General features: G+C 36.1%; 1 protein-coding gene across 3 annotated transcripts; it reads left to right on the top strand.

Moving 5' to 3' along the window:
• Positions 1-11,555: 11,555 nt before the first annotated feature.
• On the top strand, positions 11,556-71,307 carry LOC138316206 (trafficking protein particle complex subunit 8-like). 3 transcript variants are annotated; one of them, XM_069257784.1, is made up of 29 exons: positions 11,556-11,819; positions 12,447-12,647; positions 14,993-15,082; positions 15,449-15,623; positions 16,322-16,487; positions 19,972-20,016; positions 31,130-31,271; positions 31,593-31,894; positions 34,105-34,217; positions 36,997-37,147; positions 37,815-37,918; positions 38,177-38,282; positions 39,107-39,238; positions 39,467-39,538; positions 39,761-39,913; positions 47,498-47,624; positions 49,308-49,496; positions 49,997-50,148; positions 52,020-52,094; positions 52,346-52,600; positions 56,847-57,250; positions 58,901-59,051; positions 59,477-59,651; positions 61,403-61,461; positions 61,692-61,859; positions 62,341-62,445; positions 62,774-62,919; positions 68,940-69,029; positions 69,435-71,307. In XM_069257784.1, exons 1-29 carry the CDS (start codon positions 11,663-11,665, stop codon positions 69,706-69,708), a joined length of 4,479 nt encoding a protein of 1,492 aa, XP_069113885.1. In that variant the 5' UTR covers positions 11,556-11,662; the 3' UTR covers positions 69,709-71,307. The 3 variants fall into 3 exon arrangements, with proteins under 3 accessions (XP_069113885.1, XP_069113886.1, XP_069113888.1); XM_069257785.1 differs by lacking the exon at positions 19,972-20,016 and adding an exon at positions 19,162-19,197; XM_069257787.1 differs by lacking the exon at positions 19,972-20,016.
• The last annotated feature ends 782 nt before the right edge of the window (positions 71,308-72,089 follow it).

Here is a 72,089-nt window from a genome sequence, read left to right as displayed (position 1 = left end):
ACAGCAAGGACGTATATGAATATACTTATAAATCCTTGGTTACAGTTAGGGATCGGGGAAGAATACGTTCTTCATTTTTTTTAACTACAACATCTACAATTCAATATACAGTATGTTTAACTATATAATACGATATTTCATTAGTATACATGAATAAAACCTTCTCACTGCAAAAGTTTAAGTATATATCTATTTAATTTTGTATCAGTAGTTTCCATTTCATATCTTAAATAGTCTATATTACGTTTTCAAAAGTCAATGTTTTATAAGTAGATTGCATTAAATATATATATATATATATATATATATATATATATATATATATATATATATATCATTTACATGAAATAGTAAATACAAGCATTTTCACTAGTCAAAAACAACTTTGAATTGCAGCAAAAACCAGTCCTATTGTGCTTTTGAGACACTTTTTCTTTTATAATAAGCTATCAATAATACAATCATATAGGCCTACCGGGTAATAAATAGCTTTTAAATAAAAAAAAATGGTGCCTATCAATCCGTTGTCTAGCGATACCCTTGTAGATCGTATTGCATTAAAATACATACGCTTTTATAATACTTTTCTTTGCTATTTTAAGTTCTAAAAGTATTGTACGTAAAAATAGCTCAATTACATATCCTTTATCAAAAACTGAACGTCTTTAAAAGATCATGCAGAAATTTGAATTAAATCGTCTTCAGACGACACTTATTGTTGGCTAGTCTACCTACAAGTACTCAATTCATTTTGTTTTTATTCTTAATTACCGGTAAACACAATATGTTTTTTTTTTTTTTTTTTTTTTTACAGTACAAATATTTTATTCCCCCAGCTAAGTATGATGTGTATATACATTTGTGGCATTGCAACAAATGTATATACACATCGGTAATTTGGTGAGAGCTGCCAGGGTTGGGGTGCCCTGGGGTCAACTCCCCGAACAATAATGTCCTCGCACAGGAGGGCTCTCGCACAGCATGCATCAATTCATCAATTTAAACAATAAATATAAGTTTTTAGAGCCATTATAGTTAAAGGGAAAAAAGGAAAAACTTTTTAAGAAAATTACTTGTGTATTGAGTATTCTGTTCACATTAAGATTCGGAATTTAATTGTTTTGGTTTAATGTTTGTAGTGGAGTGAATAAAACATTTGTATAAACAAACAAGCTCTAGCACAAAAAGACACACACACACACACATATATATATAAAGAATTACAGACAATACACAAACAAAACAAAAAGATTCAAATCATACATATTTAAGTACTACAACATAAAAAACATCATACAAACATAGATTGGCATATTTCAAGAACTATTCAAAAATATATTTCCAATTGGTCCATGTTTGATCAAATTTCTCAATACTTCCATTTTTAATTGACAGCTTTTTTCAACATCATATTTTGTTAACAAAAACTCACTCAAACCTTGCATATTTATGTTTTGTTTTTTTCTTGATACAGAAAAAATATAAAACTTCATATAAAGAATAATAAAATTGAGAGGTATTGAAAAAAATTCAGTCTCACCAAACAGTATTGTTTCTAATTTAAATTCCACCACATTATTAGTTTTTTCATATATTTTTCTTTTCATATCTTGCCATATTTCAAAAGATTTTTGACAATACCAAAAAACATGTTCTATGGTTTCAACTTCTGTATTACAGATATTACATATATTAGTTTCAGAAATATTTATAATTTTTAAGTAATTATTCAAAGGGAGTATACGGTGCTGTAATCTATACTGAAACCATTGTATTGATGTATCTTTGGTAATTAGAAAAAGTATTTTATATTTGTTTTTCCAATGTATATTTCTAAAGACAGCTTGTTGCTTCCATTTCTGCTCTGATGTTATCAAACCTTTATTTTTTTCAATTAAACAAAGATACATGTCTTTACATCCCTTAATACTTTTAAATAAAATATGAATATGGCTAGGTATGAATGGTCTATCTAGTTTATTTAACATACTAAGGTTTAAATTTAGATTCTTACATATTTTCTTGATACAACTGCATATACTTCGATAAAGCAAAAATTTTTCTGATTCTATACCGAATCTTTGTTTGAAATCATTAAAAGAAAGAAAATTATTCTCTTGGTCTAATAAATCACAAACATTTCGAACACCCTTATCAAACCATTTTTTGTTAAAAAAGGATTTATTATCAATGCAAAAAATAGGGTTGTACCATAAAGGAAGTCTTAAAAATTCTGAAGAAGTTCTCACACAATATGTTTATGATCCCAACCCCGCAAGTTATCTTGACCGTATATTGCGTCATGGTCCAATAATTATAACCTGTCAAACATACAGGTAAGCCACAGTATAATCCAGTTAACAGGTACCTCAAGGTGACCATCGACAGATGGCCAGAGGGCAGAATCGTTGCCTTCTGTGTTTGCACGGCTTTATGAGAATGGGGGCAGTATCATTGTACATGTGATAATAAACTTAGGACCTACCGAATTTATAAAAATAATCTTGCTCCGGAACCATATGTGACGTTAATAATGAACTATAAACATCGACAAACCTTAGCCAAATTTCGTTGTGGGAACTTGAAACTTAAAGTAGAGACGGGACGGTATTCTCATCCTGTTATACCTTTACAGGAGAGAAAATGTACTTTGTGCAATTCAGGCTCTATAGAAGATGAGACTCATTTTCTGATAGATTGTGACTTTTACTTTCTCTATATAACAAAGCATCTTTTTATTTACCAAACTTCATAAACCTTGATTCTTCTCTTAAATTACAATTTCTTATGCAGAATGCGAACCTACAATCCACGTTAGCGTCCACGTTATATAACATGTACAGACGAAGATTATGTTTTGATTTTGTTTAATAATAATATTTACTAGTACATGCTTTTAAGAATCCCAACCTAGATAATAATACTGATCATGTATCTCCTTACCGATATACGATAGAACTGATACCATTTTACGATTTTAGATAAGTGAAGCTGTGCTCTTAACCCGTGACGAATTTTTTAACTGGATAATTTGATACTTTTTAAATATATATATATATATTATTAAGTGTCTCTGAAGTCAGATCTGGCTGGGCATTTTTACTCTTAATTGGTAAATTATTTATCATGGCTGTTTTTTACCCTGTTGTAAAAATGTGTGACACTCTAATAAATAAAATATTGTATTGCATTGTGATTTTAGAATTGTTTCAATGGAAGTTTGTTAAGACACATAAATACTATTCTTATTAGATACATGTACATGCATGTTGCAGAGCCTGGGTAAACATGTACACCGTTTCCCGGGCGTAAATCAAGCATGTCTGTCACAACCTTGAATTTACCAATAATACATGTATATATTATAATCAAAATTAATTTAGATTAGGTACTTATTCAACATTGTAATACGGTATTTTATATACATATAGTCATGATAATCAGGTTTCTGATATATGTAAAAAGCCAGTGTACAAAATAAATAAATTCATGAAAAGATATTGGATGAAATATGATATTCCAATAATCTTGAAATAAATGTTTTAGTTAATTATACATTTGGTATTTTGATTATTTTTAATTTTAATATATCAGAAACATATATACATAGAGATTGGCAACTTCGTCATTTTTACGATAGGCAGATGTACATCTGTATGTCCCTAGGGGCTTTTAGATAAACTCTTAAATAGTTAAATACAGCAGAATAACTTTGATATGTTATAAAAGTTAAGTAATTTTCAGATGGTTTGAGTACGATTTTGGAAAGAAAAGATAATATTTTAACTTATGTATTAATAAAACAAAATGCACTTCCGGTTTTGAATGCCTGATATTCGAAAAACCAGGTAAAATTGCTCATATTCGTTTTTTCAAAAATAATATTAAATAACATCAATTGGGAAAACTGATCACATCAAACCATGATATTATGTTTAAACTTTGTGTTGATGCAAAAATATCATGTTTAAAAGAATACTCTTAAAAGTAGTTAGCCAAGGGAAAATGCCTATAAACCGGAGGTCCCTCTCTCTGTCAACATAGACAAAGAAGGAGTTTCCAATCTCTATGTATATATGTTTCTGAATATATAAAGCTTCATTATCAAATACATTAAAATGCACTACCAGTTAAAATACATATCCCTATTGACTAGCATTGTTGTATAACTGTACGTATTTGTGTGATGAGTACAATGTATGTATGTAGAGAGGCTGCCACCTGCGTACAGCATGCTATAAATGGACCTCCTGGGGTTGGGACAAGGTACTACATGTATACAGGTGTTGTTAGCTGTGATACACTTGACTGAACATATTGAAGGATGCAAAAAGAAAGCCCCAGGCCCCTGGCCCCACTATGTTAGGTAATTTAGATTATCATACCCGTGTGGTTGATGGAACAGTGTGTAGTCCAAGTGACCATGGCAACTGCAGTCCTAGCCTTGGGGTCTACCTTTCGAGCAGGCATATTTTAAGTGTACAATATACTACATGAATTATCACGTAATTCACGCGGTTTGTAAAAGAAGGTCAGAATAGGATATTGTCAAATTATCAGAGTTTCTAGAATTAAAATAATTGTGACAAATTCAGAATCTAATCAACGACTATGAATCTACATGTGTAGAAGTTGGGTTTATTATCAGGCATGTGACCTACATTTTAGCGATTGGAGTGTTGATGCTCACCAGCAGCCACATGTATATATATATGCCCGATACTAAATTTTGCTGCTTACAGGTTCCTCAATCGGTTGACAAAATAAAACGTAATTTCTAATGCCGACTTTTAACATCTATGGACGATTTCTCATATTTCCAATGCTTTGCAACGCGCCAGGTTCCATAAATCAAATGCATACGTATTATATATTTGATAGGGTTAAAACTATTTCCCGCATCTTGCCGTTTAGAAAACTATATTACATACATACATACATAGTTAAACATTTTATGAAGAATTTAATTTATTTATGTTTATATGTCCTTGCTTTTATTATGCCCATCAATATATCCTTTTTAATCAAAATATTTTGCCGATCAAAATATCTCTTTGGCGACGATCTGCCAACACTGAAATTCTTACTCCACGCAAGGTTCATCATTGTATGTGTTCGAAAAAGAATTTCATCTACGTCCTTGGTTCGAACTATCCAAAGTAAGATTTATTAGATAAAAAGTCAATGTTTAAACTTCATATCACTAGCTTAGAAAAACAGTTTTTACCGGGAAAATGCGGACTTGAACTATCCATTGATGAGACATAACCAGTACGTGGTTTACCGTACGCAGTTAATTTGCTATGCAGTTAATTTGCTTTTATAACTTCTAATAAACGTCCTTATTTATAAATTAAATTGTATGATAATATGTATTGATACATTTTGCTTTATATGTATCTATTCAAAGAAACATTACAGTACGTATGATTTCCTGTAATTAACGGCAATTTTATGTTGCAATAAATATTATGTTTTTGATCGCAATAAATATTTCTATCTGTCAAAGTCCATATAGACTGCAGAATAAATATATCTTTTCTCATATCTCCTAACACATTATCTAGTCTGTCTGTGGTCTGGATGTAATGGACATATTACCTGGACACGATGTCCACCTGTAGCGGACACCGTGTTCACACGTAGTGCACTCCGTGTCTACCTGTAGTCTAAATCTTGTGCACTCCGTGTCTACCTGTAGTCTAAACCTCGTGCACTCCGTGTCTACCTGTAGTCTAAACCTCGTGCACTCCGTGTCTACCTGTAGTCTAAACCTCGTGCACTCCGTGTCCACTCGTAGTTCACACCGTGTGCAGAATGTGTAACCTTTAGTCTACTACAAACTGTATCTTATACAGTAGACTATTTGTGGTATTTGACACAATTAAATGATTTTACCGCAATTTTACTGTTTTGAGGATGCAAACGACAATATCACCCCTAATAACGCGAAATATTCGCGTAATAACGCCTAAAGTTTCGCGTACTAGACTAGAGTCTAACACCAAAAATATTCTTCGCGTAATAAAGCGATTTTTTTTCTGATACCCAATCGGCTTTCGTAGTAAATTATTTTATAAGAATTCTAAAAGTTGTGTTATTAATAATAGTGGTCATTTGCCACCCTTCTTTGGTTTGAGTAGAGGCTGTCGTCAAGGTGACTCTTTGTCACCTTATATGTTCATAATTGGGGTGGAACTGTTAGCATTATCATTAAAGTCAAACTAAAGTGTTAGAGCTATAGCTAAGGTAACCAATTTCTACTTGGTCAGTATGCTGATAATGCTTGATAGAAAAGTCAGTCACTATAAACTGCTGTTCAGATACTAGGTCTAAAAGATTAAAAATAAGTTTACAAATAACTATGCATATATATATATATATATATATATATATATATATATATATATATATATATATATATATATATATATATATATATAGTGTCCTGTGGATAGGTAGCAACAAATACTCCAATGACAGAATACATGTATGTCATGAATTGAATATAAACTGGTCTTCTGCCAATTTTAAGTTGCTGAGTACAGTATTGCTGAGTACAGTATTTTCGTTATACTTTGAAAACATCGGAAAAAATCATGAAAACAAACTCTGTCAGGTAAGCAAACTTCAAAGATAATGGGCTTGTCGAGATCTGACTTCAGTTGGACGTATCACTATCATAAAACACTCATATAACCCAAATTGGTACATCATTTTTCTACACTTCCAAACCCGTCTAAATCTAAGTAAATCTTTTAGTACTAAGTTAAACAAAATCTTGTTCGGATTCATGTGGAATTTTAAACATGAAAAAAACTATTAAACGGGACACTCGCGTCATTTAAAATATTGTATAAAAAAGCAGTTGACATAGATCTACCAGTAAACAACAAAACAGTAAAAATCACCTGGTTCTATTTCCTTTAGAGTCTCAGGACTAATTTACTACTAATAGTTTGATATTGTTATTTTCTCTTGTTTAGTAGGAATTTGAGTATGAATTGTTACTCATAATGGCAACATTAACTAGAACTATCGTCCAAGAGGCCAATCGGATCCCCTCGGAGAAATTTTCGGTAATCTTCGGAAATATAACACCTCGAGGTGATATATTTCCGAAGACTGACGGAAATTACTCCGAGATGTCGCGATTGCCAAGAGGCCTCCATCAGCAGCTAAGAAGGAAAGCCATATAAAAGTTTGGAAACAAAGGGATACAATTTTTAAAAATGGAGTTATCTTTTCCTATTTAGATTATCGATAGTGTATAAAGGTTATTGTCACCAAGTTTCGTTGAAATAACTTTTAGTTTAGGAGGAGGTAGTCGATCGATCGTTTTATTTACAAACGGACAGACGGACAATATGGACCAGTATATCCTAGCTTTTTTGCGGGGTGGGAGTATACAGTGTACTACTTTTTTTTCTAATTCATCGTGTGTTTAATTTTATCTTATTTGACGTCCAAACAGCTATAGATGTGTTGAGGGCACTGGTTGAGATATCTGGTGAATCCGTGTTGTGTGACCTTGTGTTAGCTTGCCTTATAGAGACAGACTTATATGAATACATGTACCTGCATTATGGCCTCATTGATCCCAAGTAAATTATGCATTTGTTTGTTTGTTTGATTAATTAACGTCCTATTAACAGCTATGGTCATGTAAAGACGGCCTACCATGTATGCGGTGTGTTGCGTGTATGTTGTGCTTGGTGCTTGTTTTGGGAGAAAATGATGGAAGATGAAATATGTTCGACGATGAAAAACTTCTGACGGACATGATAAACACAGGGATCTGACAATAATATCTTCGGACTCATCGGTGTCCAAATACAATTTTAGGAATATACACACCATTTAGAGTATGCATTTTCATTTCTAGCGAAACGTGTTTGCGGGGGTATATGCTTTTGGGCTCCGTCCGTCCGTCCGAGATTCTTTTCCGGGCTTTAACTCAAAAACAGTTCAAAGCAGATCCTTGAAACTTTCTGTATACATCAGAAAAGTGCCCTAGTTGTGCCTTTTGCTATCGCGGACCTTCCATCTTTTGAAGTTCTTCCGCTACCACGGAAACAGTCAAAAATACTAAATTACTGTTTCTTTTTGTTTCCGGGCTATAACTACAAAACCGTTCAATGTAGCTCCATGAAACTTTCTATATATATATATCAGACAAGTGCCCTATTGGCCTTTTGCTATCGCGGACCTTCCATGTTTGGTGTTTTTTTCTTTCTGTTACACCTAGCAAATAGAAAGATTGTAGTTTATTTGTAACTTGAGATAAGTATATCGTATCGTGAAATATTGTATCGTGACCAAATATCACGATACATATCGTATCGAGAAATCAGTGTATCGTTACACCTCTACTAGTTGTGCCTTTTGTTATTGCGGACCTTCCCTTTTATTTTCATTTTTTCCGTTACTATAAAAACTTAGTCAAAAATACCTATTTACTGTTTTTTTTCTTTTATTCCGGGCTATAACTCAACAACCGTTCAACGCAGCTCAACTTACTGTATACATCAGACAAGTGCCCTAGTTGTGCCTTTTGTTATCGCGGACCTTCCATTTTTTCTAATTTCCGTGACCATGGAAATTTTGTCAAAAATACCAATTTACTGTTTCTTTTTGTTTCCGAGCTATAACTCCAAAACGGTTCAATGCAGCTCCATGAAACATTTGTATATATCAGGTTACTGTTTCTTTTTGTTACCTGCTGTTGTTTATTTTTAGTTTTAAAATACTCATACTTGATTAATTGTTACTTTGACCTTGATGTATTTTGGTTTTTACACCAACTGCGGGGCGCGGGGGATAATGCAACGCTTTGCGGCTGCTTGTTACCGTTTTTTTTATATCTTATTTGATCTATGGACATTCGTGGGTCTAAATACGTTTATTATCTGTAAGTAATTCTCAGTTTGTTTGTTTGATTGTTTGTTTGTTTGATTGATTAACGTCCTATTAACAGCCAGGGTCATGTATATATATATATATATATGTATCATGTGTGTAGTGCGAGGTGGGTGTTTTGGGAGGATGCGGTATATTCGTGTTGTGTCTTCTTATATAGTGGAACTCTTGTCCTAGTGCTATATCACTGAAGAAGACACCGCCGAAGACACCAAGCAACTCATTCCATCCTGTCAAATTATGCAAACAACGGGCGAACCAGTCGTCCCACTCCCTTAATGCTGATCGCTAAGTAGGAGCAGAAACTACCACTTTTAAAGACTTTGGTGTGTCTTGGCCAAGGGACAGAACCCAGACTCTACCTCACAGGGGCGACCGTGACATTAGGAAGAACAAAGTTTGTAAGGAAGGAGAGAAAAAATACTATCCTAAATTTAGTCGCCTTTTATGATCATTCTAACGCCCTACCTGCAGGGCCAAAGTAATTCTCAGATTCCTCTGATCGTAAACATACCTGGTATCGTCCTTTTTATTCTGGGTCGTCCACTGATTAAAGGTGGCGTAATTTAGAATAGGATAAACGGAAACATTATCATTCTTCAATTTGATTTTGAAGTATTAGGAACTTAGTTGGTTTATGCTGGAAACGAATGCCGTAGTTTGTCGAGTGCGTATTGCCATGCGAAGCAAATAACCATTAGGCATGTTTAATATACAACAACTAAAAACTGAACCTTCATTAGGACCATGAGAGAACACTTAAAAAGGATCTATAGATCGGATGACGACATACCATACTGAGTAAGTTGAATTGTCCTAATTACTTCACACGCTAAAACGGCAACGTTAACACTTGTGACACGGTTTTCCCTCAGTGTAATCATGCGTCATCTAATGTGTCGTCAATGTAAAATATTCATAAACTTTTACAATGTTTACATGTGTAATGTAGTAACCCTAAAGCATGCGGCGTTGATTGGTTCCTGTGAGAGCAAACGTTGCAACTGTCTCTTCTTGGTAAAACAAACCGGAATCGACAGCCTAGATTTATCTCGGTGAATGTGGGTTCGATTTTGACTTAACATATTTTATTAATCAGAAGGGATAAAAGGATTTGGCACAAGTAATAACAACTTATCATATCATGTAGACAACAGACTGGAAACATACATAAATCATCGACTTTGAAAACGACATGTAGAAGAAAGTCACCTTCTTTATGTATCTTTAATTATAGAAACTAAAAAAATATAAAAATGTTATATGTAAATGGAAGCCATTTTTTTTTATATCTCTAAACATTATTTAAAGATGGTTTCCGGTATGGCATTTTCATTTTTGACAGGTCACACATGAAAACGGTCACAAATGAAAATGCCAAATCGCGCTCAATTTTCGTTCTCTTTAATTATATTTAATTTCGCATTTTCCTGATCTGTGTATATTATATGTTTTGCGTTAATTCCAAGAAATAAAACAATCCTAAACGACTGGCTACGTAGTTACGTGAGCGCTTTCACTCCCATTCCTGAAGACGCCTCTGAAGGCAGCAAGGCCTAGCGACGAAGTCTAGTGTCTCTTTATATATATATATCTTTTGACACTTCGAGTTACTTGATTAATTTGGTATTAAATAGCGTAAAAACTACTACAACACTCTAAAGTACAACAACAACAAAAAAAATGTTTGCGAAGAATGAAAATTTAGGGCAAATGGCCAAATACGCGGTTCGACCCATATTTCACTAGTTCATTTCGCCAGCATAAAAAGTCTTGTGAGCATATCTGAATTTGTATATATATATATACCTCAATATTCAATTAATTACACCAGAACGTGTAAATTATTATATCGACATAAAATACCATTTAATTTCAAAATACAATATCTACACTTTACAACCGTGTCTCGCAAGAATGAAAAAATCAACCCAAACATTTTCTATAACTACGAAATTCGCAGGTTTTCGGCCTCATTGGAAGTCAGGAGACTATAAAATAGGTCAGAAAATAATTGTCACTGAATGTTCTTTGAAGACCAAAATTAATTATCATTATTTCATATAATCTTTTAAATTTGTATATGTTGTAAGATTAGTCAGAAAAGAATTATTTCACGATTTTTGATGGGTGTGGAGGGTATTTTCTTACTGGGTCAAAGGATTTTTTCTCTCACGATATGATATCGGTATATTTATTTTTATTGTATTTTGTCGTTTACAAACAGTTATTTTCGCCTATTTATGTTTATTTTGTGTAGATATGTTTTTGTCAAAATAAAAAAAATCCTAGATTGCACTAAGATAAGATAAGATATTTATGGAAGCAGGCAATTTGTCTCTATTTCTATATCTAAAATGTACATTATAAAGTTGATCATTATCATTAATAAATAAAATCTTCTGTGCTTTATACATCTTGTTTTGGAAGTCTCATAATTCTCCTGTTCCATTTATTGAAATACTGATCGTATTTCGGTTGTTTACCTGGATTTTTCTAACAGATTGAATTAATTCATGATAATATATTCAAGAGATGGTGAGTCAGCTAGCTCCAGCTAGCCACATGCAGAAATCGATTTCTCAATCATATTATTGGATAGGAGTTGCCTCCCTTAGTTCACCGGAAGTGGATAACAACCAAAATGCGCATGATGGCTGATGATCTGAAGCCAGCACGTCCTCCAATTTTTCGTTGTAGCTCATGTCTGCAGATGTTTTGTTAAAAACGGAAAACATTCAGCATGGCGCAGTGTAAACAGACAGCTCAGGAATTTATCCAAAACACTTTTAACCCGCATGTGGCGGTGTTGTGTAGCCCCGATGCCGAGGTGCTGTGCCAGAAAAACAACCTGACGTTTGTCGAGCTTGTGCAGCCCTTCTGTCACCTAACCACCGAAGGTGCTTTTTGTATTTTAGTATATCACCTGTTAGTTCGGACGTTTAACGAGTTTACCAAGCAAAGTTTTCTTTTGCATTATGTATACAATGTTACTCAAATGATGATTTGTTATTAGGAACGTAATCTTAATTCCATCGATTCAGAAAGTGGGAGGGGTGTTCTGTGGTTGGACAGTTAAGGCTATCCAATTAGTCAAGTGTAAAGTTTGTAGAGCTATCTTTTTCTTATTCTGTTCCAGCTCATAAAGATTTAGGGTTTGATATCTAATCATAATTTACAAGGAGGCAGAATAATGCACTTTATACAGGTTTAATATCAAGTCACCTATTGATCATGAATTAAACAGGGGATGGATGATTTACCAGATGTAGTTTTTAAAATGAACTATATAGAATTCGAACTATAAATGTATTATCATATATTTGATATTGTAGGAGGTGTGACCTCGTCTACCCAGGTTCTAGCCTGGGTTTCCATGAATAAACCAGACATAATTTTTTGTCAACATTTTCTTAGTATGCAAATCACATATATTGTATAGGATAAATATACTAAATAGTTTTAGTAAAATTTCTATGTATTTATTCCTAATGATGTAATTGTTTGTTTGTTTTGTTTGTAAACAGCTCACATCCGTGACCCTAACAATGTGCCACACTGTATTCGCCACTTGAAGATCTCTATGCTGGATATGACAGCTCAGCCTCCCCAGCAGGCAATTGCCCGTAAAATGATGAGTGACGCTGTCGCCAATGCGCAGCCACAACTTATCGAGGGAGGAAGAGGAAATGTCATATCCATTGGCAACTATGATCTCCAGCTGTCAGGTAATGGTTATTATGAGAAAGTGTTTCTCTTCAGGTTTGATAGATACAAATATACAGTGTACATATATATATATATATATATATATAAATATTTTTGCAATGAATATACTGCATTTGATTTATCAATATCTAATGACTTATGATAGCAGTGACATTATAGACATTGAACATATATATAGTTTTTTTTTTAGAATTACTCAACCTGTCAAACTCTTGCAATCATAAAAAAAAGTTAAAATTCTTCCAGAGTGACAGTTACTTACAGAACTTAAATTCATTGAAATAATGATCTGTATATATGATGATTTTAAAGAAAAATCCTTACGGACGAAATCTATAAGAAATAAAAACAATAACAACTGACTAGTGAGCGCTTTCGCCCCATTCAAGGGAGCTCTTCATTAAAACCCCTCTAACTTGAACCTGCATTCCTTGAAAACCCCGCCCCCATTCATCAAATTGAATAGTGATCGCACGGTACCAAGTGTGTCCCTATGTATTTCATGTAACAAAACCCTATTCGTCAAATACCCCTTATTCCTCGAATAGAAATGTATCCCTGTTTCATCAAATACATGTACATAATATTAAACCATGTATTCCTATTCAAATGCATTGTTTGTCATAGCTTCAGACCAGACAATTTGACTGTCGATAATCGATCATGCTATGGCCAATCTTGGATAAGCCGAATACCCTGTATTCCTCGAACTATTGATCTGGTCCAATGCTGTTCGAGTTATAGGGGTGTTATCATATTCCTAGAACTTTTGATCTGGTCCCCTGTTATTCCTCGAACTATTGTTTTGGTCCCCGCTATTCCTCAAACTATTGATCTGGTCCCCTGTTGTTCCTTGATTTATTGATCTGGTCCCCTGCTGTTCCTTGAACTATTGAATTGGTCCTCTGCTATTCCTCGAAATTTTGATCTGGTCCCCTGCTGTTCCTCAAACTATTGTTTTGGTCCCCTATTCCTCAAACTATTGATCTGGTCCCCTGCTGTTCCTCAAACTATTGATCTGGTCCCCTGCTATTCCTCAAACTATTGATCTGGTCCCTTGCTTTTCCTTGAACTATTGATCTGGTCCCTTGCTTTTCCTTGAACTATTGATCTGGTCCCCTGCTGTTCCTCAAACTATTGATCTGGTCCCTGCTATTCCTTGAACTATTGATCTGGTCCCTTGCTTTTCCTTGAACTAATGATCTGGTCCCTTGCTTTTCCTTGAACTATTGATCTGGTCCCTGCTATTCCTTGAACTATTGATCTGATCCCTTGCTGTTCCTCGAACTATCGATCTGGTCCCTGCTATTCCTTGAACTATTGATCTGGTCCCTGCTATTCCTTGAACTACTGATCTGATCCCTTGCTTTTCCTCGAACTTTTGATCTGGTCCCCTGCTGTTTCACGAACTATCGATTTGGTCCCTGCTATTCCACGAACTATTGATCTGATCCCTTGCTATTCCTTGAACTATTGATCTGGTCCCCTGCTGTTCCTTGAACTATTGTTCTGGTCTCCTGCTTTTCCTCGAAATATTGATCTGACCCCTGTTAATCCTTGAACTATTGATCTGGTCCCATGCTGTTCCTTGAACTATTGATCTGGTCTCCTGCTATTCCTCAAACTTTTGATCTGGTCCCCTGCTGTTCCTCAAACTATTGATCTGACCCCTGTTAATCCTTGAACTATTGATCTGACCCCTGTTAATCCTTGAACTATTGATCTGGTCCCATGCTGTTCCTTGAACTATTGATCTGGTCCCCTGTTATTCCTCGAACTATTGATCTGACCCCTGTTAATCCTTGAACTATTGATCTGACCCCTGTTGTTCCTTGAACTATTGATCTGGTCCCCTGCTATTCCTTGAACTATTGATCTGGTCCCCTGCTATTCTTTGAACTATTGATCTGGTCCCCTGCTGTTCCTTGAACTATTGATCTGGTCCCATGCTGTTCCTTGAACTATTGATCTGGTTCCCCTGCTGTTCCTTGAACTATTGATCTGGTCCCATGCTGTTCCTTGAACTATGAATCTGGTCCCCTGCTGTTCCTTGAACTATTGATCTGGTCCCCTGCTGTTCCTTGAACTATTGATCTGGTCCCCTGCTGTTCCTTGAACTATTGATCTGGTCCCCTGCTGTTCCTTGAACTATTGATCTGGTCCCATGCTGTTCCTTGAACTATTGATCTGGTCCCATGCTGTTCCTTGAACTATGAATCTGGTCCCCTGCTGTTAAAGGGGTTTCACTGTACATTATAAGGTAAATAATTATATATGTATCATTATATTTGAGTGTGATTGTGTTAGCTAAATAAAATGACCAGATGAGATTTCCTTTTTGCAGCATCTACTCCTTGGTTTGAGGCCTACAGAGATGTGTTTCTGCAGGTACTACCCCCAAGTGAACATGAGTTTCTCAATCATTGTGTTGGCTGTATCCTTTTACAAGAAAATCTAGAAATATACATTGGTAATACAATAAGTGACAGAACTTTAACGAGATAAAGGATATATAATGTTACCTGTGTAAGACATGACATCAATCAGATCTTTGGCAGTGAGTAAGTTACCAGTAAGTGTTAGACTCTTCCAAATAAAACCAACTTTGACTGTTAAAGGTCATGACTGATTGATTATAACTTGATTCTATTTCTGAAAAATGTTTGTAAAACTTGCATATAACCTGTGATTTAGTATATATATATATGTTTTAAACATTCATTTTTGCTCTAGATGGAATGAAACTGATTATGTAATAATTCCATTACTAAAGATTAAATAACCTTGACCACCTGATCAGGTGTATTTGTTGTGTCCTCCGGCCATTCAGACCCTATTACAGGGTTCAATAACCTGGCTGGTCAGCAATATCAGCAACAGACACAGTTTCCCAACAAGATGCCACGCTGGCTTGCACCCAACCTTCTCAAGTACTATGTACTGCTACACGACGTCACAGAAGGAGAAGATGCAAAGTACGACCTATCTCAGTATAAAAGTCATAACCTAAGGTGTTTGCTTCCCAACAGGGTTTTCTATTTTATCCATGTCATGTACATGTGTTTGTCAAGTAGTTTTAGCAAACACTATTTGGTAGTTCTTAGCTCTTCTATAAAGAGTGTATATATATATATATACACTACAATGGAAGTTGATTTGATTCTTTTTTGGTATTTGTTAAAAAAAATTAAAAATAATTGTAAAGTAATTTCTGAAATTACACTTTACAATTTTAGGAAAAAGTATCATTAAATACAATGAAAAGATAATCTCCTTTTGGAGTAAATTTTTTAAAGACCAGACTTCTTTGCAATAGTGAGACCTGTCATTTTACCTATAGTGGTTTGGTAGTTTAGTAAAGCATGGGAGTCTATATCTGTCCAAATCACTATTACTTATATCTCTATTTCTACCAAAGTTTGCATGAGTTTCTTATCTTCTTGTATGAAAGGTATACCGGATTCTCAGATATCTTTGCATGACATGTCTTTATGAATATTGTAAAACTGTTAGCATTGGAATCATTTCCATTTGTGAGATATTTAGATATTTCTGTGAAACTTTTCCAAAAAAATATGCCTCAGTTATATATAGAAACCTGATTATTATAAGAAAAGTGATAATAGAGTGATGAATTTTAAAATTGATAAAATTTTGTCATTTTACTGTTTAGAGCTGATGCTGTTTATCAGAGTATGAAGTCGACTTATGGAGCAAGTGGGTGTCATCTCCTTCATATTAACTCTCGCAGCATCAAAATGGCAGACAGCATGAAGACCGACAGTAACCTTCCTGACCCATGGAGTCAGTTTCTCACAAAGCCTGTTGATAACTCTAATGTAAGTAGTTTTCAATAAAGTGGAGATGCTTCCACTAAAGATTTCTTCAGTGTAATTTTATACACATTGATAACTGATGAAAGTTCTTGGACATGTTAATGTCCTTAGCTCCAGTTGAAGTTTGAAGGTAGTGCTGTGGATATACTTGTGGTAGGCTTTAGACAGAACTGTTTAATAACTTGTGTTAGTTCCTGAAAATGCTTGTCTCTAAATTTGTAGAGTTTCTAGGTTCTGCTGTAGATAACAGTTTGTAGTTAACTTTAGACATGGCTGATGTAAGTTTGAGAAAAACCTGTGATAACTTTCATATAGGTTCGTTTACTAAGTACTAGGCCATTTTCATTTCTATAGTTAGGTCATGACGAACCTGGTGATTGTATGTAATTTTCTTTAACAAAGACCTTCAAGACCTTCAATTTACTTACCAGGAATTGATTGGTCAGTCTGTAATACTAAGTGTGGTGAAGCTTCAAAACAATTCAAATTCGTGAATACTTGGAACAGTCTCCCATCAAATGTTATTCACTCTAAGACAGTTAAGCAGTTTGAATATGAACTTGATTCACATTGGAAAAATCAGCCACGAAAGTATCTATACACTAAAAAAATAAATCCGAAAATTTCTAAGAGCTGACTATTATAGGATTATAAAAAATCCTGTACATGTTAACATGTATGTTGTCAGAATAAATCTATGTATCTAAGAACTGTATAAAATCTGCAGGTCCAGATGAAAAAACCCACAGACATAACTGAAGTTCTAATGCTTGTATATATCTTCTGTGTTGCTTCTACTAAAAAAGACATTTTAACAATGTAAGGAAAACTCTTCAGCTTGTACCCTAACAGGCATGGTGTTCATTAAAAAGATGAAATTTTCATTTCTTATTACAGTTTCACATACCAGCAGATATATGATATTCAAACTCCTCTTAGTCTAAAAATTAAGGCCAACTGAAAAATATGTTTTATAGATTAAAAAAAGAATGCAGTCCATTGGTGAATCAGAGTCAGTGTTGTTAACAAGTCATTTAATTGGTGGTAGTATGGGACAAAAATGCAAAAGTGTATACATACATTAGAATTTTGGAAGAAAATTTGAAAAGTAGAATGACCTTGCATCCATTTATTTAAATTTTTTCAACAAAAATATGCATAAATCTGTTTTATACTTTTAATTAGGTCACCTGACTATAGGTCATGGTGACCTATTGCGATAGTCTTGTCCATCGTCGTACGTCGTCCAAAGTGCGACGTTCGTTAACTTTACTTGTGAACATGATAACTTGAGAAAAATACGAACAGAGCTTAACGAAACTTTGTATGTAGAATAACATTGGAAAGATCTAGGACGAGACATTTTACTCTATTAAAGGACTTTTAGTTGTAGTGAAAGATGACTGTAGATAGTTTATATCTAGTAACATCACGAGTGTGGTACTGTCCTAGTAAATGCACAGCTAGAAAGTAGTACACCTGTGATAATTAATTACAGTAGTCAAGGGTCTAGCCTCAGGATTACGTGAAACTAGTAGTTAACCCCTATTAGATTGTCTTGATTTGGTGGTAAAGGCAACTCTTACATGAGAGTGATCTACCAACACATTGTACAGATGAATACAGTGGAACATAAATGTACAGTCACAAAATCTACATAACTTCCAAGCTGTAAGATTAAGCATGGCCCTGCACACGTTAAGGTAATAAGTTTTGTGGCTATGACAGGTACTTACAGCTGTACACTCACCATCTTAGATCCTACATTGATGTTTCACAGGCGTATTATCAGGAACGACTATAATAATCTCTCTACATATATGTCACACATCATATATTGGTAACCTTAAACATACTCCACCACCGACAGAGCATAAAGGATACTCGTCAATAATTGGTGTTTAATCATGTATATGTTTAATTAAGACAAAAAATAATACAAAATTATTTATTTTGCTTTTGGTGCATGCGCAATCAGTACTCCATTTATATTTCATATAGGACATTATGAAGTGTCACAGAGTTTTTTCAAGGATGCAATTAATTATTTTTAATATTTTCATCTTAAAGTAAAATTAGAAGCTCAAACTTTTCAATGGTGGTAATGGTGTAAAGTAAGTAACCTTTGTAACTGGAGAAAAATACTAATTCGTCTGCTCCTGTTTTTGATAGAGAAAAAATTACCATTTGTCAGCAGTGGAGCATCTTTAATGAATTATTATTAATAATCTTTCTAGGTACAAATCAAACATCATGATAATGTATTTGTAACATTCATTAATCAATATTATCCATTTGTTTTGGTGTGTAAGAAGATCGAATAATAATGTGCTTAAATTTAAATCACATTATATATCTAGAATTAATACTTTAAACAAAACATTTCACCCTTAACTATTACTAAGATACCTACACATGGTACAAATGGTTCAAGTACATTATTTTCCAATACGATTCACAGCAAAGCTTTCTCCTACTTCTGAATTAGATATGATGCCCTTTAGTTTATCAATATAGAAAATGTTGAAAGCTAATCTGAATTTTATACATAAATGGACAAAGACAAATCAGGGGAGACAACTTCATAATTGTACAGAAACTTTATACAAGGGAGACAACTTTGCTGTAGTTTAGTACTAACTGTCGACACTGTAGTCACTAAACCCTTTTGTTCCAGAAAAAACGCCAAAAGGCTAGATATTACATAGCATGGGTAAGTTTTAGTGGACCGTGTAGCAGTGGTTCTATTGTCATCAGTTGCTCTTTTTTTTCTACTATGTTCAAATTATGGTTCGATTTAAACTTGTTTTGTCTGCTCCTTGTTTCCTATCAAAATTCTGTGGATTATTATTTTTTTTCCTGGACATCCTGATGAATGGCAAACGAGTATGGCTATCTTCATACTATTGTGTAATTTTGGTTTGTTTCCAGTGGTGCTTTATTTTAATGTATTCTTTGTCAGCAAAAAGAAAACTTATGCGTTATATTCACTATATTTGCAAATAAATATAAAATTTTGCTTAAGATTTTTAGTTTTCGCTTATTACATGAATGACAATATCAGATAACTGATTGTTGGTGTTTTTTTCAGATGATAAATGACAATGTATTTATTTTCTGTTTACAATGATGTATGAATTATATAACGATATAGTACTTGAGCTGACACAGGATATGGTAGTGATATTTTGATCATGTGAATGTATCTATGATATTGTGCGTCCTTTAATTACCTTTCATCATAAATTTGCTTTCTTATCTATACTGATTATACAAGGTATTCCTGTGTATCTGATTTTTTGGCATGACATCATAAGTATTAATGCCTGTCTTTACGAACCTGTTATTTTTGTAGAAACAGCACCAAACCTTATACTTGTTAGCAGGCTTCTCTGCCATACATGATTAGAACAAGGGGTCTACCACTCCATATTATATATTTCAATCTGAGCTGATAGTTAATCCTTCTAACTTTTGATTATTGAAGGATCCGGAGCTATGTTACTGGCGAGTTCGATTTGGAAACAAAGGGGTGAGACAGGGTTCATAGTAGACGTGAATTATTTGAGTTTTTGAGATATTTTTCATTCCATTTGCTTCCCATCCCTCCCTGGAACAGCAGATTGTTGCTTTCACATTGTCATGTTGTAATGTCAGGTCAAGGTCGTCTAACTTTCTGCATGTATGTTTTACTTAAATACACGTCCAGAAAAGCTTTTTATTAGATGTAGTTTTATAAGCTAATAGAATTCTGAAAGTCTTTAGATTGGGATTTTAAAAGAAGACAATAAAAGGCAGCAGTTGTTCAAGGGTATCCGAGATGAAGAATAATTCCTCATTAAGTAACTATGATATATATGTAAAGTAACTGTTTACATAAAAAATGTCTTGATAAAACATGTTCATGGGTTAATTTGGAAATTGAAAAATTTGAAAAAAAAGTTGATTTCTATGATACGTGTTTTGTTGGAAGTAAGAAAATACATATAAATCATAGTGTTGCCAAGTGGCATTGGTATTACAGATAAATGTATGTTAGGATTTTAAAATTAGGTCCTGATTGGCATATTGCTTTGAAAGAAGTGAATTTACTTGTATATATAAAGACTGCTATACATATGTCTCCTGAAATTTGATGCCCTGACATGGTTGGCATGCCTGCACTGTTTCAGCTTTGTTAATATATTTTGTTTTAATATTTATGTTTTTTATATGATTTGAGTGGATTTGTAGTTATAATGTGGAACTAAATTATGACTATGCATAATAGATATAGTCTATATAGGTAAATATTTAGCTTGGAAATTTGTGAAATTATTAAATTGAGTATGTTCATGATTATTGTAGTACATGGTTGACGTACATGGTTGTAGTACATGGTTGTAGTACATGGTTGACGTACATGGTTGTAGTACATGGTTGTAGTACATTGTTGACATACACGGTTGTAGTACATGGTTGACGTACATGGTTGACATACACGATTGTGGTACACGGTTGTAGTACATGGTTGACGTACATGGTTGTAGTACATGGTTGACATACACGGTTGTAGTACACGGTTGTAGTACATGGTTGTAGTACATGGTTGACATACACGGTTGTAGTACATGGTTGTAGTACATGGTTGACATACACAGTTGTAGTACATGGTTGTAGTACATGGTTGACATACATGGTTGTAGTACATGGTTGACATACACGGTTGTAGTACATGGTTGTAGTACATGGTTGACATACACGGTTGTAGTACATGGTTGTAGTACATGGTTGACATACATGGTTGTAGTACATGGTTGACATACACGGTTGTAGTACATGGTTGTAGTACATGGTTGTAGTACATGGTTGACGTACATGGTTGTAGTACATGGTTGTAGTACATTGTTGACATACACGGTTGTAGTACATGGTTGACGTACATGGTTGACATACACGATTGTGGTACACGGTTGTAGTACATGGTTGACGTACATGGTTGTAGTACATGGTTGACATACACGGTTGTAGTACACGGTTGTAGTACATGGTTGTAGTACATGGTTGACATACACGGTTGTAGTACATGGTTGTAGTACATGGTTGACATACACAGTTGTAGTACATGGTTGTAGTACATGGTTGACATACATGGTTGTAGTACATGGTTGACATACACGGTTGTAGTACATGGTTGTAGTACATGGTTGACATACACGGTTGTAGTACATGGTTGTAGTACATGGTTGACATACATGGTTGTAGTACATGGTTGACATACACGGTTGTAGTACATGGTTGTAGTAAATGGTTGTAGTACATGGTTGACATACACGGTTGTAGTACATGGTTGTAGTACATGGTTGACATACATGGTTGTAGTACATGGTTGTAAATGACCCACAGTATTTGCTTGTGTTTTTAGTACCAGGACTTGGGCATGTTTAGGTTCTGTCCAGCTGTCAGTAATTAGTATATACCCTGGTATTTTATATCTTCATGCATCCCCTCCCTTGTTTTATCTCAACAAAAACTCTATTCAATTGCTATAGAGGATATGAAGAATTTTCCTTAACTTAGATATTGTTTCCATAACTTTTGTAATGCTTTTCTATGTTAATTTAAAATGAATTCCACTTACCATAATTGTCCCATGCATATACCAAAAGTTGGTCACTATGACCTATATTTTGACCTGTTAAATACACAACATAAGAAAACCTTTAATAATCAGACACCAGGGGTCTGTAGATGTTTGTCTTATCGTGGTATCTATATACAGTCCTGGCTTTGTTTGTATGTCATCCTTGTAAGCTTTTGTCGACTTTCTATTCGTTTGATGATTGTATCCTACTTTTAAGATTGTTGTGAGAATGCAGATATTAATGCATACCATTGGATAGGGTTTTAGTTTCTATAAGCCATAGCTTCCTTTGATTTTGTAGGATGTAGGAAGCATGAGTTTCACAATAGAGGTAGTTCTGTTGGTGCATGTGCCCTGGTAATGAAGACACCACCAAAAACGCTTCACTTTTCTGCATTTCCTTCATCAAGCCTAACAAAACTTAATGTTTCCACTTCCAGAAAATGTGATATGAAATAGTAATCAAAAGGCAATTGATGTTCTCTGAGGTTTGCAAAATATATTGATTAAGTGCTGCAAGAGTACCAATGCTTTAAAGGGACAATTCAGAGTACATTAAAATGTGCATATATATCAGAAACAAACCAGTTCTAATGGAATTTAGAATAGTTCGTTGGTTTTACTGTGATATGCCAGAAAAATTCCACTGTTGTGAAATGTATGTGAAATGTTCAAATTCGTTTGCTGTATGCCATTACACATTGTGGTCGAATGTCTTGTATGCCGAACCCTGGCCCTTGCCAGTGTTGTAATGAAATTTTTGTTTAGGACTACTCAAATCGCTCTTACAGTAGAGTGTTTATGCTTTAATTTCACCAACTCCTCAGTGGTTATGTATTGCATTTGTTTAACATAATGGCTCGATAATGGGTATAGCAAACATCTTATATCTGCTTTATTGTATTGATCAACGATTTGGAATTTCAACGGTATCAATCAAAATACTTAACAATGTCGTGGAATTTGTCAATATTTCTTGTTACAGTACCTGAAACGTTTAACGTACCCAGCCTAACGCAAACGCAACGCAAAAAATTTGTCCGTTAGCTACACTAACGATTGCTAACGCTAACGATTAACAATAAACGATTAACGCAATACCGGCTAACGATTAATGATTAACGCAAAACGCAAAACGATCGGCTAGTATAAACCGGAAATACCATTGTTATAATCACGGACACGGCTTAACAGTAAATAAATTACGGATCTTGACGTTCTGAAATACAAACGAATGTATAAGAAAAACTGGAGTATGTTCAGGATTAATGTTTCTGTATACTAAACATTAGTCAAATGAAGATGAAGTCAAAGACGACAGATGAAGTCAAAGACGACAGTACTCATGCAAAGTTTCCACTTTACATGTACAAAATATACGTTTACAAAATGAATTACATGTGCAACTGTATGTATTGAGAAAGAATGGTATTATTATAAAGTGTCATATTTACCCGATATTTTATGAAGTAACAACTTGTTTCAATATCTCTTTACTGATTATAACACAATGACTGTACTCGATACGAAGTTTCCACTTCACACGTACATTTACAAATTACGTGTACAACCGTATGTATTAAGAGAGAATTGTATTATTCTAAGTGTCATATTTATCCGACATTTTAAGAAATAACAAATAAATTGTTGCAACAACACTTTATTGATAATATTACCGTCACAATGTCATAATTTTAGTGAAGCGATCAGGCGTATACCGGTACTTTAAATAATATCATGGTATTAAAATGACGAATAAAACATTTTCACACAAACACATTTATAATGCAGTAAATCAAATTTCCATCTATATGTTTGATTTCTATTATCGATATTTCATAACTCAACAATTGTAATAAGTTACAGTTTATAGTGTGTCCAGCATCAATCACAAGTTTCAGTTTTTTTTTTTCATATTGTTGAAAGGCTTTTCCGCTTACCACAGATTATATAACTAGGGTGTGCATTCATGATCATGTATGTATGTGTACATAAAAGCTCATTGCTTACAATTGACTAGGCATCGTTTTTAGAGTCTTACATGTACATTTACAAATGTACGTACATACGCCACGGCTACTGTAATAATGATAGAACATTTGAATTCGTGTCTCGCCATTTGCAGTACTCTCATTTTATAGTTATGCATATAATGAAAATATATGTACCGTATTTTCCCTATTAAGAGCGCCTCCTCTAATAAGGGCACACCGACGTTTTTTGCTGAAAAAAATCGGCTAATTTCATACAATTTTTGTGCCAGATTGTGACGATTTGTCTTTGCAGACGCTAATGAAATACTGTTTCACATCAATCTGATGCTTAACATATATCCGATCAGCTATAAATGTATTGCACTGGGCAACTTAGGACATCTTTGCCAAGTGTTTACACATAGAAACTGCGAGAATACCATGTTCAAAACAAAACGTGTCACTTGAATGACCCACACACGTGTATGGATGAAGACTAACTGGCAACAACATTTTAGCGATGTCTATACAGGTTTTATGAATACTTACTGTATGTCTATGATAAATGTTACGAAATAACAGGAATGTTATCATTTCTAAGCATTTAATTGTGTGCTCTTGTCGGTATTTCCCATCTGCCACAAAACGAAAGTAGGGATCGAAAGCACCGTCTGCCATTTTGTGTACGCATGGTAAACAAACAGGCTAGCATGAAATGCCAAAATTCCGTGAAACAGACATATTTTGGTGCATACATTTCTTCATAATTATGTAATTTCAATACTTACTTGACTTCAAAACGTAATTTGGCTATAGAAAGCTTCAGAAAAATACGAAACTAAAAGCAAGATGACTATAGTCTGTTTCAGAAAAAAAATCTAAAAAATGGTCTCAAATAACGGCGCCCTCATTAGGGAAAATACGGTACGTGAAATGTACCGTCACAGTGTACGGGGCCCAGGTATGTTTGGGATAAAGTTAATCTCCTTCCCAAGAAGGTGTTAATTACAGGTGAACTCAGCCCGTGGCCAGCTACAGGGGGTTGACTCAAGGTAACACCAGTCGTGACCTATATACCTGTACAGGTAAAATACCAATGCGCGTCACGCTGGGAATTGAAGAGATTCCAGGTACAAATAACAACGAACACGTGTGAGAAGATGATTGTCCAGTCTTTATTAGCTCACCTGGCCCGAAGGGCCGGTGAGCTTATGTCATGGCGCGGCGTCCGTCGTCCGTCCGTCCGTCCGTCAACATTTCCTTTAAATCACTACTAGTCATAGAGTTCTGCATGGATTGTAACCAAATTTGGCCACAAACATCCTTGGGGGAGGGGGAACAGAACTTGTATAAATTTTGGCTCTGGTCCCCCAGGGGCAGGAGGGGCGGGGCCCAATAGGGGTAATAGAGGTAAATCCTTTAAATCGCTACTTGTCCTAGAGTTCTGCATGGATTGTAACCAAAATTAGCCACAAACATCCTTGGGGGAAGGGGAACAGAACTTGTATAAATTTTGACTCTGACCCCCCGGGGGCAGGAGGGGCGGGGCCCAATAGGGGAAATAGAGGTAAATCCTTTAAATCGCTACTAGTCATAGAGTTCTGAATGGAATGTAACTAAATTTGGCCACAAACATCCTTGGGGGAAGGGGAACAGAACTTGTATAAATTTTGGCTCTGACCCCCCGGGGCAGGAGGGGCGGAGCCCAATAGGGGAAATAGAGGTAAATCCTTTAAATCTCTACTTGTCCTAGAGCTCTACATGAATTGTAACCAAATTTGGCCACAAACATCCTTGGGGGAAGGGGAACAGAACTTGTATAAATTTTGGCTCTGATCCCCCAGGGGCTGGAGGGGCGGGGCCCAATAGGGGAAATAGAGGTAAATCCTTTAAATCACTACTTGTCATAGAGTTCTGAATGGAATGTAACCAAATTTGGCCACAAACATCCTTTGGGGAAGGGGAACAGAACTTGTATAAATTTTGGCTCTGACCCCCCGGGGGCAGGAGGGGCGGGGCCCAATAGGGGAAATAGAGGTAAATCCTTTAAATCGCTACTAGTCATAGAGTTCTGCATGGATTGTAACCAAATTTGGCCACAAACATCCTTGGGGGAAGGGGAACAGAACTTGTATAAATTTTGACTCTGGCCCCCCCGAGGGCAGGACGGGTGGGGCCCAATAGGGGAAATAGAGGTAAATCCTATAAATCACTTCTTGTCCTAGAGTTTTGTTTGGATTGTGACCAAATTTGGCCATAAACATCCTTGGAAGAAGGGGAACAGAACTTGTATAAATTTTGGCTCTGACCCCCTGGGGGCGGGAGGGGTGGGGCCCAATAGGGGATTTAGAGGTTAATATTAAAATTCCTTCAGAAAAGAAACAATGAACCTGTATTCAGAACATTACTTGGCATTACAATCCAGGTGAGCGATACAGGCTCTCTGGGCCTCTTGTTGATATGAGCAGAAACGTATATCGGTGTCTGATTTGACACGCGTATAGTACGTGTGAAGGCTTACAATGTAAAGTACCTGCACAGTTTGAATTTTCTATACGTGTTCTAGTAGATGTAGGTATACTCGTACATGGCAAACGTTTACATCTTATTTACAAATCTCCCGAGTCTTTTTGAGCGTTCTTCGTACATTGATATTATTTAACAGAACAAGAACAATATTATGCAGCGTGTCTGTAATAACATTTTTAGCTCATCTGGCCCGAAGGGCCGGTGAGCTTATGTCATGGCGCGGCGTCCGTCATCCATCGTCCGTCGTCCGTCTGTCCGTCAACATTTCCTTTAAATCGCTACTTGTCATAGAGTTCTACATGGATTGTAACCAAATTTGACCACAAACATCCTTAGGAAAAGGGGAACAGAAATTGTATAAATTTTTGCTCTGGCCCCTCGGGGGCAGGAGGGGTGGGGCCCAATAAGGGAAATAGAGGTAAATCCTTTAAATCGCTACTAGTCATAGAGTTCTGAATGGAATGTAACCAAATTTGGCCACAAACATCCTTTGGGGAAGGGGAACAGAACTTGTATAAATTTTGGCTCTGATCCCCCAGGGGCAGGAGGGGCGGGGCCCAATAGGGGAAATAGAGGTAAATCCTTTAAATTGCTACTAGTCATAGAGTTCTGCATGGATTGTAACCAAATTTGGCCACAAACATCCTTGGGGGAAGAGGAACAGAACTTGTATAAGTTTTGGCTCTGATCCCCCAGAGGCAGGAGGGGCGAGGCCCAATAGGGGAAATAGAGGTAAATCCTTTAAATCGCTACTTGTCATAGATTTCTGAATGGATTGTAACCAAATTTGGACACAAATGTCCTTTGTGAAAGGGGAACAGAACTTGTATAAATTTTGGCTCTGGCCCCCCAGGGGCAGGACAGTTGGGGCCCAATAGGGTACTTAGAGGTTAATATTAAAATTCCTTCAGAAAAGAAACAATGAACCTGTATTCAGAACATTACTTGGCATTATAAACCAGGTGAGCGATACAGGCCCTCTGGGCCTCTTGTTATTACCTGTTTTAGCTATTTTCTAGTGTAAATTTTTAGTTGTCGTGGATTCTTTCTAAAAATGCTTTTGACATTAATATTCTGTAAGACAGTTTCTTTAATGTTTGAATTGCTTTCGCAGAAATCATAGTAAAAACAAACATAAATGATGTATCTTTCTGATAATAATAATAAAAAAAGTGAAAATCACATTTAGTTTTGAAATGTCATTTAAATACAAGTATTTCAGAATGTTTTCACAGATAGGAGCGTCATGTATGCGATCTTGTCTTAATAACTGTACATATTTTCATTTCAACCACTTCTAACAAACATATATACATCCAAAAGAGATGTAAAATGCTGTACAATACACTTTATTCATTTTTTTATTTCATAGATGTTATGATGATCGCTTCTACATGAAGCGGTAAACGTAATATCTTAGGAGATCAAAATGAACATTAGATCCGGATCGTCAAAGCGTCTCACCGGCATTTGGTTCTATTTTTAGTGGTTAACGTTAGCGAAAGTGGGTCTTGCTAACGATTAACGCAAACAATTTGTAACGCAAACGATTGTAAACGCAACTAACGATTAACGATTGCTAACGCAAACGATAACGATTAACGATAGCTAACGGAAATAACGCAAACGCAAACGAAACGCAAATTTTGGAACGTTAAACGGTTCAGGTACTGTATATGTTTCATAAGGAATGTAGAACAATACATTTATGTCATCCTTTGCTTATAGAATTAGCCTCATTGAATTGTCTCTTTAACTAAAGACTAAATCATAAATATTAGAAAAATAAAAACCAATTTATATTATAGAGAAGTGGAAGCATAATGTTGGTCTCCTACAAAAATTCAAATGATTCTTACAAAGTACAACAAATTTCTGGCATAGTATACATGTATGTTATCATTTTGTGGGTTAATAACAGGTTAATTGATTTTAGAATCAGAGAGATGTGTATATTTTGTTTTCCCCCAGTCATATCCTAGACCTCTACCACTGTCTACAAGTATGTAAATAATTCATGTAATATTCAGTAGTAAGAATTGTCAGATTTTTAGCTAACCTGGCCCCAAGGGCCACTGAGCTTATGTCATGGCGCGGCGTCCATCGTCCGTCCGTCGTCCGTCTATCCGTCAACATTTCCTTTAAATCGCTACTAGTCATAGAGTTCTGCATGGATTGTAACCAAATTTGGCCACAAACATCCTTGGGGGAGGGGGAACAGAACTTGTATAAATTTTGGCTCTGACCCCCCGGGGGCAGGAGGGGCGGGGCCCAATAGGGGAAATAGAGGTAAATCCTTTAAATCGCTACTAGTCATAGAGTTCTGAATGGAATGTAACCAAATTTGGCCACAAACATCCTTGGGGGAAGGGGGAAAGAACTTGTATAAATTTTGGCTCTGACCCCCCGGGGGCAGGAGGGACGGGGCCCAATAGGAGATATAGAGGTAAATCCTATAAATCGCTACTTGTCCAAGAGTTCTGCATGGATTGTAATTAAATTTGGCCAAAAACATCCTTGGGGGAAGGGGAACAGAACTTGTATAAATTTTGGTTCTGACCCCCTGGGGGTGGGAGGGGCGGGAGGGGCGGGGCCCAATAGGGGGAATAGAGGTAAATCCTATAAATCGCTACTTGACCTAGAGTTCTGCATGGATTGTAACCAAATTTGGCCACAAACATCCTTGGCGAAAGGGGAACAGAACTTGTATAAATTTTGGCTCTGACCCTCCGGGGGCAGGAGGGGCAGGGCCCAATAGGGGAAATAGAGGTAATCTTATAAATCGCTACTTATCATAGAGTTCTACATGGATTGTAACCAAATTTAACCAGAAACATCCTTGGGGGAAGGGGAACAGAACTTGTATAAATTTTGGCTCTGATCCCCTGGGGGCAAGAGAGGTGAGGCCCAATAGGGGAAATAGAGGTAAATCCTATAAATCGCTACTTGTCCTAGAGTTCTGCATGGATTGTAACCAAATTTGGCCAGAAACATCCTTGGGGGAAGGGGAATATAGTTTGTATAAATTTTGGCTCTGACACCCGGGGGCAGGAGGGGCAGGGCCCAATATGGGAAAAAGCGGTAAATTCTATAAATCGCTACTAGTCATATAGTTCTGCTTGGATTTTAACCAAATTTGGCCCTGAAACATCCTTGGGGTTAACAGAATTCATATAAATTTTGGCTCTGACCCGATGGAGCAGAAAGAGTGGGGCCCAATAGGGGAATTAGAGGTAAATATTCAAATTCCTTCAGAAAAGAAACAGTGAACCTGTATTCAGAACATTACTAGGCATTACAAACCAGGTGAGCGATACAGGCCCTCTGGGCCTCTTGTTTAACTCTTCCCATTTCAATGTAATTTTATGGGTTATATTATTCTATTTTCATTTTTATGTTCATCATATTTGAGAATTAATTGGATTGATGGATTCACTCCTGAATGTTTGGATACTATTCAGATATGGTATATTTCTGGTTATTTTTAGTATTTTAACTAGATACCTAAAATCCATTTTATTTTGACACTATATATGACCACTTACTTTTAGCACAACACCAGACACTTTTCATGGAACACAATTGATGAAAAATAAGTTTTATTTGACATCTTGAATGTTGTTGGTAATATGATATGAACTTGTACTTGTTCCAAGCCTTAATTGACAGGAAAAAGTTGTTAGATGAGTTATAACTACAATAGTAATGATGACACATCATCATTACAATATTGGTGGTTGCAGCTGTAATTGTGGACTACATCTTCGAGCTAACAAAGAGATATTCTCTTAATATAACCAATACTCTAACAGGTATATCCTGATTTTTTGTTGTGTAGAAATGTTCATTATTTTTATGGTTACTATGGTAATAAAATGATGAATATAAAAACACAAAAATATTGCTTTATGAATACTATAAGACTCTTTCATATGTGGATATGAAGGATAGGGATATTCTACCCGAGGGTCGCAAAATGTAGTAAAACCCGAGGCTTTTCATATCCACTTATGAAAGAGCATTTTTCTTTCATACCTCGACGTTTTATTGCAATTTTACAACTATAGTATCACGCCATTTTGAAATAAATTCGAAGAAATCCACGGCTGAAAGTCAATTTTTCATACACGTGATATTTTCAACAAAAATTCTGTTGTTTGCATCTTTTATAGTAAAAACAGTCAAGTTTGTGAAAAAATTTAAAAATTTTACCGAGGAAATAAAACTTGAAGCCGTGATGTCACGAGGCGTTATTGCATGGATAGCCATGCAATACAGCCTCAGGCGGCATGAGTGTATTGCCCTAGACCAGCCAGTATTACACCCATAGGTATGAAAGAAATAACTGTATAATAGTGTTATCACCATTCCAAGCACTAAAGGTATGGTCTCTTGACTGGATGTGCGATAAATCTTTGCTGAACACTTGTGTACATAACTAGAATTAATCTACACTAAAAGACACAACTAAAGAAGGTCAGAGGCTGCAGTTTTTCAAAGTTAGATCATCTGTTTTACAGGAAGGTGCAGACTATGATGTATCTATGGGGAATGGCACCGACGATGGTGTAGCTTTTCCTGGAAAGGTGTCAGAGGGAACGTTAGAATCATCCTCACTTACTGACAGTTTGCTAGTCGAGTCCGCATCTGAAGCACTCGAAGGTTTGATATGTCCAGCTTTGATTTGAATAAATATGGTACCACTCAAATGAGTTATAATGGTGATTACCCCTTTCATCCTAAAAGAGGCACTTAGTCAATTATTAATCTAATTTAGCAAGTGTTAGTGCTATTATTGGTGTCCTGAATTCCACATTCCTAATTAACTGGTCATAAAGTAGGACCAATTGGTCATAATAGTGTCTGATCAACCAAATAAAATTCAGAAAATATTGAATGTAATGCAATTCCACAAGGTCAATTTAATACCATATTGACTGAACCAAAGGCTTATGATAAATAAATGTTCTATTTACCTCACAGCTGCTTCTTCTGGTTCCGGTGGCGACAGCGACATGTTCGACCACCCTCTGGCTTTGGACCACTCCACCAATTCAATAAACCATGTAGAGGAGCGGTTGTCACCAGACGAAACCATTCCCATGGAAACCAATCACACAGGAAACGGTACAAAAGTGCAGACAACTCCGGATAAAAAAGTGCGAGGACATGGCATGTGCTTAACCACCAGTGACCATGATAGACTAAGAATATTTATACACGAGTTTAGTGTGCGAGCTCTCATCCCCTGGGCTGAGATGTCCATGAGGCTTCTCAATGACCAGGTTTGTTTTTAGGACTTAAAGTATTAGAAAAATACTGTTTCTTTCAACATCTTCTTGCTTATTTATTCATTGCTATAGGAAAAAGGAGGATAATGGCCTAGAATGTTTGTCACATCTGGTTACCGTATTTTCCAAAGTATAAGCCGCGACTTTTCCCCCTGAAAATCGGGAGTGCGGCTTATACACCAGTGCGGCTTATCCGTGGACGAAAACCAAATCAGACGATGTTTTTGCATTATTACGTCATGATTCACATGTGAAAAATCGAAAGTTTTACTCGCCAGTTTTGTTAAGTTATACATCGAAAAAATCACTGTAAAAGTGTTTAAAAGATAAAATATGCAATGAAAATATATTAAAGATGAAAATAATTACGTATCAGATACATGTTCATTCGTAAAATTGTTTAATTCAAGTGTTTACAATCACAACACAATGGCTGTTTAGTAAAGTTATACATCGAATAAATCGCTGTAAAAGTGTTTAAACGATATATTATATGAGATGAAAATATAATGAAGATAAAAATAATAACGTACCAGATACATGTTCAATCGTAAAATTGTTTAGTTCACAGAAAATCGACCGACTGAAGCGTGGTTGTTTCGAGTCACAACACAATGGCGGACTGATTTCGTTATCGATTTGCTGCAGGATTGTTACCAAGAAAATTATAACTAAAACGTCAAAAATCATCAAATATCAAACAATAAGTTAAATATATCATTTAAATATTATGTGTGTAAGAAATGTCCGCAGACAGCAAGAAAATGATCTTCTGAGTGACTGCTAACTTACACATGTGTTGCACTCAGTCAACATGTGTGTTTCTTGGAATCCTGTCGCTGTGATTTCAATCAAATAATCAACAATCAAATTTATTCGCGTGTTTTACATGTTATATAGAACATTATAGCGATGTTATAAGCATCAAACAGTCTATAAAACATCATTTAATCGATCACTGCAGCGGCAAACACCACGAGGTCATAATCCGGAAGTTTACAAATCTAAGTCTTTGGTGAATTGCATCATGGGATACCTAACACTCTAAACGAAGTCGATTGATACAGTAACTCTTTACACAAAGATATATTTAATACACAAAATATATCAAAAAAGAAATATAATCCATTCCTATGCATGACGTTACTGATAAAGTATTTTACCGGCGTACTAAAATATGAGCGAGAGTAAGCATGAACTCGCACACATGTTTCACATATGTCGGCCAACAGGGGAATTTCCCGGAACCCTGTCGCCGTGATTTTAATGAAATAATCAGCAATCAAGTTTATACACGTAAATCACATGTAATTTAGAACACTATACCGTGTGTAAAACATCGCACAGTCATAATAAAATCATTTAATTGATCTCTTGAGCGGCAAACACCACGAATTAATAGCCGGAAGTTTACAAAATTAAGACTCTAAACGAAGTCAGTTTTAGGCTAATGATGCAAGCATTAATAATACAGTAATCCTTTACACATCAATATAATAAATACACGAAATATATCAAAATAGAGATAAAATAAAATCATATGCATACTGAAAATATGAGAGAGAGTAAGCGTGAATTCGTACAGCCGCCATGTTTGTTTACACACAAGTAGTTTTATGTAATGGCAGAATAACGTTAAACATTAAACAACGAACAGAAACATGTTCAAGTCCATTTTGCTAAAGATATTTACATCATAGTGAATTTTATTTGTTATGTATTTACAGTACAAGTTTACAGACAGTTTTCGTGATTCTAAACGATCGATAAGCATTACCGTACTTCAATAGAGATCGATCGTATACACAGATGGTTACGTGGGTGCATGGGCTTAACTTTTAGTTTCGGCTTATATAAGGTGCGTTTTATACGTGTACAAAACCTGAAAAAATCGTAAAAAAGGCCTCTGCGGCTTATACACAGGTGCGGTTTATTGTCCGTAAAATACGGTATGTTAATTAGGTAACATCTTACATTGGTATATAAAGAAGAGGCATTTATATCTTAATACAGACCTACTACAAGATAGAAGTGGCTCCTGATAGATCAAGTCGATGCGTTTCCCATATCATGCTCACAACCAATATTGTAGATAATAGTGTAAATATGCCTTTACAAAGACCATACAAGTGCTGATAGAAGCAGTATCATATAATGATATTAATAAACATGATTAGCATGATGACACATCTCATTTGTTTCAGTTGACCTCTAGGAAAGGTATTCCTCGGTCAATATTCAGTGTAACAAAGAAATGGTTTGGAGGCAACAAAGCAACAGAGAAGGCTGCAGCAACCAACCAGAACACTACCGTGGTGTAAGTATACAGGGGAACGACAGATATGTAATGAAATAAGTCTTAGTGAAGTGTAAGTATACAGGGGAACAATAAGTATGTAATTAGATAAGTCTTAGTGAAGTGTAAGTATACAGGGGAACAACAGATATGTAATACAATTAGTCTTAGTGAAGTGTAAGTATACAGGGGACCGACAGATATGTAATTAGATAAGTCTTAATGAAGTGTAAGTATACAGGGGAACAACAGATATGTAATACAATAAGTCTTAGTGAAGTGTAAGTATACAGGGGAACAACAGATATGTAATACAATTAGTCTTAGTGAAGTGTAAGTATACAGGGGAACGACAGATATGTAATACAATTAGTCTTAGTGAAGTGTAAGTATACAGGGGAACAACAAGTATGTAATGAAATAAGTCTTAGTGAAGTGTAAGTATACAGGGGACCGACAGATATGTAATACAATTAGTCTTAGTGAAGTGTAAGTATACAGGGGAACGACAGATATGTAATACAATTAGTCTTAGTGAAGTGTAAGTATACAGGGGACCGACAGATATGTAATACAATTAGTCTTAATGAAGTGTAAGTATACAGGGGAACGACAGATATGTAATACAATTCTTAGTGAAGTGTAAGTATACAGGGACGACAGATATGTAATAAATGTGTAAGTATACAGGGGACACAATATGTAATAATAGTCTTAGTGAAGTGTAAGTATACAGGGGAACGACAGATATGTAATACAATTAGTCTTAGTGAAGTGTAAGTATACAGGGGAACGACAGATATGTAATACAATTAGTCTTAGTGAAGTGTAAGTATACAGGGGAACAACAAGTATGTAATGAAATAAGTCTTAGTGAAGTGTAAAAAATACAGGGGAACGACAAGTATGTAATACAATTAGTAGTCTTAGTGAAGTGTAAGTATACAGGGGAACAACAGATATGTAATACAATTAGTCTTAGTGAAGTGTAAGTATACAGGGGAACAACAGTATGTAATAAATAAGTCTTAGTGAAGTGTAGTAACAGGGAACAACAGTATGTAATATAAGTCTTAGTGAAGTGTAAGTATACAGGGGAACAACAATAGTAAAAATAGTCTTAGTAAGTTAAGTAACAGGGGAACAACAGTATGTAATAAATAAGTCTTAGTGAAGTGTAAGTATACAGGGGAACACAAGTATGTAATACAATTAGTCTTAGTGAAGTGTAAGTATACAGGGGAACAACAGATATGTAATAAGATAAGTCTTAGTGAAGTGTAAGTATACAGGGGAACAACAGATATGTAATACAATTAGTCTTAGTGAAGTGTAAGTATACAGGGGAACAACAGATATGTAATAAGATAAGTCTTAGTGAAGTGTAAGTATACAGGGGAACAACAGATATGTAATAAGATAAGTCTTAGTGAAGTGTAAGTATACAGGGGAACAACAGATATGTAATAAGATAAGTCTTAGTGAAGTGTAAGTATACAGGGGAACGACAGATATGTAATTAGATAAGTCTTAGTGAAGTGTAAGTATACAGGGGAACGACAGATATGTAATACAATTAGTCTTAGTGAAGTGTAAGTATACAGGGGAACAACAGATATGTAATACAATTAGTCTTAGTGAAGTGTAAGTATACAGGGGAACAACAGTATGTAATAAGGAAGTCTTAGTGAAGTGTAAGTATACAGGGGAACACAGATATGTAATAAATAAGTCTTATATACAGGGGAACACAGTATGTAATACTTAGTGAAGTGTAAGTATACAGGGGAACAACAGATATGTAATAAAATAAGTCTTAGTGAAGTGTAAGTATACAGGGGAACAACAGATATGTAATAAATAAGTCTTAGTGAAGTGTAAGTATACAGGGAACAAAAATATGTAATAAGATAGTCTTAGTGAAGTGTAAGTATACAGGGGAACACAGATATGTAATAAGATAAGTCTTAGTGAAGTGAAAGTATACAGGGGAACGACAGATATGTAATACAATAAGTCTTAGTGAAGTGTAAGTATACAGGGGACCGACAGATATGTAATACAATTAGTCTTAGTGAAGTGTAAGTATACAGGGGAACAACAGATATGTAATAAGATAAGTCTTAGTGAAGTGTAAGTATACAGGGGAACGACAGATATGTAATAAAATACGTCTTAGTGAAGTGTAAGTATACAGGGGAACAATAAGTATGTAATAAAATAAGTCTTAGTGAAGTGTAAGTATACTGGGGAACGACAGATATGTAATACAATAAGTCTTAGTGAAGTGTAAGTATACAGGGGAACGACAAGTATGTAATTAGATAAGTCTTAGTGAAGTGTAAGTATACAGGGGAACAATAAGTATGTAATACAATTAGTCTTAGTGAAGTGTAAGTATACAGGGGAACGACAGATATGTAATACAATAAGTCTTAGTGAAGTGTAAGTATACAGGGGAACAATAAGTATGTAATTAGATAAGTCTTAGTGAAGTGTAAGTATACAGGGGAACAACAGATATGTAATACAATAAGTCTTAGTGAAGTGTAAGTATACAGGGGAACAATAAGTATGTAATTAGATAAGTCTTAGTGAAGTGTAAGTATACAGGGGAACGACAGATATGTAATACAATAAGTCTTAGTGAAGTGTAAGTATACAGGGGAACAACAGATATGTAATACAATAAGTCTTAGTGAAGTGTAAGTATACAGGGGACCGACAGATATGTAATACAATAAGTCTTAGTGAAATAGTCTTGTGTTACTAACAGTACCTATATTGTGTGTTGTTATAGATACTCTCAGGAAGCCCCAGAACTACAAATGCGACGACTGGCAGACTTAGCCTTCCTCTTCCAGATGTATGACTTTGCCTACCAGACCTATCACACAGCCAAGCGTGACTTCAACAATGATCATGCATGGCTGCACACAGCAGGTGCCCTGGTATGTAGAGGCGTTTCCTGCTGACATGGTGGTGCAGTTGGATTGGCTGATATTGTCAGATCCATAAAAATTCAGAATAATAGGCAAATAATTTTTTCTCTAGAGATGAATATGAAATTATATTGCATAATTACATGTTTTTGAAGTAAATCACCAAAAATTCAGTGTTTGAAGGGAAAAAACTCCTTTTTTTTGGCAACTGTATCCATAGTTTTAGTTTGTGTTTGCAGTACTTGCATTCACAATGCAGAATACTTAAACAGGCAAGCACATTGCACACATGAACGACTGTTTTCTATTTGATATACAACTGCCATGTTCATATGTGATGTCATATAATGATCAAAAGATGCATCTCTTAGTGAATCTTGGAGAAAATGTCCACATTAAATGGTATTAAAAATTTCAAAAAATCAATACAAACATATTGTTATATGAGTGGCTATGCAATATGAAATTTATTAAACAATTTTCAATTATGTGATTGGCCAGGGACCTTTAGAAATATAGGCAATTTTCCATTATGTGACATCATGTATTGACTTTGATGTCAAAATTACCTGTGGCATTACAGTAGTGGTGCTACACTTGAAATATCTACGATATAGCTGACCGGGCCAGATATAAATTTCTCAGCTAAATAAATTATAGAATGTTACATCCACAGGAGATGGCCAGTTTATCAGTGTTCATGCAGGGACCAGTGAGCTCACAGAAATACCCCTCTCATTACATGGAGTCAGCCATCACTACCTACTTACAATCATGCAAGTAAGTCAACATTACACAACCTTTCTGTGTAGTGAAAAAGTGATAAAAGTGATGGGACCACATATAGACCTTTCACACACAAATGAATATGCAGATAAAAAAATACTATATGGTATCCATATTTTTAGTCCACATTTAATAAAGATTTGAACTCAAAGTAGTTGGTAGTTGACTGCAGTGCTTCAGTTGTCACAGTTGATGTATCAAATATTTCAGCAATATGTCCAGATTGTCACCATATTGATGTGTATGTTACAGGAACCCGTTATATGCAGCGCGAGCGACCCTGGTCAGTAGTGAGGCCTTGAAAAGTAAAGGAATGTATAATGAAGCAGCCTTACAGTTTATCAAGCTGACAAGCGAGGTGACGTCTTTACACCATACCTCACACATCAGCTCTCCACATACATCACACACCGTAACTCACACTCTATACAGCATCAACAATCCTCCTCCAGATTAGTTTTGTTAGATTTATAGCCCTGGGCTATTCAAATCGCCTTTTGTCTGTGGTCTGTCGTCCGTGGTCCGTGATCCGTCCGTAAACAATGCTTTTCTCAGAAAGTCGGTAAACAAGATGGCTACCAGGCAACCATCTTGGATTTTGATAGTTAAAGTTTGTTACCACTATTTCTCAGAAAGTCGTTCTCAAATTTTCATGTAGTTTCTCTTAGGGCCCTAGCTCTGCCTATTGCATTTTGGGACCAACCGGTCAACAAGATGGCCCACTACCATCTTGGATTTTGATAGTTTAAAGTTTGAAAAGCAGAAAAAAGAAGTTTTAAGTTTGAAAAGCAGGAAAAAAAGAAATTTAAGTTTGAAAAGCAGAAAAAAAAAAATTAAGTTTGAAAAGCAGAGAAAAGATCCCTTTTTCATTTGTCAGACATAGATCAATCTTTGTTGGACGTCAAGATCCCTCTGGGATCTCTTGTTATAATATTGAATAAGACATCTTATGATATGCAGGTTTGGAAATTTCTTTGTAAATAAGTTTTCTGATATTTATATATCATTTCCTTGCATTTCTAAATGAGTTTGATAATAGTATTTGTTTAATATCTTTGATTTTAAAGTCGCTGACTATAAACTGTGTCAAACAGAAGCTAATAACATTATGGTATTAATGATTATGTCCTTTTAATAAGTATCCTAGGATGTGTTGATTTATAAGATGATTGTGTTGTCCAGGACTCGGACCTGAGAAGCGCCTTACTACTGGAGCAGGCTGCCCACTGTTACATTAACATGGAGACTCCCAAGGTCCGCAAGTACTCCTTCCATATGATCCTAGCTGGTCATCGCTACAGTAAGGCCGCTCAGGTAACATATTGCCTTATATCTCTCCCCTCGTCTTCAGCCATACGACACCTGGTGTACTTGTTAATGAGTAAAATGTGATTTGGTGGGGTATTGTGATCTGTATATGTACCATCAGTTTCATTCCCAAACCTCTAATAGAATAGACTTGTGATATAAATATTGCTGAATTTGACTTGATTATATACTAAGTCACTTTATTTAACTAATTTCTGTATTGTTTTCTTGCAGCGAAAGCATGCTTTACGGGCTTATTCCCAAGCTTTGCAAGTGTACAAAGGCAAGAACTGGTCGCTGGCAGAGGTAAAATGAAATTATTCAGAATAGGGAATCTAGTGTTTTAAATTTCCTGATGTGCTATTTTGAAATAACATTAAGAATATTCAAAAATCCTCAATAGGAAATTATCCATGAAAGTGTCTAAGAGATAAATAGTTTTCTGGATTAGAAGTTAATTCTACTTAGTGTAGAACGTTGCCAATGTAGTTAATTAAACTTCTATAATTATGATTATTTTTTTCAAAGGATCACATCAACTTCACACTTGGACGTCAATCCTTTAATCTGAAACAGTTAGAGAATGCCACAGCTGCCTTCAAACATCTTCTTACAGAGAATAGTAAACAGATAGCCAGTCAACAAGGGGCTTTCCTCAGAGAATACCTATTTGTTTATAAGGTAAGCCAGCCAACAAGGGGCTTTCTTCAGAGAATACCTATTTGTTTATAAGGTAAGCCAGTCAACAAGGGGCTTTCCTCAGATTATACCTATTTGTTTATAAGGTAAGCCAGCCAACAAGGGGCTTTCCTCATATTATACCTATTTGTTTATAAGGTTAGCCATCCAACAAGGGGCTTTCCTCAGAGAATACCTATTTGTTTATAAGGTAAGCCAGCCAACAAGGGGCTTTCCTCAGATTATACCTATTTGTTTATAAGGTTAGCCATCCAACAAGGGGCTTTCCTCAGAGAATACCTATTTGTTTATAAGGTAAGCCATCCAACAAGGGGCTTTCCTCAGATAATACCTATTTGTTTATAAGGTAAGCCAGTTAACAAGTGGCTTTCCTCAGATTATACCTATTTGTTTATAAGGTTAGCCATCCAACAAGGGGCTTTCCTCAGAGAATACCTATTTGTTTATAAGGTAAGCCAGCCAACAAGGGGCTTTCCTCAGATTATACCTATTTGTTTATAAGGTTAGCCATCCAACAAGGGGCTTTCCTCAGAGAATACCTATTTGTTTATAAGGTAAGCCAGTCAACAAGGGGCTTTCCTCAGAGAATACCTATTTGTTTATAAGGTTAGCCATCCAACAAGGGGCTTTCCTCAGAGAATATCTATTTGTTTATAAGGTAAGCCAGTCAACAAGGGGCTTTCCTCAGCAGGGGTGTAAAATTTTATTTCAAAGCACTAGCCCAGGGCTAGTAGACACCAAAATTTCACTAGCCCGGCCTAAATATCTACTAGCCCAGCCCCAAAATTTTTTAGAAAATTTATAATAGGGCCAGTATTTTTTACACTGTATAAATTCAAATATTCTTTAATTGAGTGAGTTTTTTTATTATTTGCATCTACTTTTTTATTTAAATTCAAATAAACATCAAGAAAATCTTTGATCTGTGATATTTCTAGAACATAATTTTTAGATTTTTTTTTAATCCTGAAACCGGAATCTGGATTCCCGACCTTTGACCCGGATATTAGAATAACCATAACAAATATGGCTGCCTGCTGCAGGAATGGCTTTGCTGCCGACTTTTTGAGGAATAGATTCCAGTTCTTTAACATCGTTTTTGTAACTATTAAAATTTACTGATCTGATAGCTGAGATGACTTATTTGATGGTTTGTATATTGTTTGTCTAGAACTTGAGTTGCAAATTACGTAACTTTCACATGAAATGCTATGCATCACTATATACACTGTGGTGATCGGGAGATCTACAGTCGTCAACAAATTAGACAACATGATTCCAGATTAAGATTTAAAGTTTGATACTAATATTACATAGAATTGCAATGTTTTAAAGTGTTATTATGACTTAATATTGATGTTTTTCGTTTTGAAATATCTTTGAAAAAAGTCACTAGCCCCGGGCTAGTATGGCTAAAATTTCCACTAGCCCAAGTTGAAAATTTGGTAGCCCCGGGCGTCGGGCTAGTGGATTTTTACACCCCTGCTCAGATTATACCTATTTGTTTATAAGGTTAGCCATCCAACAAGGGGCTTTCCTCAGAGAATACCTATTTGTTTATAAGGTAAGCCATCCAACAAGTGGCTTTCCTCAGATTATACCTATTTGTTTATAAGGTAAGCCATCCAACAAGGGGCTTTCCTCAGAGAATACCTATTTGTTTATAAGGTAAGCCATCCAACAAGGGGCTTTCCTCAGAGAATACCTATTTGTTTATAAGGTAAGCCAGCCAACAAGTGGCTTTCCTCAGAGAATACCTATTTGTTTATAAGGTTAGCCATCCAACAAGGGGCTTTCCTCAGAGAATACCTATTTGTTTATAAGGTAAGCCAGCCAACAAGTGGCTTTCCTCAGATTATACTATTTGTTTAAAGTTAGCCATCCAACAAGGGCTTTCCTCAGAGAATACCTATTTGTTTATAAGGTAAGCCATCCAACAAGTGGCTTTCCTCAGATTATACCTATTTGTTTATAAGGTTAGCCATCCAACAAGGGGCTTTCCTCAGAGAATACCTATTTGTTTATAAGGTAAGCCATCCAACAAGTGGCTTTCCTCAGATTATACCTATTTGTTTATAAGGTAAGCCATCCAACAAGGGGCTTTCCTCAGAGAATACCTATTTGTTTATAAGGTAAGCCATCCAACAAGTGGCTTTCCTCAGATTATACCTATTTGTTTATAAGGTTAGCCATCCAACAATGGGCTTTCCTCAGAGAATACCTATTTGTTTATAAGGTAAGCCATCCAACAAGTGGCTTTCCTCAGATTATACCTATTTGTTTATAAGGTTAGCCATCCAACAAGGGGCTTTCCTCAGAGAATACCTATTTGTTTATAAGGTAAGCCAGTCAACAAGGGGCTTTCCTCAGAGAATACCTATTTGTTTATAAGGTAAGCCATCCAACAAGTGGCTTTCCTCAGATTATACCTATTTGTTTATAAGGTTAGCCATCCAACAAGGGGCTTTCCTCAGAGAATACCTATTTGTTTATAAGGTAAGCCAGCCAACAAGGGGCTTTCCTCAGAGAATACCTATTTGTTTATAAGGTAAGCCAGCCAACAAGGGGCTTTCCTCAGATTATACCTATTTGTTTATAAGGTAAGCCAGCCAACAAGTGGCTTTCCTCAGAGAATACCTATTTGTTTATAAGGTAAGCCAGCCAACAAGGGGCTTTCCTCAGAGAATACCTATTTGTTTATAAGGTAAGCCAGTCAACAAGGGGCTTTCCTCAGAGAATACCTATTTGTTTATAAGGTAAGCCATCCAACAAGGGGCTTTCCTCAGATTATACCTATTTGTTTATAAGGTAAGCCAGTCAACAAGGGGCTTTCCTCAGAGAATACCTATTTGTTTATAACGTAAGCCAGCCAACAAGGGGCTTTCCTCAGAGAATATCTATTTGTTTATAAGGTAAGCCAGTCAACAAGGGGCTTTCCTCAGAGAATACCTATTTGTTTATAAGGTAAGCCATCCAACAAGGGGCTTTCCTCAGATTATACCTATTTGTTTATAACGTTAGCCATCCAACAAGGGGCTTTCCTCAGAGAATACCTATTTGTTTATAAGGTAAGCCAGCCAACAAGGGGCTTTCCTCAGATTATACCTATTTGTTTATAAGGTAAGCCAGCCAACAAGGGGCTTTTCTCAGATTATACCTATTTGTTTATAAGGTAAGCCAGCCAACAAGGGGCTTTCCTCAGATTATACCTATTTGTTTATAAGGTAAGCCAGCCAACAAGGGGCTTTCCTCAGATTATTCCTTATTTGTTTATAAGGTAAGCCAGCCAACAAGGGGTTTTCTCAGATTATACCTATTTGTTTACAAGGTAAGCCAGCCAACAAGGGGCTTTCCTCAGATTATACCTATTTGTTTATAAGGTAAGCCAGCCAACAAGGGGCTTTCCTCAGATTATACCTATATGTTTTACAAGGTAAGCCAGCCAACAAGGGGCTTTCCTCAGAGAATACCTATTTGTTTATAAGGTAAGCCAGCCAACAAGGGGCTTTCCTCAGAGAATACCTATTTGTTTATAAGGTAAGCCAGCCAACAAGGGGCTTTCCTCAGAGAATACCTATTTGTTTATAAGGTAAGCCAGCCAACAAGGGGCTTTCCTCAGAGAATACCTATTTGTTTATAAGGTAAGCCAGCCAACAAGGGGCTTTTCTCAGAGAATACCTATTTGTTTATAAGGTAAGCCAGTCAACAAGGGGCTTTCCTCAGAGAATACCTATTTGTTTATAAGGTAAGCCAGTCAACAAGGGGCTTTCCTCAGAGAATACCTATTTGTTTATAAGGTTAGCCATCCAACAAGTGGCTTTCCTCAGAGAATACCTATTTGTTTATAAGGCAAGCCAGCCAACAAGGGGCTTTCCTCAGAGAATACCTATTTGTTTATAAGGTAAGCCATCCAACAAGGGGCTTTCCTCAGAGAATACCTATTTGTTTATAAGGTAAGCCAGCCAACAAGGGGCTTTCCTCAGAGAATACCTATTTGTTTATAAGGTAAGCCAGCCAACAAGGGGCTTTCCTCAGAGAATACCTATTTGTTTATAAGGTAAGCCAGTCAACAAGGGGCTTTCCTCAGAGAATACCTATTTGTTTATAAGGTAAGCCAGTCAACAAGGGGCTTTCCTCAGAGAATACCTATTTGTTTATAAGGTAAGCCAGCCAACAAGGGGCTTTCCTCAGATTATACCTATTTGTTTATAAGGTAAGCCAGCCAACAAGGGGCTTTCCTCAGAGAATACCTATTTGTTTATAAGGTAAGCCAGCCAACAAGGGGCTTTCCTCAGAGAATACCTATTTGTTTATAAGGTAAGCCAGTCAACAAGGGGCTTTCCTCAGAGAATACCTATTTGTTTATAAGGTAAGCCATCCAACAAGTGGCTTTCCTCAGATTATACCTATTTGTTTATAAGGTTAGCCATCCAACAAGGGGCTTTTCTCAGAGAATACCTATTTGTTTATAAGGTAAGCCAGCCAACAAGGGGCTTTCCTCAGAGAATACCTATTTGTTTATAAGGTAAGCCAGCCAACAAGGGGCTTTTCTCAGATTATACCTATTTGTTTATAAGGTAAGCCAGCCAACAAGGGGCTTTCCTCAGATTATTCCTTATTTGTTTATAAGGTAAGCCAGCCAACAAGGGGGTTTTCTCAGATTATACCTATTTGTTTACAAGGTAAGCCAGCCAACAAGGGGCTTTCCTCAGATTATACCTATTTGTTTATAAGGTAAGCCAGCCAACAAGGGGCTTTCCTCAGATTATACCTATTTGTTTACAAGGTTCAAGGTAAGCCAGCCAACAAGGGGCTTTCCTCAGAGAATACCTATTTGTTTATAAGGTAAGCCAGCCAACAAGGGGCTTTCCTCAGAGAATACCTATTTGTTTATAAGGTAAGCCAGTCAACAAGGGGCTTTCCTCAGAGAATACCTATTTGTTTATAAGGTTAGCCATCCAACAAGTGGCTTTCCTCAGAGAATACCTATTTGTTTATAAGGTAAGCCAGCCAACAAGGGGCTTTCCTCAGAGAATACCTATTTGTTTATAAGGTAAGCCAGTCAACAAGGGGCTTTCCTCAGAGAATACCTATTTGTTTATAAGGTAAGCCAGTCAACAAGGGGCTTTCCTCAGAGAATACCTATTTGTTTATAAGGTTAGCCATCCAACAAGTGGCTTTCCTCAGAGAATACCTATTTGTTTATAAGGTAAGCCAGCCAACAAGGGGCTTTCCTCAGATTATACCTATTTGTTTATAAGGTAAGCCAGTCAACAAGGGGCTTTCCTCAGAGAATACCTATTTGTTTATAAGGTAAGCCAGCCAACAAGGGGCTTTCCTCAGATTATACCTATTTGTTTATAAGGTAAGCCAGCCAACAAGGGGCTTTCCTCAGAGAATACCTATTTGTTTATAAGGTAAGCCAGTCAACAAGGGGCTTTCCTCAGAGAATACCTATTTGTTTATAAGGTAAGCCAGTCAACAAGGGGCTTTCCTCAGAGAATACCTATTTGTTTATAAGGTAAGCCAGCCAACAAGGGGCTTTCCTCAGAGAATACCTATTTGTTTATAAGGTAAGCCAGTCAACAAGGGGCTTTCCTCAGAGAATACCTATTTGCTTATAAGGTAAGCCAGTCAACAAGGGGCTTTCCTCAGAGAATACCTATTTGTTTATAAGGTAAGCCAGTCAACAAGGGGCTTTCCTCAGAGAATACCTATTTGTTTATAAGGTAAGCCAGCCAACAAGGGGCTTTCCTCAGAGAATATCTATTTGTTTAATAGGTAAGCCAGCCAACAAGGGGCTTTCCTCAGAGAATACCTATTTGTTTATAACGTAAGCCAGTCAACAAGGGGCTTTCCTCAGAGAATACCTATTTGTTTATAAGGTAAGCCAGTCAACAAGGGGCTTTCCTCAGAGAATACCTATTTGTTTATAAGGTAAGCCAGTCAACAAGGGGCTTTCCTCAGAGAATACCTATTTGTTTATAAGGTAAGCCAGTCAACAAGGGGCTTTCCTCAGAGAATACCTATTTGTTTATAAGGTAAGCCAGTCAACAAGGGGCTTTCCTCAGAGAATACCTATTTGTTTATAAGGTAAGCCAGTCAACAAGGGGCTTTCCTCAGAGAATACCTATTTGTTTATAAGGTAAGCCAGTCAACAAGGGGCTTTCCTCAGAGAATACCTATTTGTTTATAAGGTAAGCCAGCCAACAAGGGGCTTTCCTCAGAGAATACCTATTTGTTTAATAGGTAAGCCAGCCAACAAGGGGCTTTCCTCAGAGAATACCTATTTGTTTATAAGGTAAGCCAGTCAACAAGGGGCTTTCCTCAGAGAATACCTATTTGTTTATAAGGTAAGCCAGTCAACAAGGGGCTTTCCTCAGAGAATACCTATTTGTTTATAAGGTAAGCCAGTCAACAAGGGGCTTTCCTCAGAGAATACCTATTTGTTTATAAGGTAAGCCATCCAACCAGGGGCTTTCCTCAGAGAATACCTATTTGTTTATAAGGTAAGCCAGTCAACAAGGGGCTTTCCTCAGAGAATACCTATTTGTTTATAAGGTAAGCCAGTCAACAAGGGGCTTTCCTCAGAGAATACCTATTTGTTTATAAGGTAAGCCAGTCAACAAGGGGCTTTCCTCAGAGAATACCTATTTGTTTATAAGTAAGCCAGTCAACAAGGGGCTTTCCTCAGAGAATACCTATTTGTTTATAAGGTAAGCCAGTCAACAAGGGGCTTTCCTCAGAGAATACCTATTTGTTTATAACGTAAGCCATCCAACAAGTGGCTTTCCTCAGAGAATACCTATTTGTTTATAACGTAAGCCATCCAACAAGTGGCTTTCCTCAGAGAATACCTATTTGTTTATAAGGTAAGCCATCCAACCAGGGGCTTTCCTCAAAGAATACCTAGTATTTGTTTATGAGGTAAGCCACCCAACAGATTTACATTGTATAGTATTATTAAAAACTGTGTTTTAGACAAGGTAAGTTGTTTTATGACCCTATGTCAACAATTTGTGGTAAGCCCAATTTTGCCAAATGAATGACATCCGATTGAACTGAAACTTCGTCAAGTTAATCTTTGTATCAGTCTGATTACATGACAAAGGTTGAGAACAAATATCTTAACCTGTTCTGGTATTTAGGGGTATTAAAAACCCCAGAATTTTGAGAATTTGCATTAAAGTCCACTTTTGACAAAGTTAATCATATCCACTTGAATTGAAACTTTGTTAAGTTACTTGAATCAGCCAGAAAATTTCGACAATTTTGGGCTAAAACTCTAAAAAAAAAAAATTGTGGATTTTTAGAATCTGTGTTAATCTGTTATAATTGTAGTGGAATTGGTCAAGATAGCCTTTACAACCATCAGAACACATTAGGCATTAAGTCTGGAAAAAAACCCATTCTACCTGATTCTAGTACTTAAGCTTTTGTACTTCTTGACAAAGTTGATCTAGTTCTTGCTACTATAATTACGCACTTGGAATCAATCTTGTGTAGACGTTTGTCCTGTTTGTCTTCATGAAATGTTTTCTGAAATATGTCGTTTGTCTGTTGTAGCAATTGCTGAGCCAGGAAGCTGGAGATTACAGTCCTAATCCTCGGGCTCTGCCAGAATTACCACTCCCAGTATTGGACAGTAACTCTACTAAAGTCCTATTAGGGGCAAGACCACAGCCTAGTCAAGGTAAACAATCACGGCCACTCTCTGTCAAAGAACTAATTAATCACATCAAAGTCCAGGTATCAACCTCTCCTAAACTGTGGAATATTTCTCTGAAACTAAGCAATAGAATCTTATGGTATATTGATTGAAAATTGTACAAGTGGTTGGACTGACCCACGAGGGGCTTGAGGAATGGGACCAAAAGGGGTCAATTTATTGTGTCACCTGCAATGCAAGGGCAACACTTAGTTATCACTATGTCGGCGTCGGTGTCGTCGGCATCGGTGTCCGGAAAACGGTTTCAGTGCAATGACTTATGCTTTATATCAGTGTGATCTCGGTGAGTTAGATAATGGTCAAAATCCGTCAATATTTGCAAGAGTTATGGGACTTTAAAATCATCAAACCAGATCAATCCATAGTTTCTACTCCATAACTTAATATTTATTGTCCAATTTCAACCAAAGGAGAAGGTACGTTAAGACTCGAATATGGCCCCAAAATTAATTCTCCAGTAAAGAACAACATATTTTGCCATATTACAGTTGAATACATTTGCTAACACATAACATCCTGAAAATATCCTGCATGTGCAAATTATGTTCACTATGACATCATCAACATGCAGTTTCCCGCCATTTTTCACAAAAATCCTTGAAAAATCATACTTTTTGAGTGGTTTTCTCTAAAAATGAATGTGGCCGCCTTCGTGGAGCAGAAAGAGATTTTCACACGTTGCGTATCATGTATTTACGCATATCTATGCAAAATATAAAGTTGCTCCAAGGTGGGGGTCCAAATCCATTTCAAGCCTTTTCTAACCTAAATATGATGAATTTCTAGCAAAATATGGCGAGAAGAGAAAAATAATCAATTTGATGACGTCATAGGTGGAGCACATCGTGTACATGGTTATAAAAAGTTATGTTTTGATGAATAGCAAATATGAGAGTATTTATTGATGTGAAATTGATGTGGATCAGAGTTCATATTTTTCGGCCTGAAAAATTAAGGCCAAATATTGGTCCTATCATATCTACTCCTTTTATCAATTGTTTTATATCAATGAGATCTCGTATGAGTTTGATAATGGTCAAAATCCCTCAATATTTGCAAGAGTTACAGGACTTTAAATTTGTCAAAACAGATAAATATATGGTTTCTGCTCGATAACTTTAGTATTTATTGTCCAATTTCAACCAAATTTGGTATATTGCTTTATATTAATAAGATCTCAGAGTGGTTAGATACTGGTAAAAATCCATCAATATTTGCAAGGGTTACGGAACTTGATAACTTCGCCTAATTATTAACAATATTTTCAACTCTAAATAACTATTTTTTGTGATGCTGTGCAGGTGACACATCCACTTCCGTGGAATTCTTGTTTATATAAACTACATTTTGTTTGAAACTAAGCATATATCAATCATATTTGACTAGTAGCATCCCTCAGTGGTGGGGGATGTTAGGCCTGCGTGTTTGGGATATTTACTGAATTAACCAGGTGAGTGACACAGTCCCTCTGGGTATCTTGAAGTCAAATAATTTAGCTGTTAATCTTTCTCAATACTTAAGATGCGCTATCCAGCTCTTACAGGTTTCGCTTAACATTCCAGTTGAGTTTTGAAATTTGCTTCTTTATAAAAACTTACCATATGAAACTGTTGAATATTCTAGACTTTGTTTAAATCCTTTTTTCAGCTCCTGACAAAGTAGCTACGTCGGGAGTGTGGTTTGACCATAAGGAGAGTAACCATCCTCGTTGGCAGAAGTTGGAGGAGGAGCTGGTGGCAGCTGCCATGGGAAACCTGCCTAATACATTCCGACCTACTCTACAGTGTTATACCAACAAGACAGACAATAAATATAGCCCTGTAGGCTTTGTCGGAGGTACAGTCTTCTCTCCTTTTTAAAAAAAAATGGGGAGGAAGGGAAGACGAAATTTATTCTGATTTTGTTTAGGACTAGCAGTGATTGGTATAGACAGAAATCACTAAAAGTTCTTGTGTATTGGTGTTACATTTGATAAGCCATTGAATTAGTAGAATTAGTAAAAATTAAATTCCTATCAAGAAGTTCAAGATGATTTTTGGTTTCCATGTACTTGAGGATGGTTAAGAGGAAGACAATTTGTAAATAAAGAAGAGACATTTGTACTGTTTAAAGTAAATATTTTATCCCTCAGGTGGACGGTTGTCCTATCTTAATCTCAAAGCTTTAGCTTTGCCAATAATAAAGCTGTACATACAAGAGGTTTTTGGAGAAGCTGTGATTGTGTTTAAAAAGGACTCATATTGGTAACAATTATAATACATTAATTACATATTTATAAAACCTCATTGGACATTGTGATAAGATTGTTTATACCTCACTGTATGATTTCCCCACAGAGCCGATTATTGTTGAGGTATACCTTGAGAATCCCCTCAAGGTCATGTTAGTGTTAACAGAGGTGACATTGTTATGGAGTTTTTTACCCAATCTACCAGGCCAGGAGAAAGCCCAGCTCATCACCAATGAGGTGTCTTCTACCTCGGTCAAGGTCTGTTCATTTGAGTAAGATACTCCAAGTTATTTTTCATTTGTTGGTTATCCAGTCAGTTTGAATTGACCTGTAATTCATGTATAACGTGATACCTCATAACATTTCATTCCATCACCAATAGAAACAAATAGTCCTGCACAAATGTATAAGGTGATACCTCATAACATTTCATTCCATCACCAATAGAAACAAATTCCATCACCAATAGAAACAAATAGTCCTACACAAGTGTATAAGGTGATACCTCATAACATTTCATTCCATCACCAATAAAAACAAATTCCATCACCAATAGAAACAAATAGTCCCACACAAATGTATAAGGTGATACCTCATAACGTTTCATTCCATCACCAATAGAAACAAATAGTCCTGCACAAATGTTATCAGGTATCACTTGGTAAGTGAGTTAGTACCATTATGTATTCAAATAAAAAATCTGTAATCCATCAATTTATGTTTTTTAGCTCACCTGGCCCGAAGGGCCGGTGAGCTTATGTCATGGCGCAGCGTCCGTCATCCGTCGTCCGTCGTCCGTCCGTCCGTCGTCCGTCTGTCCGTCAACATTTCCTTTAAATTGCTACTAGTCATAGAGTTCTGAGGCATGGATTGTAACCAAATTTGGCCACAAACACCCTTGGGGGAAGGGGAACAGAATTTGTATAAATTTTGGCTCTGACCCCCCGGGGGCAGGAGGGGCGGAGCCCAATAGGGGAAATAGAGGTAAATCCTATAAATCGCTACTTGTCCTAGAGTTCTGCGGATTGTAACCAAATTTGGCCCAAACATCCATGGGGAAGGGGAAAGAACTTGTAGGCTCTGACCCCCGGGGGCAGGAGGGGGGGCCCAATAGGGGAAATAGAGGTAAATCCTATAAATCGCTACTTGTCCTAGAGTTCTGCATGGAGTTTAACCAAATTTGGCCACAAAGATCTTTGGGGAAGGGGAACAAAACTTGTATAAATTTTGACTCTGACCCACCGGAGGCAGGAGGGGCGGGGCCCAATAGGGTAATTATCGGTGAATCCTATAAATCGCTACTTGTCCTAGAGTTTTGCATGGAATCTAACCAAGTTTGGCCACAACCATCCTTTGGGGAAGGGGAACAGATCTTGTATAAATTTTGGCTCTGACCCCCTGAGGGCAGGAGAGGCGGGGCCCAATAGGGGAAATAGAGATAAATCCTTAAAATCACTACTAGTCATAAAGTTCTGCATGGAATGTAACCAAATTTGGCCAGAAACATCCTTGGAGGAATAAGAACAGAGTTTGTATACATTTTGGCTCTGACCCCCTGGGGGCAGGAGGGGCAGGACCCAATAGGGGAAATAGAGGTAAATCCTATAAATCGCTACTTGTCCTAGAGTTCTGCATGGATTGTGACCAAATTTGGCCACAAACATCCTTGGGGGAAGGGGAATAGAACTTGTATAAATTTTGGCTCTGACCCCCCGGAGGCAAGAGGGGTGGGGCCCAATAGGGGAAATAGAGGTAAATCCTATAAATCGCTACTTGTCCTAGAGTTCTGCATGGATTGTAACCAAATTTGGCCACAAACATCCATGGGGGAAGGGGAATAGAACTTATATAAATTTTGGCTCTGACCCCCCGGGGGCGGGAGGGGCGGAGCCCAATAGGGGATGTAGAGGTAAATATTCAAATTCCTTCAGAAAAGAAACAATGAACCTGTATTCAGAACATTACTTGGCATTACAAACCAGGTGAGTGATACAGGCCCTCTGGGCCTCTTGTTTAATTTTGTTAAATTGATTATCATTATTAGATAAAAATTGAAAGCCTCCAAATATTGTTTTAACGACTTTCATTTGTTTATTTCTGTATTTCATTTTGTATCGCTTTTCCAACAGAATACCTTAGCCAACGAGATAATACAGACACAGGTTATAGATGAAATTATCATGGATGCTAGCTCCAAATTAACGGTAAGTTCCTTTCTCATCTTCTGCCATATGTAGTAAAATATTTTGTAGTAATTAAACTTGCGTAAAGCTTCATCATAATTCCTGCCATAATGTTGTCTTCTAAAGTAGCATTTCTCTTTCTTCTTTTTAAACACGCTGTCTTTGTATTCTTTATTACCTCATTGCTTTGTTTCGAAAATTATTGTTATGTCAAAGAAATGATATGAATGGGTTGAAAAGTAATTAATTGTACGAGATGTTATTTTGTATAGACACAGATAACTCTGACGCCCCACCAGACAGGAGAGTTAAGGATCGTGGAGATCTCCTATAACCTAGGAGGTGTTCTCATAGAGGGTAACGGACCCAAACCAAACATGTCCAACACCATATTTGTGAGAGGTAAACAGAAACTGGAGGTCCAGGGGCCTCGGCTCAACATTACCAAAGAAGACAAAGCTAACAAGGTGTATGGCCCAGATCGCAGACTTGACCTTGTAATACAACAGGAAATGCCGTTACTACAGGTATGTACTGATGTCACAGCTTAAAATGTCATAAATCCTTTCCAAGGTCATATTTCCATCGATGTATTTTATAAATTTTATTGGTGGTACCCCAAACCTAACAAATGAAAGTCAGATATCAACAGATATAATCTATGATCATATTCTGATTTTAGTTGTTAAATTCCCCCAACGGAGTGTGGAAGAACTTTTAATATTGTGTTTGCTTCATTTCCTATTCTTCTTCTGGTTCTTCTTTTTCCGCTGCGACTTTGTCTGACTATTTTCTCAAAAAAAGTCGGATTGCCATGAAATTTTGCGAGATAATTTCTAGTGACCTCCAGATGTGTCACCAGGTTTCATTTTTTCTGACCAGCATTCAAGATGGCTGCCACAGCCTTTCAGTAATCAAAATTGAACTGCTTGTATATATTAACCACTGGTCTGATTTGCCGGGAATCAGTTTCAATATGTAGTTTAAATCAGATTCAAAAATTTTAAAGTGAAAAATACCATTATGCCAAAATATGAAGACTTCTGACTGTTTCAAATTTTCTACCTTGTTCTTGCAGTTCAGCAGGGATCCATTTTAGGTCCACTTTTATTTTTATCCCCCGCCCAACGAAGTTGGCGGGGGATATACAAATGGGTTCTGTCCGTCCGTCCGTCTGTCCGTCCGTCCGTACGAATGGTTTCCGGAGCATAACTGTAAAACCAGTAGAGATATTTCCACGAAACTTCATACACACATTGGTTTTATGGTCTAGTAGTGCCTTTTGCTATTTTTAGGTTTTCATTTTTTGCATTTTTTCCGTAACCATGGAAACATTGCTGAAAATATCATATTTTTGTACCAGGTTCGTTTCCGGAGCATAACTGTAAAACCAGAGGAGATATTTCCACGAAACTTCATAGACACATTGCTCTTATGGTCTAGTAGTGCCTTTTGCTATTTTAAGGTTTTCACTTTTTGTACTTTTTTCTGTAACCATGGAAACATTGCTGAAAATGGCAGATTTTTGTGTAAGAATCGTTTCCGGAGCACAACTCTAAAACCAGCAGAGATATTTCCATGAAACTTCATAGATACATTGTTCTTATGGTCTAGTAGTGCCTTTTGCTATTTTTAGGTTTTCATTTTTTGCATTTTTTCCGTAACCATGGAAACATTGCTGAAAATATCATATTTTTGTACCAGGTTCGTTTCTGCAGCATAACTGGAAAACCGGTTGAGATATATGCACGGAACTCCATAGGCACATTAGTCTTATGGTCTAGTAGTGCCTTTTGCTATTTTAAGGTTTTCGTTTTTTGTACTTTTTTCTGTAACCATGGAAACATTGCTGAAAATGGCAGATTTTTGTGTAAGAATCGTTTCCGGAGCACAACTCTAAAACCAGCAGAGATATTTCCATGAAACTTCATAGACACATTGTTCTTATAGTCTAGTAGTGCCTTTTGCTATTTTTAGGTTTTCACTTTTTGTGCTTTTTTCTGTAACCATAGACACATTGCTGAAAATATCATATTTTTGTAGCAGGTTCATTTCCGGAGCATAACTCTAAAACCAGCAGAGATATTTCCACTTCATAGACACATTCATTTTGTGGTCTAGTAGTACCTTTTGCTATTTTTAGGTTTTCATTTTTTGCACTTTTTCCTGGTTTTTTTCATACACATAAGTCTCTACAATCAAACTTACTTCAGCTTTGATATCTCCATTGGCGGGGGATCTGAATGACTATGTCCTTGTTTTGTATATTTCTGATATAAATGATATTGTTTCCATTGATATAATACTATATCTATTTCTGTGAAATGAAATTTATTTACCGGTAAAACAATGTCACATCATCATTCAGGGAAGGTCACTCTTGTCAAATTAGGCTCTGTGGAGATTGGAGGAACTTTATGTAATGGCAACTGTCACAATTAGATCTTGTTGTTTTGAGATTTTCCTTAGACTTTGTTAGGTCACCTGAGACGAAGTCTCAAGTGACCTATTCTAATCGCCTTTTGTCCGTCGTCGTGCGTCGTCCGTCGTCCGTCGTATGTCTGTAAACAATTTACATTTTCGACTTCTTCTCCAAAACTACTGAAGCAATTTCAATGAAATTTTGCGCAAACCTTTTAAGGCATAAGGCCAATCAAAATTGTGAATTATATGGTCCCTGCCCCCCAGGGGGCTGTGGGAGGGGCCAAAAGGGGTAAAATTGAGTAAAATTTCAAAAATCTTCTTCTCTACTCACAGATGTGGTAGAATCAAATACTCTTCATAGATAGAAAGGTCTTAAGGTCCTTTACAAAAATTGTGAATTATATGACCCTGGGGTCTCTAGTTTCCTCCTGGGGAGGGGGTTAAGTTTACTATACTTTATATTGAGAAAACACATTTTTGCGCATTATTTGGTCATTTGTAATAGGAAATGAGTCAAATGTTGTCAGAATTATCAGTATGAGATGGCCATTTAATCCTATTAACAAATTTTCTAAAACTGACCCCCAGGGGCCTTAGAGGCAGGGTCAAAAGGGGTCAAATAGGCTAAAACTTCAAAAATCTTCTTCTGAAATTCTGGATATGGTAGAATCAAATACTTTTCATAAATAGAAAGGTCTTAAGGTCCTTTACAAAAATTGTGAATTATATGACCCTGGGGTCTCACGTTTCCCCCTGGGGAGGGGGTCAAGTTTACTATAGTTTATATAGGGAAAACACATTTATGAGCATTTTTTGCTCAATTTTCATTGGAAACGAGTCAAACTTGGTTAGAATTATTAGCCTGAGATAGCATTTTAATATCATATCCACATTGGTTTTGGCCGACCCCCTGGGGGCAGAGGGGCGGGGCTAAAAAAGGGTCAAATAGGCTAAAACTTCAAAAATCTTCTTCTGAAATTCTGGAAATGGTAGAAACAAATACTTTTCATAAATAGAAAGGTCTTAAGGTCCTTTACAAAAATTGTGAATTATATGACCCTGGGGTCTCCTGTTTCCCCTTGGGGAGGGGGTCAAGTTTACTATAGTTTATATAGGGAAAACACAGTTATGAGCATTTTTTGCTCAATTTTCATTGGAAACGAGTCAAACTTGGTTAGAATTAGTAGCCTGAGATAGCATTTTAATATCATATCCAGATTGGTCCAGGCCGAACCCCTGGGGGCAGAGGGGCGGGGCCAAAAAAGGTCAAATAGGCTAAAACTTCAAAAATATTCTTTTAAAATTCTGGAAATGGTATAATCAAATACACTTTATAGATATGAAAAGGTCTTAAAGTTTGTTTATAAAAATTGTAAATTATATGACCCTGGGGTCTCCTGTTTCCCCTTGGGGAGGGGGTCAAGTTTACTATAGTTTATATAGGATAAACACATTAATGAGCATTTTTTGCTCAATTTTCATAGGAAATGAGTCAAACTTGGTTAGAATTATTAGCCTGAAATAGCATTTTAATATCATATCCACATTGGTCCTGGCCGACCCCCTGGGGGCAGGGGGGGGGGGGGGGGGGGGGGGGCTAAAAAGGGTCAAATAGGCTAAAACTTCAAAAATCTTCTAAAATTCTGGATAAAGTAGAATCAAATAATTATAGATGGAAAGGTCTTCTGTGAATTATATGATCTTGGGGTCACACGTTACCCCCTGGGGAGGGGTCAAGTTTACTTTAGTTTATATAGGAAAAACATATTTGTGAACATTATTTGCCCAATTTTCGTAGGAAATTAGTCAAACTTGATTAGAATTATTAGCCGAAGATATAGCATTTTAACATCCATATCCGTCCTCGATGACCCCCTGGGGGACCAGAGGGGCAGGACCAAACAGGGTCAAATTGATTAAAATTTCAAAAATACCTCTAAGTTCACAGGTTTGATGGAAGCAAATACTCTTCATAGTCTAAAAAGATCAAATTTATAAATCACTGACCAACTTCAAGGCCCAGCATATAGTGTTTATATGTCTTTAATTTGTTTCATTAGTTGTTTCATTATATATTCTAACTCAGGTGACCGTTAAGGCCCATGGGCCTCTTGTTTATGATAAACTAGACAATTGCTTCTGATTCCAGGTGTCATTTTGTGATTTTCTTCAGCCTTTGTTTTATGATATACTAGATGATTGTTTTCCTTTTCCAGGTGTCGTTTTGTGATTTTCTTTAGATTTTGTTTTATGATATACTGGATGATTGTTTTCTGATTTTAGATGATGTTTTGTAATTTCCCACAGACTTGTTTTATGATATACTATACGATTGTTTTCCTATTTCAGGTGTCGTTTTGTAATTTCCCTCGGACTTTGTTATGTGGTGAGGTACACGCTGTGATGTTACAGTTCACCAATGTCGGTTCTAGTCCCCTTCACACACTCAAAGTAGCTTCCACGTGTCCCGAGTTTTTTACCCTTGGTTGCCATGGACAACTTCCAAAATTTCCATGTGTTTATCAGACTGCCATGGATGTAGGAGTTAGTGATGATGAATGTATGTGTAATTCTATACCTAAAGACAGTGTCAATGTAACTCGTGTTGTCGATATAGTCCTACCCAGTGGAACTCTTCAGCCAAAAAGTACAATTTCAATACCCGCCTGGATAAGGGGCAACGACATAGGAGGAATTCATGAGATTCATTTTATGTTTTATTATCAACCAGTGCAACAATTACCTAATATAAGGTGAGACCTATTTGGTTACTTATTCAAAAGTCACCTAATATAAGGTGAGACATATTTGGTTACTTATTCAACAGTCACCTAATATAAGGTGAGACCTATTTGGTTACTTATTCAAAAGTCACCTAATATAAGGTGAGACATATTTGGTTACTTATTCAACAGTCACCTAATATAGGGTGAGACGTATTTGGTTACTTATTCAACAGTCACCTAATATAAGGTGAGACATATTTGGTTACTTATTCAACAGTCACCTAATATAAGGTGAGACATATTTGGTTACTTATTCAACAGTCAACTCATATAAGGTGAGACATATTTGGTTACTTATTCAACAGTCAACTCATATAAGGTGAGACATATTTGGTTACTTATTCAACAGTCAACTCATATAAGGTGAGACATACAGTAAAACCCCGTTATATCACCACCTTCTGTTTTCCTAGATTTTGGCGATATATCTAGTTTGGCGGTATATCAGATTTGTCATTGAAATCTGAATTAGGCTTAGATATCGGTAGTCCTTCGGTGCCGTACTGAAACAGACTTTCTAGTCAGTCTGTGTACTATATGCCCACTTCGTATTATGTAATATGAATAGTTCCAAAATCGAAGTAATTTTCGATAGTAGTCTTTTCAATAAATATGTCAGCTTTATGTGTGTAATATATGAAAACCGAACTCGTTTGTGTTACCAAGTATCGTGCTGAATTGCCTGCTAGCTGGGATTTTCTCAGTTACAATATATTTTTATCCTGGGTTATCCTGCCCGGAAACAAAGAATAGAAGTTCTGAACAAGCGCAATGCAGTTGTGACCTCACTTCCGCGCACATGTCTGCAAATATCAAAACAGTAAGTAAAACACATGTACGGAAGTGAATTTTATTCACCACAACTTGCAACACCTTACTTTAAAACAATAACAAAGGTTTACCCATATTATTAATTGATTTCACTGTGTACACACTGTTGTTTATGCGGCCATAGTGTGTGTAGCTGATTACCTGTCAGTCGGCTGTCGAACACCTTACGAAAACATGTGTCCCTATTAACAGAATTTGGCGATATTATCGAGGTCATTATAGTGTTATTTTAATCATTTGTTCCGCGAATGTGATGGCGGATGGCGGTAGGCGGGTTTGGCGGTATAACGATGTATTTGTATGGAGGGAAATCCGTTATGAATAAATTCATGGCGATAAGGCGGGGTTGGCGGTAAAACGAGGGGCGATACAACGGGGTTTTACTGTATTTGGTTACTTATTCAACAATCACCTAATATAATATGAGACATATTTGGTTTCTTTATTCAACAATCACCTAATACAGTATAATATGAGACATATTTGGTTATTTATTCAGAATTTACTTTATATTAGGTGAGATATATTTGATTGCTCATTCAGCAGTTACCTAATATAAGATGGGACATATTTACTTCCTTACCTAATATATTATGAGGACTGAGGAGACCTATTTGGTGACTTGCGTTAATGCATATAAAAATTCATTGAAATATTGTGAAGGTTATCTGAATATGTAAGATCATAGTATGAAATAGCATATCCTTGTTCATGCAAGTGAAAAAATCCTGAATTATGAAATCATTATTAAGGATCTTATTTGACATGATTTTGTTTCTGTTTTAGCCATAGACTTTTACGTCACACAGCAGTAGTTAATACATTGGAGTCCCTGAGTGTGCGGGCTGTAGCACACCGAGGTAACAACACCAGTTCACATCCGAACAGTCATAGAGGTGCCTGTGTCGTCATGTGTGAGCTAGAAAATCTTAGTCAGGTATGTTAACCTGTATCTGTTCAAGGCTTGGTGATCACATTGAGTAGGTTCTGATGGAATGTATCAAGATATCAATTAATGTTGTTTTTTTTTTAATAAAAAAAGTAGACATTAAATGATGGAGGAGAAAATATAGCATTTTGTTTCCAACATTATCATTATATGCAAGATATTGACTACCACGACTAAAATCTAGAGACAGGTAGCAATGCTATATGCATGTATACAGTTGACATATCTTATATATATTTAATGTTACATGTAAATATTAGATCAAAGATCAATTTTTGTTTGTTAGATGACCATATATATAATAAGTTTATGTACTGAAGGGCCTAGTCACTGTTGGGTTTAGGAAGATCCTGTTCAACACCATGATTTCTATATCCATTTTATAATTGACGACAAGCTTTGGCCTATTCCAGGTACAGAGTCAGCGTGCGTATGTCAAGGAGATTCAGATCAACCAGGTGTCATGTGCTAGTGAGGAATGGACTGTACAATACCTTAACTCTCAACATGTCAAGTCAGAAATACAGATTGGCAGCCGCGAAACGATGCAACTGTGTCTAAAGGCTGCTCGTAGTTCAACAAACTTAGGTATGTATGATAAATACAAAGTCTACCGGCATCCTTTAAACTTAATAGAGTAGTGTGAAAAAGACCAGATATGTACCGTAAAAACTTGTGTAATTTGCGCACTTTTTTTTGTGCAAAAATAAAATTTGAAGTTGGGGGTGCGCAAATTATATTGATAGAGGAGATTTAAAAATTTTACGGGGGAAAAATCTGTCCATTCTGAGGGACTGACGATCTATGAATGTTGAGGTACCGCTCTGTGTATGGTAGCCATTTTATATGATAAAAGGTATTAAAGATTGTAAAAACAATGCCTCACCTATTAAAGTGGATTATCTAAGGCTAATTAAAGTGTTAAGTTATGATCACATTGTCTTGTTTCCATTTGCCCTGAGATTTCAATGGCGACTGACTGAGAGCATGGCTTCTACTGACAGCAAGCGATGTATACCCTGTGCACCTCGTAGTATAATGGGACAGCCACAATCAGTGACTTTGGCCGGGTCAATCTAGTTTACCTGTATTTTTTTAGGGGAGAGAGACTGTAGAGAAAGTCTGTAGAGAGTGTGTGTGTGTGTATACACAAACATACGTATACCCCAGCTGCAGGCCGTGTGCAAAAAGTCAAAACACACGTGGGATTTATAAGATGCCTAAACTGACCTATATTTAGGACTTTTAATAAGTGGTTTGCAATTTGATTACTGCAGAATTAACAAGCTACAAGGTTAGTGACATATTCAACCGTATTGATAAATATAATTAGCCATCAGCTTTGCACATGAAACCTTACGTAGGGCCCAGCTGTAGGCCGTGTGCAAAAAGTCAAAACACACGTGGAATTTATAAGATGCCTAAACTGACCTATAATTAGGACTTTCAATAAGTGGTTTGCAATTTTATTACTGCAGAATTAACAAGCTACAAGGTTAGTGACATATTCAACCGTATTGATAAATATAATTAGCCATCAGCTTGGATCTGGTACCGTACTGGTAGTGAGTTTACTCGCAATGTGATTGTTGCAAGCTAACATACGTATCCGCTAGCCGATTGTTGTTGATTGTTAATGATCTCAAACACACTAATTACTTATTGTGACAATTTTAAACAAATAGATTCAAATCTTTTTAAATGTTCCTGATTACTATTCATGTGTAATATCTCAAAACATTGACATGTGCATGGAGTACGGCGGACCGGACCGCCGATGTTTTAGACATCTGCAAGATATTTTAGTTTCAGGTTAAGGTGGCCAATCAAAGAAAACAAACACGATGCGGTTTTAATATGTTATTTTTTCTTAATACAACACTTCTTTGTGCAAGTTGTCAAGCATTTTAGGGGCATATTTTGCATTGAAATTGTCACCTTCATACATCAATTTTGGGACTCCCTGGACATCGTTTTTTCCCAAAATTTTTGATGCGCAAAATATACTGATAGTAGATTTTTTTCAGCATTTTCAGCCCTAAAAAGTACCTGCGCAAATTACACTGGTGCGCAAATTATACAAGTTTTTACGGTACTTGAAGGCTGCCTACAGTTTGTCTTTCTAAACTTTACTGCACAGAGGTGAATTCAAATCAAATGGATGGGGTTGGATCAAAATATTTATATAACTTGTAATTTTGTTTTGTCTATAATTGAAACAAAATTATTTAATATCAGTAAATCTTACCAAAGTTGGCAGAGTGTGGAGGGTGAGGGTGGGGGTACAAGTATTTGGACGATTACATTGGTATGAATAATTTGTGTGCCTTGTATTACAGATACCATCATGGGTAAAGAGTCCATTGTATTCAGTGATGTTCCCTTTGACACACAGCAGGTAAGATAAACATTACCAAGTATTTCACTTTTGATACAATTTTCTCTTCAGTAGAAATTATTTCAGATCCTAAATTGGATCCACTTTAGTCAAGAGTTTGGGTTGAATCATGAGAAATTACCTGCAGTTGATTGTCTGACTTATTATTCAGACATAAGGATAAGGATATGTACTGTAATTTGGTGAAGATAAGATGACACTATAATATGAGTATGTTTTGTTTGTTGTAGATCTGTAGTGCGATGACACCATGTGCTGACTTTTACTTTCGATCAAAAAGCAGTATTAAACCTCTAGATCCAGATGTAGAGGTTCCCGTGCCTCGACAGAAGACTTCCGAATTTTCAGACCTTAACTGTGCCATCCAAGTGGGCTTCACATTAGTGATACTGTGGAAGGTATGGCTAATCAAGCTTTGGCCCAGTGACTTATACAATGTTGGAGGACTAGATGGAAGACAAGCAATCTTATTCTAAACTTCTCTTAGGGCATTCACACATAGCAAAGTTGAATGATATTTAAAAAAAAAAAAAAAAAAAAACCAAACACAATAAAAACCAATCCATTATTGATTTAATAAGTAACATTTCATGCTGAAATATGGAAAAAAAAAATCATTGCAATACTAATAATTAAAGTCAGCTTGGAATAACTGGGAGGCAGGTAACATAAAAATCTCACTCTGGTAAAAAACATATGTTCTACTTCCTCATTAACTCAATCTTAAATAAAGGTGAACAATGGATTCATAATAACATTTTCTGTGCATTCCTTTGTTTAAATGACTACATTTAATTGTTTTTAAAACATTGCCACCGGCCAGATGTGTTTGTGTATACAATGTATGTATCTCAGATATCACCTTAAATGTTTAAACAGGCGTGTGTTGTGAATGAGGACGGAGAAGTACAAATCCGAGTTGGTCAACATCATGTGACGATAGAGAAAATAGACAACATCTTTACTTCCTACCCATATGTTCTGGTGAGAACCCTTGAGCTATTTCGTACACAATGCTTTAATTAAATTGTATGTACCAAAAATTGAATGGAAAATCATGTCATTTTGAAAAATTTCTTAGCATCAGCAATTTTATTCAAATGTTAAATGCAACGAAATAATGAGTTTGATATTCCGCCAGCCTTTTTGGTGTGTGGTGGATCAAATTTTTGACAGGTTTGATATTTCACATTTACACAAAACGTAAGATTTGTTTGTGCTGCAGTATTCTATTTATTGGATTTCTCTTGAGAAAAATTGAAAACTATGTTTTGAGGAAAGGTTTTATTATCAATGTTTTGATTTTGTATAGATCCCGACAGAACAACCACCTGTGAGATTTGTGATGAAGGATCGAGAATCTGAGGCAGCAGCACCTGACTCAGAGGTCACCACTCAACTTGTAGATCTCAACTTTAACCATAGGTCAGAGGTCAAACATAACTTCTCCAGTGGAAGGTAAGATAAAACAGATATCAGGCTGATATATCTCCAGTGGAAGGTAAGATAAAACAGATATCAGACTGATATATCTCCAGTGGAAGGTAAAATAAAACATATCAGGCTGATGTATCTCCGGTGGAAGGTAAGATAAAACAGATATCAGGCTTATATATCTTCAGTGGAAGGTAACATTAAACAGATATCAGACTGATATATCTCCAGTGGAAGGTAAGATAAAACAGATATCAGACTGATATATCTCCAGTGGAAGGTAAAATAAAACATATCAGGCTGATATATCTCCAGTGGAAGGTAAGATAAAACAGATATCAGGCTGATATATCTCCAGTCGAAGTAAGATAAAACAGATATCAGGCTGATATATCTCCAGTGTAAGGTAAGATAAAACAGATGTCAGACTGATATATCTCCAGTGGAAGGTAAGATAAAACAGATATCAGGCTGATATATCTTCAGTGGAATGTAAGATAAAACAGATATCAGGCTGATATATCTCCAGTGGAAGGTAAGATTAAACAGATATCAGGCTGATATATCTTCAGTGGAAGGTAAGATAAAACATATCAGGCTGATATATCTCCAGTGGAAGGTAAAATAAAACATATCAGGCTGATATATCTCCAGTGGAAGGTAAGATTAAACAGATATCAGGCTGATATATCTTCAGTGGAAGGTAAGATAAAACAGATATCAGGCTGATATATCTCCAGTGGAAGGTAAGATAAAACAGATATCAGGCTGATATATCTCCAGTGGAAGGTAAGATAAAACAGATATCAGCGATATATCTCCAGTGGAAGGTAAGATAAAACAGATATCAGGCTGATATCCTCAGTGGAAGTAAGATAAAACATATCAGGCTGATATATCTCCAGTGGAAGTAAGATAAAACAATATCAGACTGATATATCTCCAGTGGAAGGTAAGATAAAACAGATATCAGACTGATATATCTCCAGTAGAAGGTAAAATAAAACAGATATCAGGCGATATATCTCCAGTGGAAGGTAAGATAAAACAGATATCAGGCTGATATATTTCCAGTGGAAGGTAAGATAAAAAAGATATCAGACTGATATATCTCCAGTGGAGGTTAGATAATACAGATAGGCTAATATATCTCAAGTGGAAGGTAAGATAAAACAGATATCAGGCTGATATATCTCCAGTGGAAGTAAGATAAAACAGATATCAGGCTGATATATCTCAAGTGGAAGGTAAGATAAAACAGATATCAGACTGATATATCTCCAGTGGAAGGTAAAATAAAACATATCAGGCTGATATATCTCCGGTGGAAGGTAAGATAAAACAGATATCAGGCTGATATATCTCCAGTGGAAGGTAAGATAAAACAGATATCAGGCTGATATATCTCCAGTGGAAGTAAGATAAAACAGATATCAGGCTGATATATCTCCAGTGGAAGGTAAGATAAAACAGATATCAGACTGATATATCTCCAGTGGAAGGTAAGATAAAACAGATATCAGGCTGATATATCTCCAGTGGAAGGTAAGATAAAACAGATATCAGGCTGATATATCTCCAGTGGAAGGTAAGATAAAACATATATCAGGCTGATATATCTCCAGTGGAAGGTAAGATAAAACAGATAACAGACTGATATATCTCCAGTGGAAGTAAGATAAAACAAATATTAGGCTGATATATCTCCAGTGGAGGTAAGATAAAACAGATATCAGGCTGATATATCTCCAGTGGAAGGTAAGATAAAACAGATATCAGGCTGATATATCTCCAGTGGAAGGTAAGATAAAACAGATATCAGACTGATATATCTCCAGTGGAGGTAAGATAATACAGATATCAGGCTGATATATCTCAAGTGGAAGGTAAGATAAAACAGATATCAGACTGATATATCTCCAGTGGAGGTAAGATAATACAGATATCAGGCTGATATATCTCCAGTAGAAGGTAAGATAAAACAGATATCAGACTGATATATCTCAAGTGGAAGGTAAGATAAAACAGATATCAGACTGATATATCTCCAGTGGAAGGTAAAATAAAACATATCAGGCTGATATATCTCCGGTGGAAGGTAAGATAAAACAGATATCAGGCTGATATATCTCCAGTGGAAGGTAAAATAAAACATATCAGGCTGATATATCTCTGGTGGAAGGTAAGATAAAACAGATATCAGACTGATATATCTCAAGTGGAAGGTAAGATAAAACAGATATCAGGCTGATATATCTCCAGTGGAGGTAAGATAATACAGATATCAGACTGATATATCTCCAGTGGAAGGTAAGATAAAACAGATATCAGACTGATATATCTCCAGTGGAAGGTAAGATAAAACAGATATCAGGCTGATATATTTCCAGTGGAAGGTAAGATAAAACAGATATCAGACTGATATATCTCCAGTGGAGAGGTAAGATAATACAGATATCAGACTGATATATCTCCAGTGGAAGGTAAGATAAAACAGATATCAGGCTGATATATTTCCAGTGGAAGGTAAGATAAAACAGATATCAGACTGATATATCTCCAGTGGAAGGTAAGATAAAACATATCAGGCTGATATATCTCCAGTGGGAAGGTAAGATAAAACAGATATCAGACTGATATATCTCCAGTGGAAGGTAAGATAAAACATATCAGGCTGATATATCTCCAGTCGAAGTAAGATAAAACAGATGTCAGACTGATATATCTTCAGTGGAAGGTAAGATAAAACAGATATCAGGCTGATATATCTCCAGTCGAAGTAAGATAAAACAGATATCAGACTGATATATCTCCAGTGGAAGGTAAGATAAAACAGATATCAGACTGATATATCTCCAGTGGAAGGTAAGATAAAACAGATATCAGGCTGATATATCTCCAGTGGAAGGTAAGATAAAACAGATATCAGACTGATATATCTCCAGTGGAGGTAAGATAAAACAGATATCAGGCTGATATATCTCCAGTGGAAGGTAAGATAAAACAGATATCAGACTGATATATCTCCAGTGGAGGTAAGATAAAACAGATATCAGGCTGATATATCTCCAGTGGAGGTAAGATAAAACAGATATCAGGCTGATATATCTCCAGTGGAAGGTAAGATAAAACAGATATCAGACTGATATATCTCCAGTGGAAGTAAGATAAAACAGATATCAGGCTGATATATCTCCAGTGGAAGGTAAGATAAAACAGATATCAGGCTGATATATCTCCAGTGGAAGGTAAGATAAAACATATCAGGCTGATATATCTCCAGTGGAAGGTAAGATAAAACAGATATCAGACTGATATATCTCCAGTGGAGGTAAGATAAAACAGATATCAGGCTGATATATCTCCAGTGGAGGTAAGATAAAACAGATATCAGGCTGATATATCTCCAGTAGAAGGTAAGATAAAACAGATATCAGACTGATATATCTCCAGTGGAAGTAAGATAAAACAGATATCAGACTGATATATCTCCAGTGGAAGGTAAAATAAAACATATCAGGCTGATATATCTCCGTGGAAGGTAAGATAAAACAGATATCAGGCTGATATATCTCCAGTGGAAGGTAAGATAAAACAGATATCAGACTGATATATCTCCAGTGGAAGGTAAGATAAAACATATCAGGCTGATATATCTCCAGTGGAAGGTAAGATAAAACAGATATCAGACTGATATATCTCCAGTGGAGGTAAGATAAAACAGATATCAGGCTGATATATCTCCAGTGGAAGGTAAGATAAACAGATATCAGGCTGATATATATCCAGTGGAAGGTAAGATAAAACATATATCAGGCTGATATATCTCCAGTGGAAGGTAAGATAAAACAGATAACAGACTGATATATCTCCAGTGGAAGTAAGATAAAACAATATTAGGCTGATATATCTCCAGTGGAGGTAAGATAATACAGATATCAGGCTGATATATCTCCAGTGGAAGGTAAGATAAAACAGATATCAGGCTGATATATCTCCAGTGGAAGGTAAGATAAAACAGATATCAGACTGATATATCTCCAGTGGAGGTAAGATAAAACAGATATCAGGCTGATATATCTCCAGTGGAAGGTAAGATAAAACAGATATCAGACTGATATATCTCCAGTGGAGGTAAGATAATACAGATATCAGGCTGATATATCTCCAGTAGAAGGTAAGATAAAACAGATATCAGACTGATATATCTCAAGTGGAAGGTAAGATAAAACAGATATCAGACTGATATATCTCCAGTGGAAGGTAAGATAAAACATATCAGGCTGATATATCTCCGTGGAAGGTAAGATAAAACAGATATCAGGCTGATATATCTCCAGTGGAAGGTAAAATAAAACATATCAGGCTGATATATCTCCAGTGGAAGGTAAGATAAAACAGATATCAGGCTGATATATCTCAAGTGGAAGGTAAGATAAAACAGATATCAGGCTGATATATCTCCAGTGGAGGTAAGATAATACAGATATCAGACTGATATATCTCCAGTGGAAGGTAAGATAAAACAGATATCAGACTGATATATCTCCAGTGGAAGGTAAGATAAAACAGATATCAGGCTGATATATCTCCAGTGGAAGGTAAGATAAAACAGATATCAGACTGATATATCTCCAGTGGAAGGTAAGATAAAACAGATATCAGACTGATATATCTCCAGTGGAAGGTAAGATAAAACAGATATCAGGCTGATATATCTCCAGTGGAAGGTAAGATAAAACAGATATCAGACTGATATATCTCCAGTGGAAGGTAAGATAAAACAGATATCAGGCTGATATATCTCCAGTGGAAGGTAAGATAAAACAGATATCAGGCTGATATATCTCCGGTGGAAGGTAAGATATAACATATCAGGCTGATATATCTCCGGTGGAAGGTAAGATAAAACAGATATCAGACTGATATATCTCCAGTGGAAGGTAAGATAAAACAGATATCAGACTGATATATCTCCAGTGGAAGGTAAGATAAAACATATCAGGCTGATATATCTCCAGTCGAAGTAAGATAAAACAGATGTCAGACTGATATATCTTCAGTGGAAGGTAAGATAAAACAGATATCAGGCTGATATATCTCCAGTCGAAGTAAGATAAAACAGATATCAGACTGATATATCTCCAGTGGAGGTAAGATAATACAGATATCAGGCTGATATATCTCCAGTAGAAGTAAGATAAAACAGTAGAAGTAAGATAAAACAGATATTAGACTGATATATCTCCAGTGGAGGTAAGATAAAACAGATATCAGACTGATATATCTCCAGTGGAAGGTAAGATAAAACAGATATCAGGCTGATATATCTCCAGTGGAAGGTAAGATAAAACATATATCAGACTGATATATCTCCAGTGGAAGTAAGATAAAACAGATATCAGACTGATATATCTCCGGTGGAAGGTAAGATATAACATATCAGGCTGATATATCTCCGGTGGAAGGTAAGATATAACATATCAGGCTGATATATCTCAAGTGGAAGGTAAGATAAAACAGATATCAGACTGATATATCTCCAGTGGAAGGTAAAATAAAACATATCAGGCTGATATATCTCCGGTGGAAGGTAAGATAAAACAGATATCAGGCTGATATATCTCCAGTAGAAGGTAAGATAAAACAGATATCAGACTGATATATCTCCAGTGGAAGTAAGATAAAACAGATATCAGACTGATATATCTCCGGTGGAAGGTAAGATATAACATATCAGGCTGATATATCTCCGGTGGAAGGTAAGATATAACATATCAGGCTGATATATCTCCAATGGAAGGTAAGATAAAACAACAATGGCAACACTGTTGCTTATTTTTTGCTTAAATATATTATTATGAGTCCTTAAACCAGAGATTTTGATAGCTTGTTGATGTTGAGTATAAGAAATTTAAGGATTTATTTATATTTTGTTTGGTATAATAAATCAATTATAACAGAGGGCTGTAATTGTATAACATTACTTTAACAAAGTCCCTGGATATCAGGCAGTATGTTAAAATGCTTTATATTATCTACAGGCTATGTCAGGTACCAGTCACACTACTTCTACAAAATTGCTCAAAAGTGACACTGGACGTGTTGGTGGACACCAGTCAATCCCCTGACAGGTAACACAATCAATTACATATCAACTCCGAATAGGTCACAATCAATTACATATCAACTCCGAATAGGTCAATTAAATGGTAGGTTGCATGTTGTGTCAAATTACAAACCAAATGTTTAGCATTTTCAATCAGTAAACTTAACATACATAATAACATTATTCATTTAAAAGACTTATTATTATTTTTTCCTAGATAACATATTTTATTTCTAGATTGAGTAGTAAGTTTTATATTCCAGCAGATTGAGTAGTATGTTTTATATTCCAGCAGATTGAGTAGTAAGTTTTATATTTCAGCAGATTGAGTAGTATTTTCTAATATTTTATCACATTTAGTAGTAAGTCCTACATTTCATTTAGAAGCCTGTATAATATTTCCCAAATTATGTAATGTTTTTAACTACAGGCTGAGCAGTAAATCTACAGAGGCCTCGCTGTACGACCATCTGGGCGAGTATCACCATAACAGTAGTTATAACTGGGTGGGACAGACCATCACACAGCTTCGTCTGGAGGCCGAGCAGCAGGCCGCTGTTCAGTTGTCCGCGTGCTTCAGTAAGCCTGGCATCTATAATCTGAACCGAGTGGCGGTGTTTGTGACGTACACACGGGACTCCCAGCAGATGGTGCTGCAGCGACACAGCTCTCCGAGTGTGGTCGTCATTGGAGAGGTGTCCTGATTCACACTGTCGGCGAGTCATCTGGCAATACATCAACACTGTCTTCCCAATGTTACAGCTGATGTGCCAAGATGTCTGCCCACTGTTTACATTCCTTCTAGTCATTGTCTTCATGTGTGACATCAAACTGGTCTTCAGACTGCTCCATCCACCAGTAAACACATCTTAAACAACATCATTCATTTTTATCATCGGATCAACAACTTCAACACTGAATCAAGACAGCTTTATTATAGGTATTGCTTTATGGTTTGTTGATAAAGCAGCTCACGTTTCTCATAATACACATTCAGGATAGGCATTTCAAAAGACAATACTGTAATATTTTCTCCTGTAACAACACAAATTGTGATGTCATCAGTTCCTGTTTCTGGTTGCAACAGACATTGTGACATCATTGATTCCTGTGTAAAACGCAATGCGATGTCAACGTTTCCCAGGTACAACATTTTGTGATGTCATTATTTATGTAGATGTGGAATTAATTCTCTCATCACTTGGTGATTACCCAAGGCTGATGGCCATTTATCTCACCGTGTTCAGTCTGGTTAATGGTTGCCTGTCATCAAAATATTATAACAAATCATGCTACTGTCATCTCTGTTTACTCACAAAATGAAGTTGATTTTGGAAAATATGTATTTGGCTGTATTTGTCATCTGAAATTTTGATGTGGAGGGATTTAGAACCATTCCTATCACTGATCTCTTCATAAACTCCATACTTAGGTTCCATAGGCACCTAGGATATATCTATTATCAAACGTTTAACAAATAAAGAAATCATTGTACTTTTGATCACAATTTTACTTCAGATAGATATTGCATAAGTAAAAATGATATGTTCATGTTTAATTCGTGTAATTACTCAAATGTGTATGGTTGAGATGTAGCTAATGTTGCTGACAAGAATGATTATTCTTGGTGCTCGTCTGTGAGACAGGAGTATGAAGACAGGTCACACATGTATTTATTTAATGGCAGATAATGTCATTTATCCTGTGATAACTTTTTCCATTATTTGGAGATATTAAGATTTCGTGTGAATTAAGATTTCATGTGAATTATAATATTCAAGACTTTGATACCTATCAATTCAATAGATTGAATTGTTTTATGTGAATTACATGTGATTATTTATAAGTATGGCTGTATAACATTAATGTGCTAGTAACCGGAATTTAATATATACGTAGGTTTCATATCAAGATAAAGGTTATTGTCTGTCAAGGTCACTCTGCCCTATGTGTTCAGATTTGTGTACAGTTCATACAAAAACGCTTTTAGGCTTCTGGAATTTGTTCTATAAAAAGAAAACATAGCAAAATTAGTCATGTACCGACATTGTCATTTTATCTGGATTGTAGTGTGTGTTGTGCAATTTAGATTGTTCATAAATTAACCTTTTCGTAGTGAAAATTGAACATACAAAATGTAATTAATTTGTTGATAATGCAAAATTAATCAAATTAAGTTTTGTGTGCAATCTAATTCAGGTTGATGTAATGGATGATTGTTATGATTGTTTGACTGACAACACTTTTGACTCGGGTTATTAAACTGCTGGTGTAAATCTCCCTTATAGTCCCAGACTAGAGTCATTAAACTGCTGGTGTAAATCTCCCTTATAGTCCCAGACTAGAGTCATTTCAAAGTTGTTTGTAGCATAAACCTAGTACATGGTATCTTTTTCTTCGTGTACAGATTCTGTTTTTCAAAATTGAGTTAATTGTAAAAGTCCAGTTAAGGATTAGGCCTGCCTGTGTTATGAATATGAAGTATTACTATCACCAATTATGACTATGAGGTCTAGAAAAAAAATACTGGATATCATGTGTCTTCATAAGTTTTGTGATGATAGAAATCAATAAGGGTAATAGTAGCAATATGTGAAGATTTACACAAATAAAATTTTGTATAAGCTGTTAGTTCTATAAGTAAAGAATATCTACTGTATTACAACCAATACATTTGGATGTAGTACAAGTTCACAAACCAAGATTAGTGATTATCCATTGTCTCTTTTCCATTATTGAAAAGCTTGACGTCTGTTTAACTAAAAGATGAGCTATCAACAATGTGACTATTTGAATTTTTAGACCTTTAGATCAGTGTATTCTTATTGAACAGTTCAATAAGAGATGTTGGAAAGTGTTTATTTATCATTTGTGTACTGGTACATCTTCTGACTGATTGTACAGGGTGCCTCGGGTGTAAAGTGGGGAACTGAAGGCTATACACCCTTATGATGAACAAATATTTATTGTAGATGCAAAACAGATATGTTTTTCTATATAAAGTTGAACACTAAATTACATAGTTGTGTATGACGCCCCCGCAGATCCAACCACTGTGTTGGAATGTTAGAACCTTATAATTTAA

The sequence above is a fragment of the Argopecten irradians genome, chromosome 2 (assembly GCF_041381155.1).
Source record: "Argopecten irradians isolate NY chromosome 2, Ai_NY, whole genome shotgun sequence".
Lineage (NCBI taxonomy): Eukaryota > Metazoa > Mollusca > Bivalvia > Pectinida > Pectinidae > Argopecten > Argopecten irradians.
Note: the sequence above shows the minus strand (reverse complement) of the source record. Positions and strands in the feature narration are given on the sequence as shown.

Excerpts from the sequence above, each read along its gene's own strand:
- LOC138316206 (XM_069257784.1), top strand. The coding sequence starts at position 11,663 with ATGGCGCAGTGTAAACAGACAGCTCAGGAATTTATCCAAAACACTTTT. Across the intron at positions 37,919-38,176 it reads ACCTACTTACAATCATGCAA|GAACCCGTTATATGCAGCGC; the intron begins GTAAGTCAACAT and ends TGTATGTTACAG. Across the intron at positions 62,446-62,773 it reads CTTCCTACCCATATGTTCTG|ATCCCGACAGAACAACCACC; the intron begins GTGAGAACCCTT and ends GATTTTGTATAG.